Source organism: Dipteris shenzhenensis, chromosome 20 (assembly GCF_047967505.1).
Source record: "Dipteris shenzhenensis isolate YYH24624 ecotype China chromosome 20, Dip_SZ_1.0, whole genome shotgun sequence".
Taxonomy (NCBI): Eukaryota; Viridiplantae; Streptophyta; class Polypodiopsida; order Gleicheniales; family Dipteridaceae; genus Dipteris; species Dipteris shenzhenensis.
Genome location: NC_141615.1, coordinates 41,767,703 through 41,839,791, shown reverse-complemented (window position 1 = coordinate 41,839,791; position 72,089 = coordinate 41,767,703). Strand labels below are relative to the sequence as shown.

The 72,089-nt window shown below is 42.1% G+C and overlaps 1 protein-coding gene across 1 annotated transcript; it reads left to right on the top strand.

The window, feature by feature from the left end:
* Positions 1-35,087: 35,087 nt before the first annotated feature.
* LOC147889679 (phospholipase D alpha 1-like) lies at positions 35,088-38,950 on the top strand. Its single transcript, XM_087391513.1, has 3 exons — positions 35,088-35,554; positions 35,676-37,590; positions 38,321-38,950. Exons 1-3 carry the CDS (start codon positions 35,456-35,458, stop codon positions 38,743-38,745), a joined length of 2,439 nt encoding a protein of 812 aa, XP_087247639.1. The 5' UTR covers positions 35,088-35,455; the 3' UTR covers positions 38,746-38,950.
* The last annotated feature ends 33,139 nt before the right edge of the window (positions 38,951-72,089 follow it).

Genomic DNA, 72,089 nt, shown 5'->3' with positions numbered 1-72,089 from the left:
TATCAGTATTTCGGACACCATGATTGTGCATATTCAGGATGCAAGTATGCCAAAGGAGGCATGGGATACTTTGGCAAAAATGTACAGCACAAATACGCAAGCTAGGAAAATGCAACTCAAACATGAGTTGCACAATGTGCAGAGAGAAAATTTGAGCATAAATGACTACCACATGAAGGTGAAGAAAATTGCAGATGCACTTGCTTCCATTGGGTCGCCAGTGGAAGATGATGATCTAGTTTCTGTGACCTTGAATGGTCTAGGAAAGGATTATGCACAGTTCCGGACATCCATTGCCGTCCGTGAAAAATTTTCTGATTTTGAAGAGTTGTTTGCTCTTCTAATTTCTGAACAGTAGAGAAATGGGGATGCATCTTCTTCAGCAGGAACTTCAAAAGAAACTGTCTTCTACTCAAATGCTGGCAGAGATAGAGGCAGAGGTAGAGGAGGCCAATCTGCAGGCCATGGTAGAAATCAGAATATGCAGCAAACGCAAGAAAACCAGTCCTATGCAGGAGGACGTGGTAACTCTAGAGGCAGGGGGAGCCAAAGAGGCCATGGTGGATGGTAGAGAGGTCAAAATGCAAACAGCAATGTTGAATGCTACTATTGTGGAAAAATGTGTCATATCGCTAAGGACTGCTACAAAAAGCAGAATGACATTATGAATGGAAAATTGTAGCAAGGCAATTATGCATCTTCTAGTAGGCAGGGTGATGACAGAAATGAGCATCTATTTATGATGCAGCATATGACCAATTCTGTGACAAGTGCAGAAGAACGAAATGATGTGTGGTATGTTGACTCAGGTGCATCAAACCACATGACAGATCATGCAGAATGGATGCAAGATGCAAGGAAAATGGAAAAGCCAGGATTTGTGGAGACTGGTGATGATACTGCACATCCTATTGTGCAGATTGGTAAAATTCCTTTGTCTATGCAGGATGGGAAAAAGAAATACCTGTCCGATGTATTTCATGTCCCGAACATCACCAAGAACCTGGTTTCTGTTGGTCAAATGGTTGAGCAGGGCTTGCAGGTCAGATTTAATCCTCATGGATGCTTTGTTGAGGATATGAAAAATAACGGTCGCTTGATAGCAAAAGGAAAGAAGAAGGGCAGGATGTTTACGTTGGATGCGGACATGCCTGAATTGAGTGCAGCAATGTTTGTACATGGGACTAGTGTAGTTGCAAATATTGATATCTGGCACAAACGCATTGGTCATGTTAATATACAGTGACTTAAATCAATGCAAGCCCAAAATATTGTTGCAGGATTGCCTAAATTCAAGGTTGCAGAAATGCACAAGGTTTGTGAAGCCTGTCAATTTGGGAAACAGGCAAGGAAACCTTTTCCTAGGCATGTTCAAGAGAGTAAAAAGCCATTGGAATTAATCCACTCTGATGTGTGGACTACTAAAGCTGCATCTATTGGAGGCTGTCACTATTTTGTCACATTTATTGATGACTTCAGCAGAAAACTTTGGGAGTATTTTATGAAAAAGAAAAGTGAAGTGTTTGGGCACTTCAAAGCTTTCAAAGCTATGGTTGAAAAAGAAACAGGCCTGCAAATAAAATGCCTAAGGTCAGATGGAGGGGGAGAGTACCTCTCAAATGAGTTCGCAAGGTTCTTGCAGGAGCATGGTATAAAGCAACAATATTCATGCAGTCATACCCCACAGCAAAATGGAATTGCAGAAAGGAAAAACAGGCATATCGGAGAGGTATCTCGAGCCATGCTAAATGAAAAAGATCTACCAGATTATTATTGGGCTGAAGCAGTTGCTACAGTAGTTTATATAATGAACAGGACTCCCACTGCAGCAATACATGGCATGACGCCAGAGGAGATGTATACTGGTAGGAAACCAGACATTTCTCCTTTGAAAATTTTTCGTTGCATTGCCTATGTCCATGTGCCAGATGAGTTGAGGTCCAAGTTGGATCCAAAAGCTGAGAAGTGCGTCTTTATTAGTTATTCTCTGCAGCAGAAAGGGTATAGATGCTATAACCCTTCTACACGTAAGTTCACAGTGAGTAGAGATGTTGTTTTTGATGAGATGAGCAGCTGGTATAAACCAGTAAATGTAATGATTGATGTAGATGCACAACATGGTAATGCTGCACAGAATTCACAGCAACAATCACAAAATATTAGTGGACCTGGAGTGTCCTCTAGTAGTGCTTCACATACTTTGCCATGGACAGGCAGATTGAGATCAAGAGAATCTCCTCAAAGCAATGCAGAGAGTGGTATGCAGGTATCACGAAAAGGAAAAGAGAAGGTAGATCAGCCCATGTTTGATTTGAATGCAGGTCACTCTTGTGTGGATGGTGAATCCAGTGGCTCAGAACAGAGCATTGATGATGAGTTGGGTATTCCTTCTATTGTTACACCTGGAGTAAGGAAGACCAGGGATGTTTTGAGAGCACCTAGAAGTGAGCCTATTTTGCGTAGGTCTACCAGGGTTAGGTATCCTATGGATAGGCTGAAATATGATGGATTTATTGCCATTCACTATGCCTATATGGTCAAAGTGATACAGGAACCTGAACCCACTTCTTTTGAGCAAGCCATGGGAAATGAAAAATGGGAGAAAGCCATGGATGCCTTGGATGCAAATGGTACATGGGAATTGGTGCCTTTGCCTAAAGACAAAAATGCAATTGGCTGTAAGTGGGTTTATAAGATCAAGCACAATGCAGATGGTTCTGTGAATAGATACAAGGCAAGATTAGTTGTCAAGGGGTATGCACAGACATATGGCATAGATTATGAAGAAACTTTCAGCCCGGTTGCAAGGATGGCAACCGTAAGAGCAGCCATTGCTATGGCTGCATCAAAGGGATGGTCTTTACATCAGATGAATGTAAAGAATGCCTTCTTGCATGGTGATTTGCAAGAAGAGGCCTTTATGGAGCAGCCAGCAGGTTATGTTCATGCTATTCATCCTGAGTTTGTTTGCAGGTTGAAGAAAGCCTTGTATGGCTTGAAGCAAGCACCTAGAGCATGGTCTGACAAGATAGGACAGTATCTTGTCACTATTGGCTTTCAAATTTCCAAGGCAGATTTCTCACTCTATGTGAGAAAAAAAGAGAAAGGGATTATGGTGCTTGTCATTTATGTTGATCATTTGATCATCACAGGTGATAGTGATGAAGATATCCTTCATGTGAAAATGCTATTGAGCCAGAAGTTTGAGATGAAGGATTTGGGAGAGCTGCATTATTTCTTGGTCATTGAGGTGATTAGATCACCAAGTGGGATACAGCTCTTGCAGAGGCAGTATGGATTAGATATGCTGTCCAAATATGGGATGACAGGCTGTAAGCCTATTTCAGTTCCTTTGGAGCAGAATGTGAAGCTGAGCACAGATGCAGGTGAGCTTTTGGAAGACCCTACTATGTACAGACGCATAGTAGGAAGTTTGATTTATATGACTATTACCAGGCCAGATCTAAGCTATGCTATTGGATTGGTAAGTCAGTTTATGCACGCTCCAAGGAAACCGCATTTGGATGCGGCTAGACGCATACTCAGGTATGTGAAGTCCACTAGAGTCAAATAAATTTTAAACGAAGGTGATTCCAAGGCCTCAACAACCTTTAGCTCTCTTGTTTTTCCCGCTCGAAAGGAAGTCCAGGCCCGTACAACATAAAGTTCTATTGCAGTGATAGTAGGTCCATGCCATAAGCTACTTTGCCACCCCTACCACCCACCTAGAAATGTCATAAACAACACATGCAAGAAGCCATTCTCCATGCACAACACCACTTTAATGCAAGTCAATGGCCTAGAAGGATCGTAGTAGGGGAAGGGTCTCTGATTCCTTCTTGGCCTACACCAACATGAGCAACCCATCCAAGAGAAGAGCTAGATGCCACCAATTGCCTCAACTTCAAGGGCCAAATTCACCACCCCTAGCACAGAGACCTCACAAGCACTATATCGCCACAAATCTCTTGGAAGCCCAGGGCTACTACCAAGTCGAGCGGGCCGCTTGGTTCCAAAAACTTTTGATGACACCAAATACACCATCCCAATGCACTGGGATTTAGAAGGTAATAGCACAAGGACCTGTGTCAACCCTGAATGCAGTTCCACAAGAACTCACCGTTGATCCCGTTGCAATGAATAAGCCCCCAAGCCCTTATAGCACTGGCATGATCCCACGAATAGTGCAACTCAATGAGAAGTCTACTAGGTCATCAAGGAAGCAAAACAAGAACCAACCCCTTGAAAGTGGGTAGTTGCAGAAGAACTTTCCTCTAGGACCTTGCACACATTACTCAATAGAGCACCCACAGTGCTACCCAAGCATAACGTGCCTACTACATCAAGGGTCATGGTGCCACAAGAACCTATTTCCACACCGATTACATCCACACAAGAACTTGCATGCCTTACCTCAAAAGAGTTCTGTCAAAGTGAATGTTGTAGCGCCAATCCACCCTTGGCAACCAGGATGAGGCACAAACTCAGCACGTGCTCTACTTGTCTCATGATGTGGTATGCTGCCACTCGGCATTCGTCTCCATTTCATTCCACATAATCATCAAGTCTAGATCTGGGTGAGTTTGTATGGTAGGCATATCACCCCCATGCAACTAGTAGCTCACAAGTCCTAATTAGTATTCCAATGCACCCACTCACATTCATGGTCAACATTAGGTGAATATAGCTAGTACATCTCTTGTGCATTATCTTCATGTTTTGCATCCTTGCATGTTGACCTAACAAGTCTATGTTACACCTAGTCCATTCACCTTGTTTTGCCCTTTGCACAATGCCCTCAACATCCACAACCCCCTCCTTTTCCTTTTTTTCCTTTTTTTCAATTCCTCCCCACTCTCCCTTTTTTCCTCCCTCTCCCTCTTCCCTCCCCCCCCACTATCTCTCTCACAAAAATGTTCACAACTGCTATCCCCATGGCCGTTGCCTTTCTACTATCCCCATGGTCCTTACCTTTCTACTATCCCCATGGCTATCACCTTTCTACTATCCCCATGGTCGTTGCCTTTCTTCTATCCCCACGGTGGATGGACAAAAGTAGTAGAGCCTAATCTGCCTTCACAACCACCCTCATCCACATTTAAAGCACGTGAACAACACTATCAGAAGGTAAAAGGCATTCATTCAACATCCTTGTCTCTACACCCCTTTACATATAATTCATACACTAGCCATATTTCCTCCCAAGACAAAACAACCTAAAAAAACCCAATGGATTACACAGCTCCATGCAAACTCTCCTACTGACTGAGATCAAGCTCAAAAAATACATAAAAGACCCATGAAACATAAAACTCTAGAAAATGACAACTTCAAAACTGCATAACTGCCATGAACACTTCCTGACAACTCAAGGTACAAACAACCATGCTCATTTATCCCCTGAGACAAAATCCATGAACAATCCCAGTGCTCATTGTCATCAAGTAACCAACTGCCTTGTATGCTTGAAACCTGCCACCTTGTGGATTTTTATCCATCAACCATCCTCGAATCAAACGGCCTTTCTACTTATGGCCCTCATGGCTCCTATGTACGTGCATGCACTATCCTTCTTCAAAAAGCTTTTGCCAGGGGCTTAGCCTTGAAGCTCAACACAAACCTTCGAGACCACATGATCTCTACTAAGCTTTCTCAAGCCACTAAGGTACCCTAAGATCACATTCAAAGATCTTCGCGGAATCAGCACAAGTGGCGCTCTTCCTTTTGCTGAATAACGTAGAGCTTCCATGCTCTCTTTAGATCAGCTTAGTAGTATAATCACCGTGAGTCTCCTTGAATCCACTTGGAGCAAACAAGCAAGCTTAACCAAACCCCACACTTTAGATCTCCCACTCACTTCATCGGATTAAAGACCCTCCACAACGCCTTAGAACCAGATTGTCCTAGTCTCTTGCTCTTTAGAGCTGCTATGTTATTCTATATGTGGCAAGTTAGAACTTCATCCCACCTCCCCCATAGTACCACCACCTACTAGGGTCAAAGAAATTTTAAACGAAGGTGATTCCAAGGCCTCAACAACCTTTAGCTCTCTTGTTTTTCCCCCTTGAAAGGAAGTCCAGGCCCGCCGTACAACATAAAGTTCTATTGCAGTGACAGTAGGTCCATGCCATAAGCTACTTTGCCACCCCTACCACCCACCTAGAAATGTCATAAACAACACATGCAAGAAGCCATTCTCCATGCACAACACCACTTTAATGAAAGTCAATGGCCTAGAAGGACCGTAGTAGGGGAAGGGTCTCTGATTCCTTCTTGGCCTACACCAACATGAGCAACCCATCCAAGAAAAGAGCTAGATGCCACCAATTGCCTCAACTTCGAGGGCCAAATTCACCACCCCTAGCACAGAGACCTCACAAGCACTATATCGCCACAAACCTCTTGGAAGCCCAGGGCTACTACCAAGCCAAGCGGGCCGCTTGGTTCCAAAAACTTTTGATGACACCAAATACACCATCCCAATGCACTGGGATTTAGAAGGTAATAGCACAAGGACCTGTGTCAACCCTGGATGCAGTTCCACAAGAACTCACCGTCGATCCCGTTGCAATGAATAAGCCCCCAAGCCCTTATAGCACTGGCATGATCCCACGAATAGTGCAACTCAATGAGAAGTCTACTAGGTCATCAAGGAAGCAAAACAAGAACCAACCCCTTGAAAGTGGGTAGTTGCAGAAGAACTTTCCTCTAGGACCATGCACACATTACTCAATAGAGCACCCACAGTGCTACCCAAGCATAACGTGCCTACTACATCAAGGGTCATGGTGCCACAAGAACCTGTTTCCACACCGATTACATCCACACAAGAACCCGCATGCCTTACCTCAAAAGAGTTCCATCAAAGTGAATGTTGTAGCGCCAATCCACCCTTGGCAACTAGGATGAGGCACAAACTTAGCACGTGCTCTACTTGGCTCATGATGTCGTATGCTGCCACTCGGCATTCGTCTCCATTTCATTCCACATAATCATCAAGTCTAGATCTAGGTGAGTCTGTATGGTAGGCATATCACAACCATGCAACTAGTAGCTCACAAGTCCTAATTAGTATTCCAATGCACCCACTCACATTCATGTTCAACATTAGGTGAATATAGCCAGTACATCTCTTGTGCATTATCTTCATGTTTTGCATCCTTGCATGTTGACCTAACAAGTCTATGTGACACCTAGTCCATTCACCTTGTTTTGCCCTTTGCACAATGCCCTCAACATCCACAGCCCCCTCCTTTTCCTTTTTTTCCTTTTTTTCAATTCCTCCCCGCTCTCCCTTTTTTCCTCCCTCTCCCTCTTCCCTCCCCCCCCACTATCTCTCTCACACAAATGATTACAACTGCTATCCCCATGGCCGTTGCCTTTCTACTATCCCCATGGTCCTTACCTTTCTACTATCCCCATGGCTATCACCTTTCTGCTATCCCCATGGTCGTTGCCTTTCTTCTATCCCCATGGTGGATGGACAAAAGTAGTAGAGCCTAATCTGCCTTCACAACCACCCTCATCCACATTTAAAGCACGTGAACAACACTATCAGAAGGTAAAAGTCATTCATTCAACATCCTCATCTCTACACCCCTTTACATATAATTCATACACTGGCCATATTTCCTCCCCAGCCAAAACAACCTAAAAAAGCCCAGTGGATTACACAGCTCCACACAAACTCTCCTACTGACTGAGATCAAGCTCAGAAAATACATAAAAGACCCATGAAACATAAAACTCTAGAAAATGACAACTTCAAAACTGCATAACTGCCATGAACACTTCCTGACAACTCAAGGTACAAACAACCATGCTCATTTATCCTCTGAGACAAAATCCATGAACAATCCCAGTGCTCATTGTCATCAAGTAACCAACTGAACAATCCCAGTGCTAATTGTCATCAAGTAACCAACTGCCTTGTATGCTTGAAACCTGCCACCTTGTGGATTTTCATCCATCAACCATCCTCAAATCAAACGGCCTTTCTACTTATGGCCCTCATGGCTCCTATGTACGTGCATGCACTATCCTTCTTCAAAAAGCTTTTGCCAGGGGCTTAGCCTTGAAGCTCAACACAAACCTTCGAGACCACATGATCTCTACTAAGCTTTCTCAAGCCACTAAGGTACCCTAAGATCACATTCAAAGATCTTCGAGGAATCATCAAAAGTGGCGCTCTTCCTTTTGCTGAATAACGTAGAGCTTCCATGCTCTCTTTAGATCAGCTTAGTAGTATAATCACTGTGACTCTCCTTGAATCCACTTGGAGCAAACAAGCAAGCTTAACCAAACCCCACATTTTAGATCTCCCACTCACTTCATGGGATTAAAGACCCTCCACAATGCCTTAGAACCAGATTGTCCTAGTCTCTTGCTCTTTAGAGCTGCTATGGTTATTCTATATGTGGCAAGTTAGTCTTCATATTCTGTTTATCATCTCATCAATCTCCCTCCTAGCTCGTTATCTCTCGAATACCCTTGAAGCGAGTTCACTTATCACCTTGCCTCTTCCTTATTTCATTCTGTCAAAGCTGGAGTCCCCACTCCGTCTAGCCACCCTCCAAAGAAATGGTGAGGTTAATTGGCACTCATCTTCCAAATCGTCTCGTCCGCTCAGCACGAGCCTCCACAAATAGAGGCATTGTCAGCCCAGGAGCCCATCTTTGTGATCCTCTCTTGCGCGGTCCCCCAATGCTGCAACCTCCTTTGCTCACATTGTATGCCCTCCATCATCTTGTGCAATCAACAACCAACTGCCTTATTGCCTCCCATAGCTACTCCTACAGCATCCTAGAGCTCCCAGAGCTCATGACCTTCCTTCTTAGGTCCTCCATGTAATAGTGACACCTTCCACCATGTCCCAAAGCTCTAGCCTCCAAGCAGTTGTCCCTAGCTAGCCCGTCGGATACAGCATCCTCTCCTCCCTGTTGCCTCTTACCTGCTCATTCTCAGTGAGCCCACGATCCCTTCTCAAACTCTCCTGCAAGTTGTCATCTCCATCTACATGCCATTTTGTCAACTAGAAGCTTGCCTCTTCTATCACGCAGCCATGTGATCACAATATTTTTACCACTCTTCCTTCAAGCTATACCAAGGCCATTAATGCCCAAATCATCAACTATGTGCACACAAATGCATGCCACCAACACTTAGTCCCATATTTCCCAGACTACCACATATGGTAAACACAATCCTGACATAATGGATTTAAAGACAACCACGAAAAAAAAAAAGCTCATGCCCTCATACAGAAATGACTCGGGACAACCATGAAAGGCATATGTCATCCCACAACAAAACCCCATCACACTCTAAGACCATGCTCTGGATTGTTTGGTGCACCTACAATGCACTTCATCATTTTCCAAAAGTCCCCGTAGAAGTATCTACCATCTCAAGAAAATATATCATCAGTGTGGAGTCCTTTATGAGGGTGTCCATAACTCAAAGCCACCACCCATGAGCTATGTACATAGCTATGCACCTACCCATTAGCATGCAACAAATGAGAAAATATTTACAATTTTATCCACACATCTCTAGTGACCCCTTTCTTTTGCTGTGACATTCATGTCCAGTAGCTAAAAGAAAAAAATCAGCAAACCACTTGGATCAAAAACAAATGAAGCTTGTACTCTATGCCTCTGCTTTTCTTTTCCCGGATCAAAAGGATAACTTTGGACCCTCCACTGCTAGATATGGATAATCCACCATCCCCCTAGATCAAGAGGAATCAACAACACACCAAATCGATGTAGCCACCAGCTCCTTCCATATACCCACGTCCTCACTAAGCTTCTAGGATCCCATAGCTTATCCTCCCAAGACATCACACAACTCCACTCGCTATTAGCCATCACACTTGTATCATGAGTCTTGCTTAGCTTCACATGAGCCACATCTTTTGAGGTCACTACCTCACACATAGATCTCTTGGGAACAACCAGCCCATAATCTATGGTTAGGGACTTTTCAACATAGCCTATTGCCTCAACCTTATAAGCTACAAAACTTAACTCATCACATGAATTATCAAGATCACCAAAGAGCAACCAAACATCCTTCCCACCTAAATAATACTCAAACAAAGAAGCACACTCTTTGCTATGCATCCTATCCTCATTGATATCCTCATTCTCTGAACAATCATGAGAAGTACATTTTTTCTTGTCATTACCAACCACACATGCAAAATCCATGAGGGTATCATCAAGTAAAGCATTTAGCTGATCATCAACCACACTATCACTACCATCCTGCTTAACATGCATATTGGTATCTACATTCTTTTCCGATGAGATCAATGCTAATATATCATCTAGTGCATCATAAAAAATGCAATCTAGCTCATCATCTGAATCACCAACATCCTGTAAACATTGAATCTTAACCTCATCATACACATCAAAGTCCGCATGCACACAATCAACACTTGCTGGTCCCACCCAAACTAAGAGTTTTAACTGCATGTCTTTTACTTTATCTGTAATAGCCACATCAACTTCACACTGTCAGACATGATTGAGCTCTCATCTTCACTGCTAGTTTCACCTCTCTCTTCCTCACCTCCTCCTGTCTCACTTTGCATAGCTCCTTCCATACTTCATTGGGGCTTCTGCATTGTGCAAACCGTGCCAAGAAAAGCTACTCTCACCACTATATACTTTGGATTTTGCGACTGAGGAAGTGTAGTCCTGAAGGTAAAAACTTGAGTCTGCAGCCATGCTTTTGCATCTCCCTGCAAGCAATAACTCATGATCTGAAACAAAATTTGAGGGGTTGCCCTATCTTTCATAAGTTTTATAAATTCCACCTTTTCCAAGAACCTCACTGCATTCTCATATAGCATCCCCCAAAACTTTGGAAAGTCATGTGCCATTTCTCTCAGCTCTTCAACACTACAACTGACTGTATAACTTCACACTTGTAAACTGAAGTGCACAGTCCTCCATGGAGGCACCGAAACGTGGATGGACAAAAGCAGTAGAGCCTAATCTGCCTTCATAGCCACCCTCATCCACATTTAAATCAAGTGAACAACACTATCAGAAGGTAAAAGGCATTCATTCAACATCTTTGTCTCTACACCCCTTTACATACAATTCATACACTGGCCACATTTCCTCCCAAGCCAAAACAACCTAAAAAAACCCAGTGGATTATACAACTCAACACAAACTCTCCTATTGACTGAGATCAAGCTCAGAAAATACATAGAAGACCCCTGAAACATAAAACTCTAGAAAATGCAACTTCAGAACTGCATAACTGCCATGAACACTTCCTCTGACAACTCAAGGTACAAACAACCATGCTCATATCTCCCCTAATAGAATCCATGAACAATCCCAGACCTCATTGTCATCAAATAACCAACTACCTTGTATGCTTAAAACTTGCCACCTTGTGGATTTTCATCCATCAACCATCCTCGAATTAAACAACCTTTCTACTCACTGCCCTCATGGCTCCTGTGTACATGCATGCACTATCCTTCTTCAAAATGCTTTTGCCAGGGGCTTGGCCTTGAAGCTCAACACAAACCTTCGAGACCACACAATCGCTACTAAGCTTTCTCAAGCCACTAAGGTACCTTAAGTTCACATGCAAAGATCTCCACAGAATCATCAATAGTGGCACTCTTCCTTTTGCCGAATAATGTAGAGCTTCCACGCTCTCTTTAGATTAGCTTACTCTAATCATCCCATGAGTCTCCTTGAATCCACTTGGAGAAAACAAACAAGCTTAACCAAAACCCACATTTCAGGTCTCCCACTCACTTCATCATATTGAAGAGCCTCCACAACTCCTTTGAACCATATCATCCTAGTCTCTTGCTCTTTAGAGCTGCTTGGTTATTCTATATGTGGCAAGTCAGTCTTCATCTTCTATTTATCATCTCATCATGGCTCGTTATCTCTTGAAGACCCTTGAAGTGATGTCACTTATCACCTTGCCTCTTCCTTATTTTGTTCTGTCAAGGATGGAGTCCACTCCGTCCAGCCACCCTCCAAAGCAACGGTGAGGTTAATTGACACTCATCTTCCAAATCATCCCATCCACTCAGCACGAGCCTCCACAGATAGATGTGTTGTCAACCGAGGAGCCCATCCTGGTGATCCCCTCTTGCGTGGTCCCCCAATGCTGCAACCTCCTCTGCTCACATTGTATGCCCTCCATCGTCTCAAGTAACCGATGACCAACTGGCTTGTCGCCTCCCATAGTTGCTCCTACAGCATCCCAGAGCATCCGGAGCTCATGACCTTCCTTCCAAAGTCCTCCATGTAATAGTGACGCCTCTTGCCACATCCCAAAGCTCTAGCCTCCAAGTAGCTATCCCCAACCAGCCCATTAGGTACCGTCGCCGCCTCCCCTCCCTGTTGCCTCAGAGCTCACCTTCTCATTCTCTGTGAGCCCACGATCCCTTCTCAAACTCTCTTGCAAGCTGTCATCTCCATCTACATGCCAGCTCGTCGAATAGAAGCTTGCCTCTTCTATCACATAGCAACATGCATGCATGGCTTGCCTTCCTTGATATAAGCCACGTGATCACAATATTTTTACCACTCTTCCTTCAAGCTATACCAAGGCCATCAATGCCCAAATCATCGACTATGTGCACATAAATGCATGCCACCAACACTTAGTGCCATATTGCCCAGACTACCACATATGGTGAACATAATCCCGACACAATGAATTTACAAGACGACCATGATAAAAAAAATGCTCATGCCCTCATACGGAAATGACTTAGGACAACCATGAAAGGCATATGTCATCCCACAACAAAACCCCGTCACACTCTGGATACCATCATGCTCTGGATTGTCTGGTGCATCTACAATGCACTTCATCATTTCCCAAAAGACCCCCTAGAAGTATCTACCATCTCAAGAAAATATATCATCAGTGTGGAGTCCTTTATGAGGGTGTCCATAACTCAAAGCCACCACCCATGAGCTATGTACATAGCTATGCACCTACCCATCAGCATGCAACAAGTGAGAAACATATTTACAATTTTATCCACACAATGGCCCATTGCCATAGCTTCTATCCCACCAATTGTTGCCTTCCTACTAACCTACCGATCATCGCCATAGCTCCTATCCCCACAACCCATCGCCTTCCTTCTATCTTGTTGACTGTCACCATAGCTCCTATCCCCATGACCCATTGCCTTATGCTATGCCCCTGGCCATAGGGATACTAAAAACTATAAAAGGACCCCCTATGCCCTTGGGTTGTAGCCTTAGCAAAAATAGCAAAACTCTATCAAATTTTTACCAGACCTTCCCCAACCCTCTGCCCTCTTCAAGCCAAAATTCTATCCCCCATTAAATGTCCTCAGCCTCGTCCTCCTCCACCAACTCTCTTCTCACACAACTACCCTCGTTTTTCCCCATGTAACCTAAGAATGAATTCTTTAAATTTGAGATAGAGCTCGGCCTACACCCCCAAATCCACAGCCCACCACCCCCTCCAAATACTAGAGTACACCCTCAAGGACAATCCGAATGCCCTCTGACATTCTAGTAGAGGATCTGCAAATGGAGGAGGAGATCTCGATGCAGTAGGCCACTTAGGGTCCGCTATCACTACTCCCTCCAAGACATCTAGGAAGCATACTCCAGCGCCAATGCAAGGGGAGTACAAGATTGTGCAATCCCAGATGCACTGGGAGAAGCCTGGCTGTAGCAACTCAACAGATGCACCATCCACCCTCAATATGCCTATGAGGGGCATGACTATACCCTACACTACCACAATGCGGGCATGTATCAAGCCCTCAAGGAGCTAGAGGTTCAAGCCTCCCTAGCATTGATAGGTCTTGGATCCATGATGATGGACCACCTCCCTTGTCACTTGGACATGAAGTTGCTCGAGGAAACCCTACAGGACTATAACTTGAACACTAATGTCGGCATCTTGTGTGACACAACAAACACCCCCCACTTCTACCACCTCAATGTGGATGTGGTGCATGCTACCTTTGGCCTCTCCATCATCGTAGTGTACTCTCAGAAGAAAAATATGCACGAAGCCCTCGGCCACAGATCTATAACTATGATCGGAAGAAGAGCAAGGGTTGCATCTACTTCTCTGCGATCACCAAGCTAGAGTTGAAGAAATTGGAACATGCGCTTTAGTGGTGTCATGACCCAGGTTAAGCATAGGGACCACCACCAATCCATTGTACCCAACATCCTTGCATGATTGGCAGCACCACAGTTCACCAATTGGGCAGACTACTTTTGCACCCAGATGCGGGAGGACCTCAAGACATAGAATAAAGTCCTCAATAACCCCATTCTCTACATGCTAGTGCTCTACCATATGTTGTAGAAACAATTGACAATTGGATATGGGCTGGCCAACAAACTAGCCACAAGACACATGCCAGCCAAAGAAGAATAGACAATGGCCATACCTAAGCAAGCAAGGACAAAGCCAAGTGCCACACCCACCAACCGTCCCACTCAGCCACCCCTTGATAGCTAGCTCCATGCCCTATACAAAGATCAATAGGTTCATGAATTACTACACAGGCAGCACAAAATAGATCATGTTGATTCTCTCTCTAATGGCAAGGTAACCACCCCGGACCCCATCAACATCAACGACTTCTCTGGGGATGACACTATCCACATTGGCCTAGTCCCTATAGTAGGCAATGGATCAATGGGTGTAGGTTCAAAATTCATCGACTTGAGGAGGGTGTTGATGAGTACCTCCTCTAGAAGGTTGACATGAGCATTGGAAGAGATGGACTTGGAGGTCTCATGCTATGCAGAGCTTGTGTTGGAGGAGTACTTGGGGATGTTTGTGTGGGTTAGTGGGGGCAAGATGGGATTGGTGGGTTGCTAAGGGGGTTGGACAAGATCAGTAGGAGGTGACTGTGGGATTTCAACGGGGGGGGGGGCGATGGAGTTGAAGACTGCTATGGCTTCCTTGCATTCCTCCTTAGTGACATCTTCAAGGTATGCTACATGAATAGTTTCAAAATTGCTGACCAAGGATTTGAGAGAGTCTTGGAGAGCTTGTAGCACCCGATTATACAAAATAATTATGTTGAGGGGATGGTAGGAGGTGGAGCGGTACCTAACTAGGTACCCTTGCATTTGGATAGGGGAGGCTCTGCTGTAGGTATGCATCCAATCATTGATATTGGCTTGGAGGTTGTCTGGAGTGCAGACCCATGGGTTGAGTTCATTAGGCTTGGCTAGTTGCATCATTTGATTGCCATGTGGATAGTTGGTGGACTCTATGATGACCCGACACCACGCCTAGAAGTTTAGTATGGGGTGGGCAACAATGGTCTGAAGGTTAAAGGGACGAAAGAGGGAGAGACTAGCAAGTTGAAGATTAAGGGAGAAATATGACATGGTGAGGATGGGGTGGCAATGGTCAATGAGATTGTGGTGGAGGATGGTTTGGAGTGCGTTGGGAGGAAGGGCAGTGATGCCTATGTGGAAGATGAGGTTTTGTGCACGAAGTGCATTGAAGTACATTTGGAGTCTTTGGGAGACAATTCATGGGGTGAGAGTGTACGTAGTGAGTTGTGTGGGGACCTCCCAGTACATCTGGATTTCTAGCTACTCCCTATCTTCCAATGTTGAATCATGCGGTTGACCAGAGGTACATAGGCTCTTGTTTTTTGCCTACATGGTTACTATGAGGGAACACTCCTATGATAAAAGATCTTGGAGGGTTTGTATCTACCTGTTTGATCCCTCCTTGATTCTGGCTTGTTGCTCCTCAGCTTGTGCCTTGCGCTCTTCTACTATAGGAAGCCTAGATTCTGCATTGAACATTTGGTCTATGAGGGTTTGGACCAAGGATTCACTAGCAAAAAGCTCATCCTTGAGCTTGGTGAGGGATACTTCTAGCTCTTCATCCTGGGTTCTATATTCCTCCGCTCTATTGAGGGCAGTTTTCCCTATAGCTTGTGCAATGACATAAGTGTGTGTTTGTTGCACATGTTGAGTTGTGCTTGGAAGAAAGTGGACGATACCTTGGAGGTGTACTCTTGCCTCCTTTTCTTGATTGCCTTGGGTGGCCCTAGATGCCTTGGGAGGCATGCTGTTGGTGTGGCCTGAGTGCCTTGGGCTCCAAGGTGGGCAGTTGCAATGGTCAGGTCCCATTCTGGGTTTTTCATGATTGCGGATCGACCTCATTTTATCTTGCCGATTTGCAAGGGCACGTACTTCCACATCCAATTAATGGGTTTCGGCTTCGTCCGTACCATCATGATGGCAGTCTTCAATGCCCATTTCCCATCTCTAATGAGGCACAGATTTACTGGGTTGAGGTGGAGGTAGCCAAGCTATCGCATGAGGACATGTGGTAGATGGGTTTGCGGCATGATGACAATAGTCTTTTGCGAGGTCCTAGCCTAGCTGCCATGCAACTCACTGTCGTAAGGGCGGTATATTAGCAATCTAAATTACAAATCTTGAGCAATTGTTTGCATGTACTAGTTGCTTTTTGCTTTCTCTTCATTGCACTTGTAGTTCTCTTGAGTGCATTTGCCTTCCAGCTCTCATTGGTGTCCATTTTTATCTCTTTTCTTCTCATTCACCTCGCCATGGGAATGGCTCATGCTCAATTTCTTCCTCTTCTTCCGCTAGTGTATATTGATTCCCAATCGATTGATGCTCACCTCCAGCAGCTACGGATTCAAATTTTTAGCAGTATTGATTGGCAGAGGGTGGCTATTCATCCATCACAATCGGCACTTTGCCAGCAGTTGGTGGTAGGATCTACTGTGGAGCTCTTAAATGAGCATCGGGAGATGATAGTGCAATTGATTCATCAGTATCTCTTTTTGCCTATGAATGGAGGGATGATTGTGCAACCAACGTGTACATTGGTGGTGATGGAGGAAGAGGTTGGAGCTCCTACTAGGGGCAAATACAAGTTGAGTGGGTGTTCGGATCCTTAGATGAGGGGCCTGTATCGCTGGATACTTGAGTCGTTGTTCTTACAAGACAAAACATACACTATCACTCCTCGAACTCGAGGGATGATCGCGGTTGCTGAGCAGAGGGCAGTGCCATGGGCTCAGAAAAACATCCACTCTCTATAGTCACAATGCCTGTCTGAACATCCTTTGTTATTTCTCCTGCATGTCTAAAAGCATCCCTGCATTTCAAACATCTTTGATGTTTCCTATCCAAAAGAAACCATTATAGTAACCCTGCCTGTAGAACTTTCTTTGCAGTGACTTTGCCCGCAAAATGGCCACCCGAAATTCAACAATGTGCTTCCATTAACACTGCTTCCTACTCATGAAGTGGAACACACTGCAATAGCGCCTCAGTCAGGTGTCATTGGTACAACTGTCCCAGGTGTACTTCAAAGGATCGGCTCCACAATGTTAAGTGTTTCCTCTTATCTCGATGCATGTACTTGGGCATGATGCCTGTCGATAGGAATGAGAGCATCTCATCATACCACGACCATGGTCCTTCTGGGATGACTTCGACCTCTGCTGCTGTGATCGGATCCGCTCGAAAAATTGCACTAGCTCCACATTAGGGAACTTGTCCTCCACTCCCGTTGGCAGCTCTCCAGACTCCAGTCGGGAAAGGTAATCTGCAACTACATGTTGTGAGCCTGGGTGATGAATCACATCAAAGTCGTATTCTTGCAAGAGTAACACACCCATCATGCCAATCGGCCCATAAGACTTTGCTATTTCACCAAATATAACAATGCGAAATGATCAACATGGAAGACAAAGGGTTGTCCCAACAAATAATGCCAGATTCTTGACAGAGTAGATCATGCCCAGTCCTTCTCACTCCATGACCAAATAATTCTTTTCGACTGTTGAGAGCCGTCGACTCATGTAGTAGATTGGCTGATATCATTTATTCGCATCTTTTGCATCAAGACGCTCCCATTAGCTCTATCCAAGGCATCCATGAACACATGAAAATTCTTCTCCCAATCCGAAGACAACAACACTGGTGCTCTGGAAAGCTGAATCTTTAGTTGTTGGTATGCTTGGTTGCACTCTACGGTCCACACAAATGCCTTGGGCTCCACATGTGCCAATGCATTCAAGGGATCGCCATGTGAGCCAAGAACTATAGATGTCTGCCATGCCATTGAATTTGGCCCAAGAACCGCAAGCATTCCTTAGGTGTTGTTGGTGCTGGGGCTTGCATAATCACTACCACTTTATGCGAATCCACTGCAATTCCTTCCACCGAGATCACATGCCCTAGGAGTCGGCCGCTTTGGACTGCAAATGGCAAATGCACATTTCATCAGATTTAGATTGAAGGAGACTTCCCTGCATTGTTGGAAACATTTTTGCAAGTGCTCCAAGTGCTCATCGAGAATGTGCTGAACACACCAAGGTCATCCAAGAAAATCCTCATGAAATCTGTCAAATAGGACCTAAAGATCTCCTACATTGCCCACTGAAAAGTCAAGGGAGCATTTCGCAATCTGAACCACATGATTATGTAGACATAGACCCCCCATGATATGATGAATTCTATTTTGGCCTGGTCTTCTGTAGCCATTCGGATTTGGTTGTACCCGCTATATCCATCCAAGAAGGAGTACACCTCATGCCTTGCCACTTTATCGAGCATAGAATCCATATAGGGCAAGGGAAATGGATTAGGTGCCGTGTCCACATTCAGCTTGTGGTAGTCAACACAAATCTGCAATTTCTTGTTTTTCTTTGGCACAATGACAATCGGGGAAATCCACTCTAAATTTTCAGTCGGTGTGATGAATCCCATGCACAACAAGCACTCCAGTTCTTCACGCACTTGCTTGGCCACGTGCGGATTCATACAATACCTCTATATCTTCATCGGAGTTACATCTAGTTTGAGGTTGACCCAGTGTTGGCAAAACTTTGGATCCACACCCTTCATATCCGCACAGTCCCAAGCAATTACATCGGAAAACTCCTATAAGAGAGCAATCAATTCGTTGTGGAATTCAGTTATCAACAAAGTCCTGACTTTGACTGGTTTAGATGCGCCATCTGCTTCGAGATAAACCGTATCCAGAGCATCTTCTGAACTCGTGTGACTCTCCGAATTCGTTCTCCAAATTCGTTCTCCTACTGCAGGAGATCCCATATATCCAATTCTGCTGGCTACTTGCTGGGGCTTAGACTCCTCCTCCAGAACAGGGCTAATCACATCCGCCAGGAAACTTGGATGCATGTAATTGTCCTTAATGCCTTCCACATTGATGGTGAAGATAGGAACCAACTCTAGATTTGCCTTGAGAAAGGCTTCCTCCTCATCATCCTCCAATCCACATCCACCATGTTCACCATCTTGGCCAACATGTCGGACCGCATCTGCCAATGGTGCTGCCAGTCCCATTGTGACCCGCACTTTCTTCTTCCCTCTCCGCACTGAAATCAAACGTTCTGCTCCCAATTTTGCTTGACTTTTGCTTGCCACAATCAAGGCCTACCCAAAAGGACGTTATACTTTGGTGTTGCGGCTTCCATGTTGAGCACCACAAAGGAAACCATGAACGATATGCCTACCACTTCCAGAACAATGGCCCGCAAGATTCCGATTGGTCGAACCCAACGTTGATCAGCCATGTGGACTAAAAATGGTGTCGGCTCCTAGGACATCCATCCCATTTCTTGGTAGGTCTTCAAAGTGACAATATTGACCCCCGAACTGCCACCTACTAGCACTAGCAAACATTCGACCTTGTGCCTTTGCGGAAATCATGAGAATTCTCATGTCAGTCAAAGGAATTGCAAGAACTAGGCATGACACAGCTTGACATAGCTCCACTTCTTCTAGTTCAAACTTTGTGTGCAAGGAATGCAACAATTGTTGGTGGAATCCTGAAACCTAATTAAGCAATCTGCCCAATGAAATTCGGATAGGAACCTCCAAAATGCACTCCAACCTCAGCTCCCTTTGCAGAGAATTTGCTCGCCTCTTGGCTTGTTTAGCGACCAACATGGCGACCAACAATAGAGTTGCTTCGACCCCGCCTTGGAACCATTTCCTGGTAAGTGTAACTTGAATTGTGGCTTGAGTCTTTGCCTCTGATTGAACAACTAAGTCTACAAATTGCATCGTACGTGCCTCACTGGGGGTGTCGTTGAGAACTCTGGCAAAGACATCCATGGTGGCTCCTTCATCACCAACTCGCAGACTTGGCATCAAATGTGTTCCTAAGTTGACCAATCCAGCAGCTTGTCACCATTCTTGGGAGTCAATCCTCACAGCTTGGTACCAGCACGAGCGATTATGGTAATCTTTGGGCACACCAGCGGGTCATCATCAACAATGTGTACCATCGAAGTGCTGGCATTTTCCTAGACATCTTTTTCTTCTCCGCACGTTGCTGATTCCATTCCTGAGCCTCTAGGCATTGGTTCCACCAATGGCCTTTGCCCAAGCAAAACAGATTGGTTTTCGATCGATTCTGACCATGACATCCGCCACCACATTCGCATTTTGTTTTGTTCTAAGGAATTTGTCCCAATGGAGCAGAGTAACGATGGTCTTCCATAGGTCAAATATTTGAACATCAGTAATTTTTAGTTTTGTGGGAGATGTGTTTTTTTGTATTGGGTCCTCTGCATGTAAGAATACAAGTTGTGCATATAACAATATTTTAAATTTCTCCCAATTATAAATGCATAGTTCTGCTTAAATTTTCCCATTAAAAAAAATCATTATGGTTGAGTCAAATCAATCCTTGTAGCTAGAGATCAAGGTGGTTGAAAGAGTTTTACACCATACAATCTTTAATGGCATGCCATGAGCTATAGAAAAAAATCAATAAAAACTCACAAAAACTTACTCGTAAAATGCCAAGCTCCCCCTATCTTCTTTGTATGCCATGGTTGTTGTACTATTAACTTAAAAAGAAAGCAAGGCATGAGGCTAGACGCTAGACATGGCAACGCTCAAGGGCCATGGGGGAAAGGGAACGTGAGGGGAGAATCGTTAACATGGGTGTGGAAAAGGGATCAAGAGGGGTGGGAATGAAGAGGGAGACTATGGCACAAGGGGGAAGGGAGAGGGGGAAGAGGAGCATGTGCATGATGGGAGGTGGAATGTAGATATGGAGACATCAAGGGAAGAGAGTCACGCTTTATTTGAAAGAAAGAATGGGGGAAATTAAAATACTAGCATGGTGGCTATACAAGAATGAGTGTGTCACATCAAGGAATAGCCCCATCCTTTTATAGCCAAGAGAGGGGGTCTCTCCCAATAAATGCATCCTACCACATGCATGGTGTGTGGAGGAATGTCCCATGTAGGCTAGGTGGGTACACACTCTCAATTGTGTGCGACAACCTTTGCCTCATTTTTCCACATAAATCAAACCCCATATCCCAAGTCTAAGATACTCCCTTAGTTCCTTCTCAATTTTAAATATGTTCTAACATCTAGGAGGACAAGTGGAGGGTTGGCACAAGGAATCCTAACACCTCACCCTACTTTACCCATTATTTAACTTGCATTCTTGGACTATCTACACCCCCCCCACATGGGCTTATCCTACATGGAGGGAATAATCCAATATAATATCCATCTCCACCTATTTTATATTACTTTTCCCATGGTACTTGGGCCATGTCTCACTAAATGCAGGCATGGGACCACCTAGGTGGAGCACATGGAGGAACCATGCCACCTCAAAATTTCATAATATTGCTACCATGGATTATGTACAACACACCTATGGGTCCTCTTACGTGGAAGGGTGGCACATGGTCATGCCCTACCACCTCAACCCTCGGCCCTATACACACCATATTTTATTATACTATTGCCACACATACAAGCACACACACATATTTATGCCTTTTACCTTGGTCAAATTTATCCATAACAGTACATGTAAAAAAGAAAAACCATCTCAGTTCATTAATATGTTTTCATCAACTTAAGACAAAGTCACTAACATGTCTTCAAAAACAAATGTAAGTTTGCTAGACCTCGAGAGAGCAACCATCCAATCATCTTGCCCCCTCTTGACATAAATGGATGGTTATATACGTGGTAATCTTCTTGTAGAAATAGGCATGGGATGGCAAGTTGCCTTTTCCCATGTCCCGCTCTTTCTCAAGTAAGCATCTATCTACACTAAGATCATTTGCAACATCATGCTTTGTATGCAAATGTCGGTATTTCCCACACACTAGGTATTTCACACACACTAGTGCAATAGCCAACAATACCTACTTTTTCACTTATCAAGACCCTTTGTTTGAATCTACGAAGTGAAGGATGCTACCTAGGTTATACATATATAATGTAAGTTTAGACATACATATCATACCTATATAAGATCAACTAATTGTTCTGAGATAAGATAGTATTAATCTCTACACATAAATGCACACTAATAGAATGCCACAAATTTCTTCTTACAAGCAAACTAGTATAGTCTGTAATGATTTGTAGCATGTAATTCGCAGGTTGATACAAGTTGGTAATTGCAAGCTACACAATTGGCTAGACTTTCAATGAGTTGTTATTAGCTGGCAAATGTAGCCAAGCATTTTAATCTTCCTAATAAGTACATATAAACTATAATATATCATTTGCAATTTCACATCCATGTGCGAGTAGTTATCGGTTGGCATATGTGGACCACCCACTTGCACATGGTTCAAAGGTATTATGTATCCATATGTGAGTAGTTACAAGTCGGCATACGTGGAATCTCCATTGGCACTTAGATACTTACATTCAGTCTCATATTTATTTTTAACTAGTTTTTTGTAACCTTATAGGCTACCAAAAAACATGAGATTTCACTAAATTTTAAAAGCTAATGTCTACGAAAAAAAACTTTCATTCTTATATTTTTTGTGAAAATAACTTCAAATATATTAAAAAACACTAGGCGGTATACCTGCCCTTGTACTGCACGGTAAGTGGTTTTATCATGCGGTAACTAGGTCTCGATAAAAAAACATGGTGAGGATAGTTTAAATCACTCACGGGGAGTCAAAAAACATTTAAAACCTTTTAATTCACTGATTTAAAATGCCCATTTTAATTCCCTCACAAATCCATGCATCCATACATAATTATAACCTTGCATAATAGAGTATTCGAGGCCATGACAAATAGGGTCCAAACTAGTATGAGTTCCTTTGAAACCGTCCATGTCACATACCCTGAATCCTTCCAAGGAGGAGCAGGCACTCTAAAATGAAGAGAGAAAATAGTGATTCGATGAGAGTTGATGAGAGAAATGATGATTGTATGGAAATATAGAGGACATCATTTTTGGATATAACAAAATCTTAAGAACTTGATCCCATTGATTGCCCCATGACTCAAAGTTATAACCCTAACCCCTCTAACTTATGCACTTACCTTGGCAATAGAACACAATCTATCCATCTGCTATAAACCATAAATTAAAACCCAAAACCTCAAACCACTTAACAATCCACCACTGCACGCACGTCCGTCGTCAACTACCGCAACACACCCCTACACTTACCCCACCACACATGAGCTTGAGCAATCAGAACCCATAGTAGCGCCATTGACATGTACTCCTTCCACCCTTGAAATTGATAGTAAATTAATGCAACATAATTGATTTAAATTAATGTAGCAAATCCTTCGACCTACCTTACTCATTTGCCGAGCCCATTCAAATGTCACTAGCCGATCCTCTTGTTCTTGATGAAGATGCCAACTTTTAGTAATGAAAATGATTAGGATCGTTGGAAACCATTGCCCATTGATTTCTACTAGCATCCGACAATTACCTCCTTCCAAGTCTTAAATTATATAACTAGTCTTAATTTAGAGACATTGATTGACAAATCAGTGGTAGATAGCACATGATTTGATTTCACACACTCATGCCATCATTGTAAAGCCTATTCAGCTATTTTTCAACATTGTGCACTTTATTCAAGCCTTGTAAAGCCTCTTGCCTATTCCCAGCATCATTTTCCACAAGCCTTGTAATAGATTAGATTATATACTGCAGTTCTATCACTTGCTACAGTCAATGTTTTGTAGTTGATTCAAATAGTGATTTTCACAACACTTTGAGTACATTTCTTGCTCCATGTCTACGACGAGCAACCTCAATCTAGAGGCATCTGCTAAGTTAGACAACTCCAATTATGGCACATGGAAATACCAAATGGATAGCATTCTTGTACTTCAGGAAAAATGGGAGTATGTCAATGAATCTACAACTACACCATTGGACGACCCACTTAATAGTAGCTCTACTCCACTTGATGTCACAGCACCACCAGCAGTATCTCCACTTACACCAACAGTGTCTGCACTTATAGTAGATCTTGCCATTGCCCAAGCATAGGAAGAATGGGATAAGAAAGATAAGTATGCATATCATTTGATCAAGTTGAATGTGATGTCATGCTATGACAACTCAACACCGTCAAGACATCGAAAGAAGCATGGTATATGTTTGTAGCTCTCTATGAGTCCAAGAACACTTCTAGGATTCTCACACTGAGAAACCAGATCAACTAGAGTTTCTGCAACAGTAGTGAAACTAGTCATGCTTATGTACTCAGGATCAAAGATTACAACAATCAACTCGCAGCAGTAGGAGAGACCATAAATCCAATAGAAATGGTTCAAGTCATCCTGAATGGACTAGGAGAGGGACATGAGAATCTAGGCCAGAGTATTGCCATTCAATGGCAAATTCCAACACTACAAGAACTCCAGTTAGTTTTGCTTGGTGAAGAACTTAGGACTCAGGCCATTCATGCATGCAAAGGTAATTCCAATGATCAATCATTTACAACTTCATATAGAAGCAGATGCAGAGGTAGAGGCAGAGGAAGGTCATTCCAGTGAAGTGGTCATCATTAGCAACGAAGTCAGCATCAGCATCATCCTTAGCAACATTAGCATCAGCTCAAAGAGGAAATCATTCCAATCAAGGAAGATTCCAAGGACGAGGGAATGCATCCACCAACGTGTCAAACATTCAGTGCAACTATTGTCATAAGTTTGGACACTTTGAAAGAGATTTCCGCAAGAAGCAGTACCACCAAGGAGGTCAATCTAGTAGCAATCAAGGGAATTTCCAAGGAAAAGAAAATCATTGTGGTGGACATTCAAGTCATAGTCATTATGCCAATGAACCTGAGAACATGTTCCTTTCAAGCAAAGAAATGCAGAAGACTGATACAGTGTATCTAGATGCTGATTGCAATTCAAAAGAGGATTTCAGCTCTATCAAGTCGACCAAGCAGATCAAGATCCTTGGTACATCGATAATGGTGCATCATCTCACATGACAATGGTTTACAGAGATGAAACCATCAATTCCAAAGAATGTAATCTACACAGCAACTAACCTATTGAATCTAGTTCAAGCGAAAGGCATTGTCCGTATGAACAATGTCACTAGTATGAAAGGATTGACAATGGTGCATCATCTCATATGACAAAGCATCGACAATGGTTTATAGACATGAAACCATTATAAGGTCAAAAGAATGTCATCTACATAGCAGATAACACACCGAATCTAGTTCAAGGGAAAGACATTGTCCCTATGAACAATTTTAGTGGTACGAAAGGATTAGTGAAAGATGTACTCTATGTTCCAAAGCTCAACAAGAACCTCTTGTCAGTAGATCAAATGACATAACACAACTACCGAGTCATTTTTGACAGAGATGAATGCACTATCAAAGACAAATCCAAAGGATATCAGCTAGTAGGAAAAGTAGTCAAGGAAGGATGCTTAGTCAAAATGCTAGCCACAACACCAGATTTGCATGCCATGTTAGCTCAATCGCAACAGATGCCACTTTCCACAAAATGGCACTAGAGATATGGACATGTCAATTTCATAAGCTTGATAGAGCTCAAGAATCAAAATATGGCAATTGGGATTCCTAAGCTACAGTTTCTTGGATCAGTTTGTGAAGCATGCTACTTCGGCAAACAAAAGCAAACCAACTTTGGTAGAAGCACCTCTCGAGCAAGAGGTATTCTTGATTTGATATGACCAAATCCGCAACATCAATGGTTCACTTTACTACTTGACTTTCATCAACAACTATAGCAGATATTGTTAGGTCTATTTTTTGAAAGAGAAATATGAAGTCTTTTCCAGAATTTCAAGATTTCAAAGCCATGGTAGAAAACTAGATAGGCAGAAATATCAAAGTCATGAGATCAGACAGAGGAGGTGGATACATGTCTTCAGCATTCATAAACTTTTTCAAAAGTCACGGCATTCAAAATAATTTACATGTGCAAATACTCCTCAATAGAATGCAAGAGATGAAAGAAAGAATGGTACTTTAGTAGATAGTGCTAGACAATGCTTAGTGAGAAGCATCTTCTAAATCAGTATTGGGCAAGAGCAATAGCCACTGCAAACTACTTGCTTAGTCGGCTTCCTCCTACCGAACCGATTCAGGGTATGACACCTTAAGAAGAATTCACTTCACACAAGCCATGCATTTGGAGTCTTCACATATTTGGTTGCATAGCATATGCCCACATACATGACGGCCATTGCAGAAAATTGGATGCGAAGTCATGCAAATGCATCATGGTTGGCTACAGTGAAGAAAGCAAAGCATACAAACTGTATGATCCCATCAACCACAAGGTCATTATCTCTAGAGATGTAATCTTTGATGAGGAATCAGAATGGAAAACCTCAAATACACATTGTTTGGTCTTACTTTCCATCTATTCCTTTTGTGATTGTCACACTTGCATCCCCTCCCTTTCTCTTCTTCTTCTTTGCCTCCCCCCTCCTTCCTGCTTCCGCTTTCTCCTCTCCTTCTTATAGAGTCAAAATCACAATAATTGGAGAGCCACATGAGTGACACTTATGGACAACTCTTGCTTGCATTTCTCTCGACGAGAGTACACTACTAGACACGGGATGCTTTTCGACATTGATACTAGTGCTAAATACAAAGAATTTTTTTTAAAGAAGTGGAAAGTGTCATAATTTCCATCAGTGTGGATGTCACAAAGAAACCATCGGTGTGGGAGTCAGTGTCACCGTCGTAGTAAAATATGCCTGATAGTTTTGGTATGGGCATCAGTGTAGGCATCAGTATATACAGGCATGGGTATCACGAATGTTTTTATCGAAGCTATGAATATATATTAATGTAAAATATTGGCAAAAATTTTCAAGCTCATTTTTTTAGTTTCACAATATTGGTAGAATATAATACTTTTTTATTTTTTTTCTTTTAAATTTTGAAGGAATAAATGTAAACCTTGGTGAAACTTTGATTTTTTTTGCACAAAAGTTTCAAATCCCAACAAATGTTTTAAGCATTTATTTTTCTTAGGGAATATTAACTTTTGACACCAATATAAAAGTTTAACTTCTTAATGAAAGTAGCTTGAAAAACTCATCCATGATGGGTATATACTCACATTTTTACAAAAGCTTTTAAAAAATTATGTGGGGCAGGATCGGGCTTGTTTCAGTCCCATCCTGTCCCACTTAATTTTTTTTCCATTAAAATCACGATTAAATGTTACAAATGCGGAGATGTACATTACAATTTTGTAAAGAAAGTCTACAAAGTAATGGCAATATGCTACCAAATGGCAAATCTACCGAAGTAATGCACTAATGCACTACAAAATGGCAAAAGTGCTGAACTCCAAAATGGCAAATTCGCCGACACAATCTACTTCAAAAGGGCAAAAGTGCCGAAATACCGAACCACTAAAAGTCATATCCTAATATTTCTTCTCCTCATCCTCCTTGCCCTTGGTCTCTCTGCATGCGTCCTCCTTGTTCTCCTCGCCCTTCTCATCCTTGGTCTCTCTATGTGCGCCCGATCCCTCACCCTCCTCTTCTGTGTACCTAGCCGCTTCTACCTCAAATTTTTTCTCTCCATCCAGATCTCTAGATGGGACGAACATGCCTCTCTAAGAATGAAACAAGCTAGAAAACTAAGAGCGTCGATTATAAGACAATGGTGATAGTCTAACAATAATGAAGAGGAATAGGGTATACTCACACGACATGCCGTCACCCTTTACCAATCGATGTGGACTCCTTTTCTCTCCTTGTCCTTAAACCATGCCCTGGCTAAGGCCCTTATGTACTCCTCATTGTCTGAAGGCCTTCCAATCACAGATTCCTATGGATCCTAATTCAATTAGTTAGATATGATTGACAAGAAATTTGAACGATTGAACATATTAGAAATTCAGTAGAAGATAAATATACACTTTACACCCATGCTTCGTTGGTTCCAAGCTCTGAATATATCATTGGGGAAGTGGATGCTAACCAACCTCCTCATGTATCTTGTGAGACCGCCTTCCCGTCCTCGTCTCCCCAATGCTGTTCACTTTGTAGGAAAGGTCCTCGGGCGAAACAAAGTCCCAACGATTTGATGGAACATCATGAAGGATTCAGCAAATGGAACAAATAGAGTAGTTTATTCAAGAGAGGAGAGGCCCTTATAAGGGCAACTGATACAATGCATCCACAAATCACTCCACTGATCTCTCAATCAAGCCCATGAATCTCTCAATCACACCTAATAGAACCTTCTACCACCTAACCTAGTCACACTAACCAACACATAACCCTTGTATCCCTTGGTACACCCCATTACATCAATTTGTCCTTCATTCCACCCCACAAATTGATGACCTCATCCCTCAGTAGTAGTATATGGGATGCTCCATGGCTTGCCCACCATCATGTAGCAACACACATGGCCCCAACTTGTGACTCACTCCTAGGACTCTTGGTTTACACCTGAAGGATTGGACAATGACTATGTATGGAAATACCCATGGGTCCAACAAGGTAAAAACTCAAAGGACTAACAATGATTTAAGGATGAACTATCCATGGCAAAGAACCATTATTGACCACACACACAAACAACTTAGAAAACATATGGGTCATCACCCTTGTCAAGATTGACTTGGGTGATGAAAGTAGTGAGAGGTTTAACATCCTATGGTTCTTCTTCTTCTTCTTTCTTTGCTTCTTCCACAAGGTTTGTTGTACATTTCTTCTTTGCATAGCACTCTTTCTCAAAATGTCCAAGTTTCCCATAAAAGTTGCACTTCATCTTGCTCTTGCTGGTGGATCCCTTGAAGTTGCTTCTAGCCAAATAGGCGCCATGTTCTTTGTAGTCATTCCTTTGTTTGATTTTCCTTTCCTCTTCCAAGATGAATGCCTCAATTTCCACCAAACTAATCTCTGCTATATTGGTAAGAGTAGTGACAATAGTGCCATATTCCTCAGTTAGGCTTTTGAGTAAGATAGTAATTACAATGTCATCATCAAGATAAAACTTAATGCTAGCTCCTTGAGTCAGTACGCTCTTCATTGAGTTTAAATGTGAAGATATGGATTCTCCAATATCCAATTTCAGATCAAAGAATTTGATGTGAGCAAGCTAAACTTGGAACACTACCCCTGTGCTCCAAAGACAAAGATGACTCCATGCAGCATGAGTAGTCTCATAGCCATCAATGTGGTGGATAAAAGAATCACTCAATCCAAGAGAAATTATGGCTAGTGCCTTTTCATCCTTAGGGAGCCATAAAGCTTCTCCTTCCCTACTGGTTGGTTTCTTTTCTTTTCCATTAGCCACATTCCAGATCCCCTTTTTCATGAGAATAAATTTCAGTTTGGTCTGCCAAGTATGAAAACCCTCTCCCTGAAACTTATCTATATTGGTTTTGGAGGCCATAGGGAAGGTCTTCCCCAAACACATGGCCCATGATTGGCTACAAGAAGCTCTTCATGAAGCCAAACATGATGGCTAGGATGTAACCAATTGAGAGCGAAAGCTTGCAATCAAATATATGCCACATGTAAGATTTTAACCTTTCTACTTAATTTGGGTATTTATGATCACAATCGCCACAAAATGCATCATCATTGTTTTAATCATGTTCTTTTGTAGTACAAAAAGTATAGTGCATTGTGGTCACATGGACGGCACTTTCATGTGTAACACATCGATTCAAGTAGAGTCACATATGATTGTGTAGTCATGGCTAGCTTTGTACAAGATAGCCGAGCAACTGCTTCTGATACCAATCTTCTCTCCTCGCAGTTAGATTATTGTGGGACCATATGTGATATCTATGAAGTTGATTTTAAATGATTTAGTATTTTCATTCTTGATGTCAAATGGTTTAGAACTATCTACAATGGTCCCAATGCTATATTCAGTTGTGGTTCCTTTGCCATTGACTCCACCAGACCCTGGACCAATGAAAGTGATACCTTTGTCCTTCTAGAGCATTGGGAACATGTACATATGATTGTGTAGTCATGGCTAGCTTTGTACAAGATAGCCGAGCAATTGCTTCTGATACCAATCTTCTCTCCTCGCAGTTAGATTATTGTGGGACCATATGTGATATCTATGAAGTTGATTTTAAATGATTTAGTATTTTCATTCTTGATGTCAAATGGTTTAGAACTATCTACAATGGTCCCAATGCTACAGTCAGTTGTGGTTTCTTTGCCATTGACTCCACCAGACCCTGGACCAATGAAAGTGATACCTTTGTCCTTCTAGAGCATTGGGAACAGGTACATACTAACGAATTGATTAAAATCTCTTATCTTCATTTTCAAACAAATGTTGGTAGATGTTCATATAATACTTGAGCATAAATGAATATAATTACTAGCACCTAATTTGTGTCTTCAACGTAGGTGGTCTTTCATCTGGATCGATTGGATCCAAGATGGTGGTACATGGTTCAAGTTGCTCCTCGAAGCAAACATATTTTTGAAGCTAGGAATGTGGATATAGAGATACTAGCAGAAGATCCAAATAATGATGCTGATGAATCTAGGGAAGAGGATGAAGATGACGATATGGGCTACAAAGAAGGTGACAATAATGACACTGTAGGAAAATTTGTACCTAGGCATTAGTGAAAGCGTCGATGCAAGGGTTAGTAGCAGTCAGTATGGTAGTTGGTATATATGTGGGTATAGGGGTGGGTATATACTGACACCTATTCCCATGGCTATTTTGACGTCTACATTGACACCTTCCTCGCTCGCCCACCATACCGATGATGTTCGTGCCTGTGCCTGCGAAGCGTCGGAAAGAGGCCCATGTCTTGTAGTGGTATATTGAAAGTGAGCTTACAAAACGACATTCTAATTAGATCCCATGGCATATGAGTCACGCTGAGGACGACACATTTTCTTAGCTCCTTAGGAAACAAGGCAACACTAAATCTAAGGAAATCATTTTCATGTATTAGAGTCAAGTTCTAACAAAACAACAATTATATGATCGAAAATTTTACCAAACTATCAAATATAGGTTATATTTTGCCTCAATATTTTGCATATATATTTTACAAGGATCAAAAGAGCTATCATAAAGGACCTGGCATTAAGTGTGGAAAATAGAAGTACTAACGATAAGGAAACTATTTGATCTCAAGCTAGAGTCTCTATCCATCTTCCAATCACTCTTAGGAAAATATTAATAGGTTATGATAGACAACTCACAAATGTAATATGTTGTTGTTCTCATGGTCGAAAATTGGTCACTAAACTCTTCTACTTTCTTGCCTATCTGATGCATCCATTTTGAGACCTTTGCCTTTTTAATTGCAAATTTTGGTTATTATCACTCTCTTTGATCATACAATGTGCTTCCTTACCCCTTTTTTCCTTGCTTCGCGACATTTATAAAAAGATAGATTATGCTTCAATTTGACCACTCTCATTATTTGTTTCAAATTTTGATTATGATATTCTTGACTACTATGTCAATTCACTTGTAGTTACATCTTCAATTCATAAACTACATTATCAATCGCTTTTGTGTTACTAGTCAAGAGTTCTGTTTTTCCATTTCTATTGTTCTTTCTAATATAAGCTGCATAGTCTCTTCACCACTTAAAGACCCTTAACAAGTGGAAGGGCCCCAATACTTAATGACAATGTAGTTCAACATCATAAGACACAAGCAAATGGACACCCCATCATGCTACAATCATTCTTAGAATTAAGTATAAGGACCTAACTCAAATATATTGGCCTTTTACCAGGCTTTGACCATTGCGTGCAAGGCAAGTTATGTATATTTTTTGGCATGGATGCACTACTTATTGGAGGTGTTTGTTGAATTGAATGTGATATTGATATGATGTTAAAAGTATCCTAGCAAGGCGACAATGCAAGGGCTACTATTATGTATATGACGAAGGCACAAACCTTGTGTAGGACACATGATGTTCAAATGTTCGCATGGGAGGATCTCTATATCTTGATGTGGAACAAGGGACGAGGATCATTGCTACATATTGGATAATCATGTAACATGGTGTTGCTATGGAGACATGCTCTACGTAGTGTTCCCCATGTGTGGCCCAAAAATTAGAGGAACTTTTTGCTAAAGGAGTTCAATAAGAAATATGTAAGATAGCACATGAATTTAATAAATTGGCTTTTATTTTTTTGTGCAATCATAGAAAATGGGTTTTATTTTCTTGTGCAATCACAGAAAATATACATACATAAGCAGTATTTAATCCCCTTATATTTGAGACTGGTGACTTAAGGGGGTTTTACAAAGTGAACACCTCGAGAATTCTTACATGGCTTGGGGACCATTTGGAAGCAACACCTCCCTTAAGATGCAATCAACTTCTAGCTTCATGATGCCAACTTAGAATGGCCAATTCTACTTGCCACCCTCCTTCAAGGTCAAGGGAGAGCCAATACATATTGGGTTTAAGCACTTGACTTTTGGTCACTATCAGACATTGGAATATTGAGATAGAGGTTTTATGAATAGTAACTTGTCCCTCTCGCACTAATTAGACCTTATATATAGGGAAGGGCCCAAATTAGCCTATCCTCAAGGCTTTGGCTTAGTGGTTAGGCACTAGATTTCTAATGTTTAGTTCATGGGTTCAATATTGAGGGCATTGTTTCTAGAAAGAGCCTATGCTTCCCCTCCAACTCCCTTATGAAAGGGGGAGATGGCAAGTTGTATTGCGCTCTCAAGAGCCATGCGTTTTCCTTCTCTTAGGAGGCCTATACTCATAGGATGTGAGTGGCTAGGATTCAAGAAAATCATGGTCACTGTGAGTTACAGGAAAACAATAATTAGGGTGTCATCATCTACATCTTTTCCCTTTCTTTTTAAGGAATGACTTCCTTTTCCCTTATTAGGGCTTCCGAAGCCCATTGTGCCTTTGCCTTTAGGATTAGAACTTCACCACCTAGGGGGTCACAAGAATTCAAATCTTCTCTATCCAATCAACGATGGGTATTTTGAATGCCTCTTTACATGCATGATAGTTGTCCTTCATTGTGAAAAAGGAAGTATATCACTTTACTTATAAGTTGAACCCTCCACAATCTTTTGCTATGCTTGCATTGGCATAGATGCATCTTTGTATTTGGTTTACACTGTTCTAATGTTGGAAGTGTTGCCACCAGTGTTGTTGATTGACTTGTGGCTTTTGTTACATTGTCTCATTGTCACTCATCATGATTGTTACAACCATGCTACATCTGTGAGTTGTCAATTGGACCAGTCCTACTCGCCCAATGGGCCATATCAAGAGTGACACCTTCACTTTGATGGTCCCCTATGAGTAGTCGGGATAGGTTCAACCTTTATCGCACTTGCTTTGGGCCTCTTCCCTATGAGTGGTCTCTACATCTTCTCAAATGTGTAGAAATCTTGATATACTACTATGTCTGGTCTATCTCTATCTCTTGTGTCAATGTTGTCGAAAAAGATGATAGTGTGAACTCCTTCTAAGTTTTTTTTTGTACTTCTCAAGCTCCGCACTCTGCCGAGATTAAATCTTAGCCGGTCGATCGAGATCCCTTCCAAATCAATGATGAGTCATCAAGCCTAGTGCCCATACACTTAATCGAGAGAAAAGTTAGTGAATAATTGAAGGACATGTTAAGGTGGGTGTGTTGCTTGATGGAGGCTTGATGCTGTCTCATCATTAGGAAAAAACGGAGGTCATTTTGGGGCCCTGAGAGAAATTCACGATTTCTTCATTTTTCTTTCCTCTAAAACAATAAAATATGACATAACTCCACTGACGCACAATGCAAAATTTGGTATTTTTGACATCGTCGACGTGTCTGAAGCGGGCCAAAATCCCATGGAAAACTTTTGAAACGCGAAAATGGATCCCTTGAGGCCTGAAAAAAGCCGAAAAGTCTTGGAAAGCCACCTGTACCAAATCTCTTTCAATTGTACATGTGGCTTTTTGGGCCTTGTCAACCTTTTTCGGGCCTCTAGGGGCCTGTTTTTGACGTTTCAAAAGTCTTCTCAGGCGTTTTGGCCCACTCTGGATGCGCCGATGATGTCAGAAATACAAAATTTTGCACCGTATGTTAGATATAATAAAGTAGCTCAAGTATCTTCATTGACAGTATTTCTTTATTTTTTCCATTTTTTTGATTTTTTCAGCATTACGTTGGCCCTGTTTTGAGTGGTGGAGGGCTATTTTCCTTTTGGGCTAAAAGGCCCTAAAATGAGCTCCCTTTTTTCCTAATGGCTAGAGAAGGGGAGAGCATTGTGTGCTTGGGCACTCGTGTGTAAAAACTCGTCGCTAGCTACCCTTCTGATACAAATGTGTCGCTAAGGCGCTTAGCACATGGGAAGAAATAGGATGGTCTAGAGGCCATGGTCCAAGGATGGGAGAAAAAGTGGCTACTGCCATTCTAAAACCATGCTAGACCATTTGGTCTAGGATGGGCGGAACGATGACAAAAAGATTATCATCCTAAACCCATGCTAGCCGCATCCATGTGATAAGGCCCTAGTTGTTGTAATGCGAAGCCTCCGAAGCCAAGTTGGCCCGACCAGGCTTTGACGCCACGTTTGCCCTAACTGAAGTGGATGGCCTACAAGGGGGGGCACCTACAAAGTGATGCAAGTTCCAAGAAGGGAAGTCGGGTGACCGTGTGAGGAATGGCGTTTGGAGCGCGTAAACTTCTAGTGTAGAGCAAGCAACAAGACGTTTTGAAACATTGGATAAATTCTCAAAAAGAGGACAGCTTTGAATTATTAGTGGGTTGAAGAACGTTTCTTCCATTTTCATAGAAATTTAATCGTTTCAAGCTGCAGCTTCACGCTTCCTCCACAGTTTGTTTTTTGTTTAATGGATTGACTCCAACTCCTACACCGCATCCATCCGCATATCCTCCCTGCGATGCAGCCCAGCCCATCGACAGAGTCGGTTCTGCTGATGAATCATGCATGATCAACCAGTTTTGTTTTCACATCCTCCACTTTTTTTAACTTTTTAGTCGCCCGAGGCTTCCCACTCCCTTGGCCAGCGCGAGCACGTCTCCTGCAACATTTTCCTATGCCATTTCCGTTGCCATTGCGGTGAATCACCCCTTCCTGTGGATCAGTACTTTGTTGCGCACCATCCTCCGTCGTTCGCTTCAAGCTGCAGCTTGGATGGACGCTCCTAGAGTTCATGGAGTCCTTCTTGCCAGCATTGTTGAGGCTATTGAGCTCAAGAATGAGCACCGTCGGACACCTCATTTTCTCAGAAAGGTAAGGATCAGAAGTCGATTGGTCGCTATAACCGGATGTTGATGCACTTGCTTTTGTTGTCATTCTTCTGGTGCGCGCTTCTAAATTTTCATGCGATCCACTATATTGACTGATTTCACAGCTTTGTACGTGCTACGATCGGCTAATTATCGAAGAGTTTGAAGAATGCACGCACATAGGAAAGGGATTGAGCAGGCTATATGCCACCATAGATTTTGGAATCGCTAGAGTGGCAAGAACACAGGTCATAAAGCACGCGCCTTTGAATCCAACATGGGACGAATCATTTCATATTTTCTGCGCATACGAAGCCGACCAATTGACGATCAAAGTGAAAGACGAACTTGAAATTGGAGCAGAGGTGTTAGGCAAAGCAGAGATTCCAGTAAATCAGATCTTGTCTGGAGAAATTGTAGAGGGCTGGTTCAATCTTTACAGCCAGCGAGACTCGCGCAAGCTAACAGGCCAAATCTTTGCGAAGCTACACTTTCTAAGCGTGACAAAGGATCCATACTGGGGAGCGGGTCTCAAAGGCCCTGATTTTCCTGGCGTTCAATACACCTTCTTTAGGCAGGAAAAGGGCAACAGGATTACACTCTACCAGGACTCCCACATGCTCAACGATTTCATGCCGCGGATAGCTTTGGATGGAGGCAGATGCTACGAACCAACGCGATGCTGGGAGGACATCTACAGCGCCTTGGCAGGAGCCAAGCATTTGATCTATATCGCGGGGTGGTCAGTGTACACAAAGATCACTTTGGTTCGCGACACGGCAAGAATGATCCCCGGTGCCGAGGGCGTGACGCTGGGAGAACTCCTCAAGCGCAAAGCCAACGAAGGAGTGAGGGTGTTGCTTCTTGTGTGGGACGACAGGACTTCCATCGACCTGTTGGGGGCTCCGACTACCGGAGTCATGCACACACACGACGAGAATACCGGAGCCTACTTCAGAGGCTCCAAAGTTAAATGCGTTCTGTGCCCTCGTAATCCAGACAATGGCGCCAGCCTCGTTCAAGACATCGAGATCGGATTGATGTTCACTCACCACCAGAAGACCGTTGTGGTGGACGTTGCAGTCTCCGACGAGAATCAGAGGCAACGGAAGCTGGTGAGCTTCGTCGGAGGCATCGACCTCTGCGATGGGCGTTACGACAGGCAGGATCATCCGCTCTTCAGGACGCTCGAGACGGTGCACAAGAACGACTTCCACCAGCCCAACTTTGAGGGCGCGTCTCTGAAAAAGGGCGGTCCGAGGGAGCCGTGGCACGATGTTCATTCGAGGATCGAGGGTCCAGCGGCGTGGCAGGTGCACGAGAATTTCGAGCAGCGATGGAAACGGCAAGGCAAGAAGGGGCAGCTGCTCTCCGTGAAGAAGATCAGCAATCTGTGGCCTCCCCCGGAGGTGATCAAGGCGGATGATCCAGAAGCCTGGAACGCGCAGATCTTCCGGTCGATAGACGAGGGAGCTGTGGTGGGGTTCCCAGAGGACGCAGCCGTAGCGGCGACGATGGGGCTGGTGACGGGCAAGGAGAACACGATCGATCGGAGCATTCAGGATGCGTACATCTGCGCGATCCGGCGCGCGAAGCACTTTATCTACATGGAGAATCAGTATTTTCTGGGGAGCTCAGCATCGTGGAGCGCAAATCAGGACGCGGGAGCGGTGCATTTGGTGCCGATGGAGCTAACACTGAAGATTGTGAGCAAGATCGAGGCGGGGGAGAGGTTTGCGGTGTATGTGGTGGTGCCAATGTGGCCGGAGGGGGTGCCGGAGAGTGGGTCGGTGCAGGCGATTTTGCATTGGCAGAGGCTAACGATGGAGATGATGTATACAAGGATAGCCAGAGCGATGGAGAAGGCAGGCAAGCGAGGCAATCCGAGGGATTACTTGAATTTCTTCTGTTTGGGCAACAGGGAAGTTCCATATCCCGGCGAGTATCGTCCCCCGGAAGCTCCCAGGGAAGGCACAGACTATCGGAGCGCGCAGGAGAACCGGAGATCCATGATCTATGTGCACGCCAAGACGATGATCGGTCAGTTCGTCTGTGTTTGATTTTCGATTTCTGTGAGCATTTGCCGGATTGTTGGCAGCGTCTTTCTGCAGAAAATCGTCGTGGATAGTTGCTGCAATCTCTGTGGATGGACATCATTGAGTGTTTCGATTGTTCGGTTTGCGCAAAATCTGTCTGCAAGCCTCGGTCAATCGTTGTTGGATTGACACAACCCAGTCTTGCTGGAACCAGTTTGTGTTGATTTGTGGCTACAATCGTTAGAGGATTGGCTTAATCGTTCGTCTCTCTGTTAGCTTGTGTTCGATTGTCGCTACATTCGCGAGGGGATTGATTGAACCTATCTAGTGCTGCTTTTGTTCAATGCTGCGATCTTGTAATTTAACACCGGACGCTGGTTTTGCTTTGTTGTTGCAATCTGTGCTATGAATTGGCACTCTCGTGCGATGCTAGGAATTTGAATTGGCACTATCGTGTGCGTTCGTGTGATGCTACACAATTGACACCGTTGCTTTGTTTGATTTTGTTGCTGGAATCTATGTCGATTCACACAACGGCTAGCTTTCGTTCGTTGTTGGATACAGATTGATGAGAGCTGTGTCGCTCAGTAATTTCTTGCTCCAATCGTAACGGGCGGACACCATAGTTTGTGTTGGTTTGAGGATTAACCTAATCGTTTGTCGCGATCAGGTTATGTCTGATTGATGCTGAAATCGTAGAAGATTAACATTATCGTTGGTTGTTGGAATGACAGTGGACGACGAATACATAATCGTAGGATCAGCGAACTGCAACCAGCGATCTATGGACGGAGCTAGGGACTCGGAAATAGCGGTGGGAGCGTATCAGCCACACCACATAGGATCTCGAGCGCGAGGGCAAGTCCACGGATTCCGAATGTCACTATGGTATGAACATACCGGAAAGTTGGACGAAGATTTTCTACGTCCAGAGAGCCTGAAGTGCGTGAAGAAGATCCGGCGGATATCGGAGGATTTATGGGATTCTTACATCCGGCAAAAGATGACGGATCTTCCAGGTCATCTCCTGCCGTATCCCATCGACGTATCGTCCAAAGGCAAGGTGACAAACTTGCAAAATTTCGATCAGTTCCCAGACACCAAAGCTCCCGTGCTTGGAACTTACTCCCAAACTCTTCCGTCCATCCTCACTGTTTAATCCATTCGCGAAAACAGATTTCGCATTCCATTTTGATCTTGCTTGCATTGATTGCTTAATTGGATTCGCCATCTCCCTCACTCAGTATCCCGTCGCTGGATCTCACAAACGCATCTAGATTTCACAATGCTGATCGACTTGCTGATCTCACTAATGCATCTTTCTGGTCATGTACACGTAACTTCAAATTGCCGCTCGGATTTGTTTCACATGAGCGTTAGATTCGAAAACCTGTAAATTTTATACAACTGTGTAGGGATCTATGCTGCCTAACCTACATGATTGTGTATTGTACGTTCTTGTGTCACCAATACATTTTCTCCAAACTTTCTCCCACTTCTTGCATTTCTTTAATGGTTTTTTAAGAACCTTATTTTCGAGAGCTTTGTAAAGGTGACTCGTGGAGAGTCTCTCAAGCATGTAGAGAGAACATCAATTATATATAGCCGTAGACAGTCTACCCCATAGATGAACCTGCAAGTTTCTAAAATTGCTTATAAATTCTGTTTTCTCAATCTTGAGGAATCTCTAAAAATTTAGGCATCTTAGTTCCAAAATCTGCAAATTCTCTATAAAAACATTGAAATTTTAAAGTTGCAAGTTTTGTGATTTTTTAGGAAAAATGTTTTTGGAGAACGGCGACACACACAACTCAAGGCAATCACGTGCTTTCTTATTTATTTACAGATCCTCTGTTTATAACTCTAAATTTCAAAATTTCAGTCGGTTCTTTGAGTACACACAATTCAAAGGTAGACTTCCGTTCTCGTTTGCAGTCACGCCGTCTTCGTAGTAGTAGCACTGTAACGACAAAATTCTACTAATTCTTCTCTAGACTGTTGAATGTACATTGTACATACCTACCCCTCGCATTCACGACATTATATTCACACGCAGAATTCAGCTCATATATCAGATGAGCATTGAGATGAGAGTGTAACTCTTGGATCGTACACAAAGGAAAAGTGGTCGGCCTCTGATTGACAGGGTATCAAACTTGTGACATCGAAGTCAAAATTTCAAAGAAAAGTCACTGGATTCACACGTGAAATTAGAATCAGATAGAATTTCCATTCTCACTGTTTAATCCATTAGCGAAAACGGATTTCGCATTCCATTTCTTGCATTGCCTAATCGGTTTCGCCATATTCTCCATCATAACTAGCTCTTCGCCATATCTCCACTTCACATCATCCATGCATCTTCCTCGTCGACACATTTGTTTGTAACTTCAAGCACTTTTGTCAACACCGGGATTTACCTTTCTACGCACACAGAATTTAAGGCAGCCACTTTCTTTCTTGGTTACAATCTCTCCATGTCCATAGTCCCACTATCTCTAACGACAAAATCCACGAGACACATCTTTCCACTTTGAGCGTACTCTTGCATCCGAACTATCCGTGAACGTTGAGAGACCTCATGGGTCCTACAATAAAGGAAGAGGCAGGCATCTCATTTAAGAGGACGCTCACTCATGGCCTTTACTGCAAACTGCTTTTGGTTGTCACTTTCACCCCAAAAGTTAATCGAACTTGGGGTTGCAAACAATAAATTTCTGCGTTGTTGTTGCATGTGATTGAGTAAAGGAGGCTACAAGAGCATTTAATGCTTAGAGAATTGCTTCTCCAAGAGAGCCCCTCGTCTTTAGGATGAGCTGTACTTCCCTTTCTGAGACGGAACCACTTTTCCTTATTTGAGAAGTAGGGGCCATGCGTGACCTTTCCCTAACTTGTGACATTGAAGTCAAAATGCAAAGAAAGTTCACTTCCAAAGGTCCTCTACACTAGGCAAAACTCATTTATCACATTGCCAAATAATATGACTTTCCTTCCTCTTCATATAACACACACACAAAAAACAAAAAATTATCACATTGCAAACAAGAGTGCATGTATGCACAAAAGCACTGGCTTCAGCTTATGAGGCTTTAGACAAAAGGTTTCTTTGACTTTTTACACGCACGAAAAAATACATTCAAAATAGAAGATAAAACCCAATCTTTGTAAGTTTGCTAAGATAACTTTTCTAGTTTTGAGGCAATAGACCATTTTGGCGCAATAGCTCTTTTGGTAGAATAGCTTCTTTGGTAGAACAAATTTTGGCCTGTTGCTGTTGCAGGTCTTAGTGGAGGTTATGGGATCAAAAACAAAAATTAATTTTGGGCATTTTTTTATTGTGCCCTTTTATTATTTGCGCATCCTTATCCTGCATTTCTAGTTACGTGTCCATCCTTGGCCACCCACATGTTTGGCACATGTTACTTTCTACCTTCAATCCCAACCAACTTTCGTTGTTGCGTTTTGTTGGTTGTTGCCTTCAATCCCAACCAACTTTTGTCGTTGCGTTTTGTCGGTTGTCTTGAATGTAAGTGCATCAGTTGGAGTTATTAGGGGAGAATTGGGGTCTCCAAAGGGCCCCCAATTAGTGTTTCCTAATTTCAAGGGATTAGTAAGGTATTTGAGGTGTACCAATGGGAGTGCTCCTTTTTGTGGGGCAATGCCATGTTAAGGTGGAGGGTGGGTAGACCTGCAAACAGCCCCTATTGGCTACTCCTCTTACACCAGGGACCACTCAAACCATCCCCCTCCCTCCCCTCAACCCATGCTTGACACTTCTCCCATATGGACCTCCCCCAAACAAACCTACAAGTTATTCAAGAGGCCACCTGGGCCTTTCTGGGCGAAAATTTTCCCCCTCTCAGCTTGTTACAGTCTTGCCCCCTCCTCTTCTCTGGTCCAGCTTCATTCTCCCTCCATTTTTCAAACATGGGAACTCATTTGGCATCTTCTTTGCCCCCTCCTACTCTGGGAGTGCTCTGGTCCATTGTCTTTCTCCCTCTCCAGCACCTCTTGTAGCAGCTGCTCATTCTCTCTCCATTCCTAGCTACAACACCTCCTACAGCAGTAGAGCTGCTCATCCCCCTCTGCTCTTTCTCCCTCCATTCCTAGCCACAGTACCTCCTGTAGTGGTTGCTCATCCCCCTCTGCTCTTTCTCCCTCCATTCCTAGCTACAACACCTCCTGGAGCAGCTGCTCATCCCCCTCTGCTCTTTCTCCCTCCATTCCTAGCTACAACACCTCTTGGAGCTTCTCTCAACCTTCAATTGCACCCTCTATACCTTCCCCCCCTCTCTGTCCCTCTATCGGAGCTACTCTCTCCCTCTAAGCTGCACTTTCTAGTCCACTATTGATGTTGTGACCTCTGTACAAGTATGGTGAGGAGACCATACATGTACTCTGTGTCCCACAGGAGCAAAAATGGACTGGGTGAATGGGTGCCTTGCACCTACAGCTTGAATGATTGGATAGTCATGAGAGGATCTGCCAAGGGTCCACCTAAGCTTCCTAAGAGCAAAAGAGGTGATCTTTTTCATGAATGGAAGGGCTGCATCATGAAGTTCAAGCTTGGGAAGAAAGGATGGCTTGCAAAGGTGCAACACATCTACATGGGGAAGGACATGCACCTTCCTCCATCAAGCAATCAATTGACAATACCATCGCATTGTAAGTCTGCATTTTGTGTAAGATTTTAAAGTGTAATGAGTCAGTTTGAAATTGTATTTTGAAATAGAACTAGTGTAATGAGTTAGTTTGACATTGTATTTTGAAATAGCACTTGTGCATAGCAGATGTATTTCCTTTAGACTTTGAGGAGTGGGAACCAGTTGAGTGCTTCTTAGGTAAGTTTACTACCATTCATGAGGATTTAGGAAGGCAAATGCATGCTAGAGAGAAGTCCTCTGCTTTGAAACACAGAAATATTTATTAGTATAATGCCAAGTACATTACTCCAAGGACGGCATCAGGCTATGGCCATCTTCAATTCATTGCAACACCACAACTTGGAGACATGGATTGCAGCATGGTGGACACAAGAATAGTGCAATCATACAAGGAAAAGATTGCAAAGGATGTGGGCATGGCCATGAAGTTTACATTTGGCTATAAATGGGTAAGGTTGTCTTGGTTAATGCCTCTGTACATTTGTTCTTCTTGTTTTCAGAATATCCAAATGCACAGAACAAAAACCATGTGGTCATGTAAGTGGCTACATGAGAATGCCCTTGAGGAATTGCTTGGGGTAAATTGGGGAAGCAGGTCAGGTGAACAAAAGGGTGATCTATTTCAATACCATGTATGTAAGGACAATGTGGTTGTCAAGTACCACATCTCTCACCAAATGTTATATTTTGCTTTCCAATATGGGCGCTGGAAGAAAACATGTGGCAATTGGCTCCCCTTTGACTCTAACAACGATCATAATACAGGGGTAAGTTTATGTCTTGGTTCTCATTTAGGAGATGTCAAGAATGTGACTATCATGTCACAGTGGACTCTCAGGGACGTGCGGGAATACCTATTGGTCATGGAGGATGGCATGTTTGAGTCCTTTCACTTTACCTTAAATGGTGAAAAGGTAGGAAAGTGTGCAGAGAAGCTCATGCATGTACCACTTTTATCCCTCTTGTAATTTTGAAGATTGTAAACAATGTGGGGTGGAACAATTGTGGATTTTGACATTTCCAATTAGTAATGGTGCAATTAATATTGATGTTTTAAATTGTTTTGTTTCATGTCAATGTCAAGTTTTGCCCGAAAAATTTATAATTCTTTTTATTATTTATATTTAGAACATTTGGGTATATATAGGTTATAAAGTTACTTTAGTTTCAAAGTTTCACTATGATAGCCATAGTTCTCCTAGCTACCAAACTACCATGGATTCTTCTAGGTCTGCCTTCCATGATTTCATCTCCCGTACTCCATTAATTGATAGAGAGGAGGAGTTATTTCCAGACTTTGATAAGAGCATAGATGTCCTAGGCACCTACTTGGGAGCCTGAGATGATTTTGAAGACCTCATCAAGTACATGCACGACCACATCGCGAGTTTTGCATATCAACTTGATGAGTCTACAAAAAGATGGCTTCCAATAGATTATTTGAAGTACTTGTTCAATCAAGAACCTAGGTTCGTGAAGCATTTAGATTGCTTTCAAGCCCATCTCACACCCCTAGGGTTTAGGGAGGTGGACACTGATGACCTCCTAGCATGCGGAGTCGTCGAAAACACAGGAAATAGGTTCCTATCTTGGAAAATGACCTTTATTTTCCTTCTCCAAGAGGGACAAATGGAAGAGGAGTCCTTGACCTCAAGCCCTGACCCTGCCCCTTCCCTTTTCGATCCTCTTATTTCTATAGATGAGCGCAACATCTACAATGAAGAGCCCATAGATGAAGAATTTGAGGAGCGGGAAGCTACATTGGTCTTGGAAGTGCTCCAGCTACCTCCTGAACCCCATTCTACTTCTCAAATTCCATCCACCTCGGGCACCACCTCTATTGACCCCGCAATAGTGATATGGTTTCTTGCTCCCCTTCTTGTCGATGGAGAACAATACCTCTTTCTCCATGACATAGAGGTTATGTGCCTCCGGGAGGATGAAGCTCTTGGTGTCCTATGTGGATATGAGGAGGACATGACTATGCAAGAACCTGGGTTTTCGGGAGTAAATGATTCGATAGAAGAGGTTCTTGCTTTAACATTAGCCCAAATCAAAGATGCAGAGACATCCATCTACTCCGACCTACTTGATGTTCTAGAAGAAGCCTCCATATCTCACTCTAGACAACAGAAGGCCTCTGGATCCATCCTCATTGACAAAGAGGAAGTGATTGAGCATGACGACTCCATAGTGGTAAGAAACTATGAGCTTTGAATTTCTTCTCTCTTGTTATACTTTTGCTTTAATGGAATTCTAATGTAATGTTGGAATGTTATAGGAGGCATTTGAGGTCAACCTATTCTCATCTCGGCAACGCCTTGTTCGCAATAGCTTCGACCGAGATCACTCACTAGCACATTACCTTGGCCAAGCAAAAGGGAGCTTTGTGGTTATCCACAAAAAGTTCTCTCCACATGGCACTGATGACCTCTTGAAGTGCAAGGCCTTGTCACGAGTGATTGGTCATGCTGACATCAATTGCAATGCTGACAAGGTCATTTTGGTGAACTGCATGATTGCACTCAATGCCTTTGGAACCAATTTTCAAGGTATGGCATTGACAGCAGCAACCATGTCCTTGGCCAGCAACGACAATAGCGTTGACTCTCTATTGACTAGGTTTAGAGCTAGGAGTGTATTTGGGAATTCAAAGCCCGATTTTCTAGTGTTTTAGAGAACAGAGAAAGGCTCTGAAGCCTTATTGTATAGAAATTTTATTTTATATGAATACAGATATACTTTTTATACAGTGCCCCATTTTGTGTTCTTTTACAAAATTTATTTTATACTGTCATTGTATTTGTAACTTTAATTGTTGTTGGCATTAATATTTTCATTCACTATTCTGTTCAAAAGCATGCTATTAGATAAACTTTTGTGCTATAATGGTCATTTCTGAGCAATCATAGTAAGAATCTCATCATGGTGCAAAAGGCAAATGTGTTCAACATCATGCGGGGAGCTCAGAATGCCAAAACCCGCTATGGCACATATGAGGCTTGTTTTACCAAGGCTCCTTGCATGATGCCAAACACATTTGCCTTCTACACCATGGTGAAAAAACATCATTTGACCACTCAAATTCACATTGAACTTGCATAAACTGATGGAAAGCATCACGTAACATGTATAATAATATGGGAACATTAATAGAACATAAAAATATCTTTTATTCATTGGCCTCAAAGGGCAGAGATTTACAAAATGATTCAGGTGACACCAAATGAACCTAAACAACATCTAGGGCCTAAGGGAGGGATGATTGGAATGGATGCACTTGGCGAGTGCAAGGTCCTTGTCCATCACTGTTACTCTTTTGGCATGGATAGCACATAAGTTCACGTCTTCAAAAAGACCTATTGTCATTTGCTCTGTTGGCTCCTGAATTGCTTCCATAGCACTTGAAGTGAAACGCACATCATTATTGTAATGTTGTGCTATTTCACGTACAACACATTGGAAGGGTGCATGGGGAATGAGATTGTCCATAGTGGTTTGGAACTTGTGCATCTCCTGAAGTGCCTTCATGCCTACTTTTTTGCACCTCTTACTCTTTAGGCGACCCTGCATTGGCCTTTGGACATGGTCCCATGGCCGCTTGTCCGCTTTGAACTTCTTTCGCCTCTCCTCCCTTGCAACCGCCTCTTTAGACTCCTCTTCTTTATCTAGTGGGTCCTTCGAGGTGGCTTGTCGTGCCTAGGGGTCTTCTTTGTCCTTGGTCTCTTTTCATTTTCATGAGGCTATGAGATAGCAGGCTGAGGCTCTTGCTCAGCTTGTACTAGAGGCTCCTCATATGTGATAATATCGAGGCACAGAGGGTTGATGGTGCTCTTCTGTGCGGTTTGCTTGGTTGGAGGATTGTGGCCAAGGTTCATTATATCTACAAGCCTGCCAAATACTTCCTCTTGTTGTGGCCCCTGTAGTCTCTCCATCTCCTCTCTTTGCCTTTCTTGCTCCCCTTGTTGGTCTAGATGGTCCATGTGAGGACCCCACAGAGGAGGGAGGGGCAGTTGATCACGATTGATTGGACTATTTTGCCCCTCTTGGGAGACCTCTCTACTTCCATGGTTAATTGTGTGGAAGGACTGAGAGGACCCCTGATCGTGCTTGGATCCTTCATCGTGTTGGGATTCCTCATGGTGTTGAGATCCTTGGGATCCCCCATGAGAGTTGGATGGTGGGGACTTGCGTTGCTTAGACTCTTGATGATGAGAACCGCTGCCTTCAGATCCCTGTTTATCATTGCCCTCTTGGCCACTGGGGCTAGCAAAGACTTGGTCCTCTAGGGATGCCAATGTTGTTGTTATGGAGCACTAATTTGTGTTAGTGGTTGAAATTATGGAGTTGAATCCACATTTGGGTTTACACTTGAGCATGCATGTGTATATGGGTAGACACATGCAAATGTACATATGCAACTTGAATTAGTGACCTTAAATGTATGTGTTTATTTGTGCAGACTTGACGCAACTCCCGCCATTGTACAGCAATAGATTGAGATTTTGAGAATCGAGATGAGGACTTTGCAGGACGATGGGGCCCCCCCTCACTTGGTTGCAAGTGTGGATGCAGTCTTTGATGGTCTACATTGACTAGGTGGTTACGAGGACCTTCAGCAAATGTTTTAGTCACAGGAAGAGGACGAGGTAGGAGGTCAGGGCATGGATTGGAGAGTCGTACATGCCCTATTTGAGCATGATTCTCCTTGTAGGGTAGCTCTAGATCTACTTTTTTGGGATGGTCAGACATCGTCCTAGCGACCGCATTTAGGACAACCTTTTCAGATATTGCGGTGTATGCACCCCATCATGGCAACGCATATCTATCCGAGGTATATCACTGCCAATGGTGGTTGGTTGCCTCACAACCACTAGATCCCTCGCTCATTTGTGATGCAGCTATATGCTAAGTTCATCCTCAGGCATAGGGTGGACTATCTCAGCCTGCATCCTGGATCAAGAGCTAGACATGGCAGGATGGGACGCCAGCAGTAGATGTTCATTGTGTAGCCATGTCCTTATACGATATGATCTCCACCTTGTCGAGATCTATATAGGTAGAGATCATTGTTCTTAATCTAGAAAATTTGCCATGTTTTTTTTTGGTTGCAAAGTCACATTAGAATGATTTTTTCATGTGCACACTACAGATTCCATCTCCCACAGATGAGCGTGATGCACGTATTGTTGATTTGGAGGCACGGTTGGCTGAGTCTACCAGCGAGGTTAGTTGTTCATCATCTTTTACTATATTTTGGTTCCGCATGAGTTACTCATGTGCCATGCCCCTTTCTCACCTCATGATGTGTGGTTGTTTGGAAGATGGAGAATCGAGTACGACAGCTAAAGGCAGAGCTGTAGGAGCTGAGGGTCTCGGCATGCATTACATACCATCGAGCTGAGCACTATTTGTATTAGTTGAGGCACATCTCACATGACAAGAGTCGCCATAGGATACACCCTAGTGTGGCCTTGTATCCCGCCCCTCTTGCAGATGTTCCCACTAGATGTCCCATAGACCTAGCTGTACTCTCTAGGATACCTATGTCTACGTGCATACTTTGCCAGGAGGATTTTGATAGTGTAGGATTTTTTGGCCTAGGATGCGGCCAGCTTGCCCATCTCCACTGCTTGACCTAGCAAATGGTTTCATGTGCATGCTGCCAAATTTTTTTTGCTGATATCGGAGTGCCTACCTATCGTGGTCTAGGCATGGATGACCTATATGCTAGACGTGGCCAGGCTATTGACCCCATTTCCCACACGATCTTGATAGAGCATTATAGGGCAGAGGCACAGAGGGACTTGCTTGAGTAGGAGGGATTTGATGCTACAGTGATTGCCGCATGTATACCTCAACAGTTCTCATATGCAAGCTTCATGCCTGACGATGAGGCAAGAGCTGAGGAGGCATGATGCATCAAGCGAGAGGCACACCTATAGATATCCTTGTAGGATTGGGTGTAGTAGAATATTGGGGAGGATATGGACCAGCCACTTAGACGTGAAGAGGAGCTTACTCATGTTGGATTTGAGGCATGAATCCATGCAGATCAGCGACTTTGCGAGCTCAGGCACACATATGTGGAGGATGCGAGGATTATGGAGATACAGGCAGTGGCTCAGCCTGTGCTGTTGCATCCCATGGAGATGAGGCTCGGACCTTCTACACAGCGGACGGTTGGGTAGTGTGTCGTGCAGGAGCCTCGTGAGAGGTTGATTAGAGGCACCTATGTTGAGTTGTCAGATTCCTCCGATGATAGCTGATGTAGGTGGCACATACTTTAGCGATCATGTATGTGTACTTTGATGTACATGGCATACTTTGATGACCATGGATGTACTATGGGTTATCTACTTTGATGATGTTGTACATACATTGATGATGATGATTGATGACTGTAGATTGCACAATATGTGATGATTATGGTGGTTATGTTATTATCAGCATGTGATTCTATTGGATCTTTGTTTATCACTCACGATACTCTCTCTCTCTCTCTCTCTCTCTCTCTCCAATCTTATCTTGCATAGAATGTGAATAATGCAATGGATTTAATTCACACACCTTAATGGAGAATTTGTTATGAATGATTGAGAAAAGAAGTGGGATTTGGGGCTAGGCCTTGAATGCATTATATGCCATGAATTTGCATTGTACAATAGAAGGTATAGAAGAAATATGAACCATCAAAGCACTCATTGTACGGCAAGTAGTTTAAGGGTGTATATATGCTACAGGGGATTTAATACCCATCAAGCACCATAGGTAGAGAAGAGTATTGTTTTAACTAGGTATACCACAACATGTATACATGCTTTATGAAGTTGAATATTTGAATTTAAAAGAAATATAATATATATATATATATATATATATGCTTTCTCTCAATTGTATCCACACCATCAACACTTATGGCACAAGGACCACCATGACTACAACGCTCTTTAAAATTAAGTTTTGGACAACAAGCTAGATGTTTGGCTTTTGATACACAAATTGTTCCAATAGATTGTCAATATGTTTATCTTGTGAGACAACTATTAATAAACACCATATGAACTTGAGTTTGAATTTTATGAATAAAAAGTGAAGTTGTGCTTTTGTTTATAGCTAGAATAAGTTTGAAGCTTGATCGATATGCTAGAAGTTGTTCTAGAATATTCTCAAAACTACTTTGATGAGAGTTTGAAGTAGCAAAGAGGAGACTCTATGGTTTAGGAGGGACCAAGATTTGTAATATCTAAGTTCAATACTCTATATTGTTAATGGTCCACACTAATAATATCAAATTATTAGTCATAGGGACTCTATACTATTATTGATCCCGATTAGACACATGGACATGAAAATCCTAATGACCCATTCCTTATTTTTCTCCTTCACTGATGCAACGAGGTGCATAGGGTAAAAATGGGCCCTCTCACCTCGCCGTGCCCACATCTAGTGTCAGATGGGACTCAAACTTTGCAAGGCATGGAAACCATAGGGTTTAGGACCTCTGTAAATTTTGAGCTTGATCGGACACATGGACATGCAAATCCTAATGACCCATTCCTTATTTTGCTCCTTCACTGATGCAACGAGGTGCATAGGGCCAAAATGGGCCCTCTGACCTCACCATGCCCGCATACGGTGTCAGATGGGACTCAAACTTTGCAAGAGCATGGAACCCATAGGGTTTAGGACCTATGCAAAATTTGAGCATGATAGTAGACATGGACATGCAAATCCTAACAACCCATTCAACATTTTGCTCCTTCACAAATGCAACGAGGTGCATAGGGTGAAAATGGGCCCTCTGACCTCATTGTGCCCACATATGGTGTCAAATGGGACTCAAATTTTGCAAGAGCATGGACACCATAGGGTTTAGGATCTCGGAAAATTTTGAACCCGATTGGACACATGGACATGCAAATCCTAATGACCCATTCCTTATTTTGCTCCGTCACTAATGCAACGAGATGCATAGAGTGAAAATGGGCCCTCTGACCTCGTCATGCCCACATATGGTGTTGGATGGGGCTCAAACTTTGCAAGAGCATGGAAACCATAGGGTTTAGGACGTGTGCAAATTGGAGCCTGATCGGACACATGGAGATGCAAATCCTAATGATCCATTCCATATTTTGCTCTTTCACAAATGCAACGAGGTGCATAGGGTGAAAATAGGCCCTCTGACCTCGCCGTGCCCACATCCGATGTTGGATGGGACTCAAACTTTGCAAGAGCATGGAAACCATTGGGTTTAGGACCTGTTCAAATTTTGAGCCTGATCGAACACATGGACACACAAATACTAATGACCCATTCCATATTTTGCTCCTTCATAGATGCAATGAGGTGCATAGGGTGAAAATGGGCCCTTTGACTTGCCATGCCCACATCTGGTGTTGGATGGGACTCAAACTTTGCAAGAGCATGGAAACCATTGGGTTTAGGATGTATGTGAATTTTGAACCCGATTAGACACATGGACATGCAAATCCTAATGACCCATTCCATATTTTGCTCTTTCAGAGATGGAACAACATGCATCGGGTGAAAACGGGCCCTTTGACCTCGCCACGCCCGCATCCAGTGTTGGATGGGACTTAGACTTTGCAAGAGCATGGAAACCATTGGGTTTAGGACTTGCAAAAATTTTGATCCCAATCGGACACATGGACATGCAAATCCTAATGACCCATTCCATATTTTGCTCCTTCCGAGATGCAACAAGGTGCATAGGGTGAAAATGGGCCATCTGACCTCGCCGTGCCCACATCTGGTGTCAGATGTGGCTCAAACTTTGCAAGAGCATGGAAACCATAGAGTTTAGGACCTCTGCAATTTTTAATCCTAATCGAACACATGGACATGCAAAATCCTAATGACCCATTCCATATTTAGCTCCTTCAGAGATGCAATGATGTGCATAAAGTGCAAATGGGCCCTCTCACCTCATCGTGCCCACATCCGATGTTGGATGGGACTCAAACTTTGCAAGAGCATGGAAACCATAGGGTTTAGGACCTCTGCAAATTTTGAGCCTGATTAGACACATGGACATGCAAATCCTAATGACCCATTGCATATTTTTCTCTTTCATAGATGCAACGAGGTGCATAGGGTGAAAATGGGCCCTCTAATCTTCCCGTGCCCACATTTGATGTCGGATGGGACTAAAATTTTGTAAGAGCATGGAAACCATTGGGTTTAGGACCTATGCAAATTTTGAGCCCGATCGGACACATGGACATACAAATCCTAATGACCCATTGAATATTTTGTTCCTTTAGAGATGCAACGAGGTGGATAGGGTGAAAATGGGACTGTTGACCTTGCCGTGCCCACATACGGTGTCATCAGATGGAACTCAAAATTTGCAATAGCATGGAGCCCATTGTGTTTAGGACCTATGCAAATTTTGAGCCTGATCAGACACATGGACATGCAAATCCTTTACACAATTTATTATTCCTTTATTACACGATATGCCATTGGAACATAACTAATAATAAACACTTGTAGATGATAAAAAAAGTAATGGAATGAAGGCGGCAATGTGGATCATGAATAAAATAGTGTCAAATACAAGATGTGCATGACACTATATAAAACCAATCATGCCGTATACAGTGAAATGCATAGAAAAAGTCCATGCAAAATATAATGGTGGCTCACAATGTGAGACTATAGATCTCCAATACAATGACATGTAATAAACTAGCAACCCCAATACAATAATATACCCTAAACTACTCCTCAGGATCCAGTCTCATGCCAATAGTGGCAAGTATGCTCTTGTGATCCTCAAGAGCAAGGGGAGTGGATGTCATCTTGCAACTGCAAACACGAGTTAGTTGAACCCTAATCACAACAAGAATATGGAAATACATGTATGCCTCACGATCTGCCATGTACTCCTGATACTCGAAGAAGTGATCACACCTATGCACCTGCTCAAAGTAGTACCCAACTGCTGTGAGCATCGAAATGGATCCCATGCCTGTCCATTGCATCTTGGTTGAGTACGCTCTTCACCATAGAACATCTCAACAAATAGTAATCCACACGCTCAAGATTTTGCCCTCTAGAGCAATGATCGCGAAGATGTCATCAATACGTAAGAGATTTATCGACTGGTCATAATCTCTGCTAGAACTAAACCCTGCATCCTGATCATCATGTACAACCTCCTAGGGCTCGATGGGGGAAAGTACGCGTCGCATCCATGGATCGGCCCATGGCACCATGGAACAACCTCCCCAATCATCATCGATGCATGCCAAGCGAAAACATGCAAAGCTTCGCGGGGTTTGAGTCACATGTGCTCCTGATAGAATGTAAATCAAGAGTGCCAGGCATGGTACCACAATCAAAAGGCCTAGACCGATCAATGCTCCCTATGTCCACACACTAGAAAAACCGTATGACCACCATGTCATCACGTGACTGATACAAGGACAACACACTAGTGCCTAAGTGTTGGGTACACCATTGCACCACATCGCATGCATCCACAAAGCAACTATGACACAATTGGTGTCACCACTGAAAAGAAAGCTTCACGCAAGCACCTATCCAATCATGCTCTCCTTTACCATGCCCTGTCTCAAATTAGCTCCACATCACCGGAATGCCCGTCTCATGGTGCCATCTGTAGAACCAATAAAACTGCCTGGTAGACTTGAACTGACCACCACAACCGTTAGACCAAACCTAGTGCTGCTACCATGTCACACCTCGAACCCTCAAGAAACTATCATGGAGATTGAAACAATGCTGAACAAAATAGGAATCGTATGAGCGATCATCACTAATGTTCAAGTGATAGTCCTGCACAATGAAGCGCGACTCCATGGTACTATCAATGCCATCCAGCTTAGCCTCTGCATGACGATAGCTAATATGCACAAATATATCAACCTACAAGATGGCACATAAAAAGCAATCAGGATGATGAAAAGAAATAAATGAAATGCAGAAGAAAACACAAGTAAGAACAATACTCGTTCACATGTCACCTGTTTGGAAAAATAATACTCCGATTGGATCTCTTGTTGTGGTGCAAAGGTATAGTTCTCCACAAAGTTCACCACCGAGAGAACCACCCCTACGGGAAATGTGCTCAAGCAAGCACAAAACTGTTGATCCTCCCACTTCATAGTGTTGAAGTGTCGTATGTAGTGGTACAACTTCCCTCGAAAAGCATCAATGAAAGCGTGGAGTCTACTACTCCACAAGTTGGAACCTCCTAGACTATGCACCACCATCTAATGTCAACGTGATGTACTCGTACACTATTGCCGATGCAGAATCTCCACATCACTGACATCTAGCGAAACTTGCGGCACTCTAGCAAAGTGACCACACACTGTACACCTCCCCTCTACACAATCAAGGGAGTGGTACAAAGTATCGCCATCTCGTGCACACAATATGGAGTGAATGAAGTCACGAGGGCTAGTAGGAACCACTCCCTTGTGACCATCAAGGGAACGAAATACGTCATACATCAATCCAAAATCAACATGATAGTGACAACAATACATGTCTCGCTCTCTAGAGCACCGCACAAACCATGGCCCGCACCATTCAAATGATCTCTGCCTAGTCCCGACCTTCACATGTGCCTCTACAAACTGAGTGTACAACTCAATTTGGGTACACTCCAAAAAACATGCACCATGCTCAATGTACACACCACGTGACACCCTCTTTCACATTGCCTTCTTGAACACTAAAGATGCCCTACAATGCTCCTCCCAAAATTGCTATATGATGGACCTAGTGCAATCATCCAATAGTCGATCGCTACAGGGTGCATAGCCACTCGAAGCCCAAAGAAGAGCATCAACATCATGGTCCTCTAGACTCTGCCTCCTAATCATACCTGCTTGCAATGTGCGCGGTGCAATGTCAAGGAGACGCGATGTGGTGCATACATGGCCAACCATCTGTGGTCTACTAATGGCAGCCACAATGGCACGACATGCTACCAAGGCATCTATGGTGTACCTATGCTTGATGGATGCCCTATATCTAGATGCAACAAGACCAGCAAGCCTCCTACACTCCACCAAGGTAGGGTGATCTATCAAGCAAGATAGTAGAGCTGACTATGAAGCTGGTGTAATGTCACTAAAGAATGACTCCACTATCCTACTAGCACGACGACGAATGGTAGTCCTAGGCAAGTCATGTCATGATCCATCACAAGGGCAAGATGAGGGGGGAGGGGGGGAGATAGAGTGGAGGGGGAAGAGCTAGAGGGAATAATGGAGGGGGGAAGAGGAGGGATGTAAGGCAAATGGAGACCCGGAGGAAAGTGGATGGGGGAGGGGGGTGAGGAAGGGTGGAGGGAGAAGAGGTGAAGGGGTGTAAGGAGGTGGAGCCTGGTATGGGGGGAGGGGGACGGGAGAGAGTATGCATGGGAGGGGGGGGAGGGGAGGGGGTGATGAGGTGGAGGTGGTGGTGGGGGGGGCTCGAGGGGGAGGAGGAAGGGAGGGAGTTGGGGGTGGAGCTGGAGGTGGGAGATGGTGGTGGGGGTAAGGGTGCATCATCAGCAGCACGAGCTCTCGCTCTTGCTCTCAAGGCTCTCTTTCGCTCACGCGCCTTCCTCTTCCTCTCCTTGTCCACAAGAGGATGAGTAGGGGCTTCCTGCTTCTATCACATCTATCAGATCTATGGCTTTGAGAACCCATGTCAATGAAGGTAGGAGAAAGTGACAAGTGATGGGAAGGAAAGAATGGAGAGGCTCCAAACAAGGATGCATGAAATGAGTTCTAAAAAAGTAGTCTCTTATAGAGAGTTTGAACAATCCTCCCCTAGATCTTCATTGGATTTGATTGGATTTCATTGGATGTAGTTTGGCTAAGTCTAGTGGTTGTGGTGATTTGCCAAAATAAGTGGCTCTTCTAATTTGACATAATTTTATTTATTTACACTAATTTTAAAGGAATCCAATCCTATCAGATTTCATGTTTGCATAATATAATGGTATTTTATTATGTTTAATTTTAATTTATTTCCAAATTACCCTAATGGTATGTCCTAACATTTTGATTATGTTATGCAAATATTATGCTTTCACATAATTTTATTTCCATATTAACCTAATGCTATGTACTAACATCTTGATTATGTTGCAAATATTATACTTTAACCTATGCTTTAAAAATGGTGTATTGGTATAGTTATGTAGCAATGGAATTCACCTATGCTAATTATTGAATCAAATTCCACGCATAAGTTTTGGCAGGGGAAATTCCACGCATATTTTTTAGCATGGGAAATTCCACAAATATTGGCATAACCATGTGATTTGAAGATTGGCATGGGCATGCATGCATGGGCATGGTTGATGGGTGATGTGGCTCCATGCTTACTATTGAGGTGCCACATCATGTGTCATGCCTCTAAGGTCATCATGCATGAGGTGGCATGTTGAGGTGGCCAAGCATGTGACATGGCTTTATGATATGGCAGCACCAGGTGGCAATGATGAGTTGGCAAAGATGAGGTGGAAGATTGAGGTTGTGGCTGACTGATGAGACTAGGCTCCAACCATGCCTATGATGTGGCTTGGCGATGTGGCACACATGGCTGAGGTGGTAGAAATGTAGAATGGTGAGGTGGCAAATGATTTGCCATTGTGATGTGGCAAGGTGATGCGGTAGCTCATGTGATGATGTGGACATTGATGATGTGTGAGGTGGCAAGAGGTGGGGAGGTGGCATGGGTGATCATAGTCAAACTTGCTTACATGGTAGAATAATGATGCAATTTAGATGAGATGTCTAATGAGTCAGCCTTCCACATGTGCACCATGCCACCCTCCAAATGGTGGCAACTAGGATTGGTGATCTACCAAGCCTAATTAGGCTTGGTATTTGGCTTGGCTGGTCCCTTTTCCTTAAAAGGGGGGATTTTAACATGGGGAGGCCAAAATTGACCCTTCCCTATGTCAATTTTAACCAAAATGTTTTCCTTGGATTCATCACATGGAGGAGGTTAGCCTATGTGAATTTTGATGTAATTGATTATGTGCACAAATTTTTATATTTATTTCATTTTTCCTTTACCACTCCTCTAACAAGTGAAAGTAAAAATTAATCTCATATCTCTCAAAATCCAACCGTTAAATTTGTGATCTTTCAATTTTAGCACATAACCTTGTGTGTCCACCAACCCTCTATCAAATTGGATTTGTTCAATTAATCATAATACTAAAAAAATGTGCCTTTTTTTGTCCTCCATAAACTTACAAAAATCAATATTATTTATGTAACCCTTCCAAAAATTTCCAAAAAATCAAGTTAAGTTTGACCATATGTGAACAGACTTCCTATCAAGTTTCCCCTTCATTTGATGTATAATAAGGGAGAAATTAAGAAGTTAGTGTCATAGTGTCTGTTTGTGAAAAAGTGTGACAGGCGCCATGACCCTAAAGTCGGCCGCAAACAAATTTTTTATGAGTAACTCCAATTTTCGATTAGATCACACCGTTATGTAAAGGCATGTGTGATGTTTTGTCTTAAGACTTCGAGAACTAAATACTTAGGGAATTAGATTATATTTCGCAATTTGTGAGCAAAAAAGGATGTTCTACCCCCTCCCAAGCCATGCAAAGTGGTCAAAAAGTGGACACCCTTAACTTGATACCACCCTCAACAACTACAACAAGAATACTAAATCAAAGGAACACTACAGAGAGAAATGCCTCCTCTACCTGCCACTCAGAGATGCAGAGCATTCACTTGATAGCATACACCCGACATGGCATGCAGTGAGATAATCTTGGAGAACGAGGCTTTGTTCAACAAACAAGGAACCTTTCGAGATATCTACGTGTCCAACAAGACTACCAACACTTCAGATTCATCTGATGCATTGAGCGTGGTGCTTGATGTTGACAAGTTTGATCTACAACAAGAAATGTGCAACGTAGGCAACATGAGCACACCAAAAGCAACGCAACATCATCCGATTAACCTCTTGACAAACAAGGCATACTATCGAATGTACCACCAAACAAACAAAGAATAGCGTGCCATTGTGGATGAGATCCTGTTGAAAAAACGGCTAAGATTGGAGGAGAGGTTCCGACTATTCATATTCGGCGATGCAGGGTCTAGGAAAAAATTCACAGCAATGTTGCTTGTGCAAGCGATGTTGCAACTATACTCACACAAAGAGATAACAGACGCTGACTTGCCAAGAGCGCTCTTGCTAGCTTACACGGGAAAAGCAGCCAGAGGTATAGGTGGAAGCACGATACACGCAACCCTTCACCTACCACTTCTTGCAAGCAATTACATAGCCCTTTTGACAGAGAAGCTACAAACAATGTCATCCTTATATAAGAATGTCGAGCTAGTTGTCATCGATGAAGTTTCAATGGTGGGTGCAAACACGTTCAAGGTGGCTGATATGTGCATGTGAGAAATATGGCATAGGCATGGCGAGCCTTTTGGCAATGTGGACCTCCTCTTTTGTGGAGACTTCTGCCAAGAAAGCCCCATTAAATACTCATGGGTATTCACCCAGCAACCAGTGGGAACTTCGATGCTAAGATTGTGCTGGATGACAAGAATACACTACTATGAAGTAAAACAACCAATGAGACATAACAATGAGCCTTTCCTTGAAACGTTGAACAAAATCCGCATTGGTGCAAGATGGATCAGACGGTCCATGTGTATAGGGAACTTTCCTATACAGACAGCATCCGCAAGAACTGTACAACATTCCTAAGGCTTAAGAATGGACAGGCTAGCATTCAAACCCTACTAGCATAAAAACACATGGCCTTGCTTACACAGGTTTGTCAAAAGTTAGGGACCTAGCAAACATGTACCTCCTTGCACCTATACAATGAGAAAATATAAAAGTGGGCCCTACACTTTTGAACTTGAATACGTGGAAAAACTAAAAGCAAACGTGCAAACAAAGGACATCAAAGAATAAGTAATAATTAATGTATACAAGTCACTGCATGCATCGTATAGAGGGCTCATTGTTGCAGTGCTGCAAAGAGGCTACAAAAAACACAAGCAAAACTTGCAAGTGCAATCCAAACTTGCACAGTGGGCGACTTTAATATTACTACAACAATGTAATATTACTTCGAGCTTTCACTCTCTCACTCACGCAATAACCTGCATCTCGGTGGACAACACAAGCCTCTTCCTTGCCTTGCAGAAGTGCCCTACATTGTCTATGTGGAGAAGGGTGTCGACAGTATTCCATTCATCACAACTGCAAGAAACAAGGAGTTGATTTCCGATGTACTGTATGTACCGAACTTGTGCAAGAACCTATTGTCTGTTAGTTAGATGGACAAGCACAATATGTCAGTATTATTCGACAACAGCAAGGTCATTGTCACATCCAAGGCAAACGGATAGGTGGGGGCTCAAGGTGTCAAAGAGCATGGGCTATATCAGCTCAACACTATGTTGGTGCACGGGGACCATGGAAGATTCAGATTATGGCATGATTGGTTTGGTCACATCAACTATGGCACTCTCTCTGAGATGCATAAGACAAAGATGGTGGATGGACTTCCACTGATTTTAAGCAATGATCGTGTTTGCAAGGCTTGCGTGGAAGGCAAGCAATACAGGGACAAGTTCCCATAGGAGGCCTCATCACGGGCCAAGAAGCCACTCGAGATGGTTCACGCCAACATCTATGGCCCAATGTCGACAAATTCATTTGCAGGTTTGCGATATTCTCTCTTACTTATTAATGATTTTAGTCGCATGACATGGGTATACTGCCTAGCCAAGAAATATCAGGCTTTCGAGAAAATCAAAGACTGGAAGCACCAAGTCTTGCACCAACAACAATCCATGGAATTACTTTGGACCGCGTGTGGACATCATCACGAGCATTACACACAGACAAAGGAACAAAATTTATATATTGGTTAGACCATTCGCTATGACACACAGCTTTTCGATGATTACTAGGGTGTCACGATGTGTAAGGCAGGCCAAATGAACATCGTTCAACCTTGTTTTTTCTGGTAGAATAGCTTTTTTCCCTTTATTTAATTTGTCATATTTAGTAGATAACAATCTTTTCACCAGCAGACATAAATCGCGTTAGGCAAGCATAAAGCCCGTTTGGACGGAATAGCTTTTTTGGCAGTATATATTTTTCCAATAGTAGCTATTTTGGCAAAATAGCTTTTTTGACAATTAGCAAGCAAGGAGTTGTAGTAACTTTCAACATTTAGAATCCCCACCTGCAAAACAACATTGCATGTAAATAAATCTGAAACAAACTCTTTGCAAGCTTCGATGTTGTGAGAAGATGTAGTGTCGGGAGGACAATGTTGACTAAAACGAGAAAAGATCTAGTGTTTTGATAGAATGTTAAATCAAAATTAAGGAATCTAAAGTCAATTCTCAAGCATCAATGAAGCTAATGTCAAATTGCCCCATCATGGAGACTATCATTTGGGCTTGAGCCTTGGGCTTGAGCCTTCTACCGAAGACAACTCACAAATAAGTATTGACTAGCCTTGATTATAATTCAAGCCTTTTTCCTAAGGATGCCACACAGATGCATACATAGACTATACTCAATTGCAAGGTATGACAGCACACAAACATGCATCGACCACACTCAATTTCAAGGTACAACTTGTATATGATCGTTAAATTGACCACCATAGAACACTGAAGAAATAAGATGGTGTACAACAATTTATCGGCTTGTTGTGTATGCCAAGCTGAGACCAAGTGACAATGTCCATGAGCTCTTCCAAAGTGCCGTATCCACTTGCAAAGCATGGACTTCAATTCCTTGCTAGACAATAGGAAAATCCCTTACCAAGATGTATTGAACCATTGCCATGTAAAAGTTTTAGCAAAGTCTAGAATAATCGTAGGAAAAGGAGCACATGCTGAGATAGTTGCATTGGAAGGAGATAAGGAAAAAAATTGTGTAGTGTGCCAATTAGCCACTTCTTGCATAGTTTTGAAAGGTTCTCATTCCTATAAGCCACTTCCAAGGAACCATCTTGGAACCAAGGGGTGGCTAGCTAACTACCTTGTGAAAGCTTGTATAAGGTAGCTCCTAAGAGGTGGACAAGGGTTGTCATTGATAGGGCTTGCAAGCTACCTGCTTGGGCAGTGTGGCTTCCAACCACCTGGTTACAACTATATGAACAATTGAGCAATCCCCAAACATATACACGCTATCCTTGCTACCCTCACAAGGCTGCACAAAACAAAATTGATTCATGATTAGAGCTTCAAATCCATGATCAAATATGGTCCATCATCCTTTCGCAAGCTACGCCTCTCCAGAAGCTTCTTATTGCTTTGTCCATATCATGGGAAAGCTTTTCTAGCCTGCCGCCCTCACTTGGAGGCCAATCTCCATTCATACTCCCAACCGCATTCCTCTTTTCTGTGGACTGGCAAACTGGGCCATCTAAATGTCATCACGCTACTCAAATTGTCACATCTATGTAGCAAGGGAAGAAATTGCACGTGAACCCAGATCATTGTTTAGAAGGAATTCCATGCCATACAGAAGAGCATGGCAAATTGGGCCGATGGTGGTCGAAACTAACGCTTCCTTGGAGTCGATGCCAAAACTCCCCGCTGCCATAGCTATTTCAAGCTTGAAGTTGTTGTTGGAGGCACTAAAAGACTCAATAATAGCTGGCGAGAATGGGGGGATGGCTAGATACCTAGACACCCATAGCCACCCTTGCCACATCTCGGATGTTGTTGATGATTTGGCATGCTTGGACAGAGAACATAATGAAACTGTATAGAGGAAGCCGATGAGAGCTGTAAAAGGGATGAACTTGGTATCTTACCATCTGTATCTGACTATGTAATGAAGACAATACCTTGTGCATATCTTCTTGCTGGCTGTGGGACTTGTCCTCCATCGTTTTGACAGGATAAACATGATAACACCGAAACCTGCAAGGCAAATTCTTCAAATCGAGACGTGCCAGAAAGCAGCCTGAAAATTGATAGTCGTATGCCAAACAACAATACCGAGATCCGATTAAGCATTGTAATGCTAACGTGATCTGCCTTGGCTTGTTGTTCAGGCTTCTTTTTTTTCTTTTTGGAGGTGCGTAGCAACTTTATATGCTCTTGCAGATGGGCTTCGGCCTGTTCGTGCACTTGTGATAGCTCCGTTTGAGGCTCTCTTGCGTGATGCTTGGTTCTTTATAGTTTGCTCTTTTTTGCTTTTAGCTGCACTTTGCATTCTTTGACCTTGGAACAAAGGTCATTTGCTGCTTCACGATCTCTCTCAATGGTCTTCATGAGCTCGTCGAGCTAGGGCATGACCAGGCATTCTCGTCACCCCGCAATACCCAGCTCGAAAATCGTGTGCCCTCCCTGAGGAGTTGTGCTCCAATGGACGTAGAGTTATGGAAATTGCAAAGCATCGAAAGCATCCCAAAACGTCAATGAAATGCTCAAGGTTACAATCAACAGTACGTACGAATCTAAACATGCAGAGCACTTTCTCGCATCGAATGCATTGGTACGTTCTCACTATGGTCGCGTTTTCTAGCACAAGGAACTTTGAGACGTTCTCTGTATAGGAAAAAAAGAGGATTCTCTATATCATTTACTAGTTAGAAATGAACATAACTAGTAAGAGTGCAAACTAGAGAAAATGGAACACTTCCTAGTTACCTTATCTAGGGAATCAATCAAAAAATCCCCTATGCAAGTCAATGCAGGGAATCATTAGAGAATTTCACCATATAGGAAAATTTTTCTAGATAGTGAAATTCATTAGTAATTCCCTACATAGTTTAACTAGGAAATGTTCCATTTTCCCTAGTTTGCACTCTTCCTAGTTATAGTCTAGTAAATGATATAGAGAATCCTCTTTTTCTTTGTAAGACAAACTAGGAAATGCCCCATTTTTCATAGTTTGCAAACTTCATGGTTATGAACTAGTAAACTATATTGAGAATCTTCTATTTCCCTATATAGGGAGAACGCGAAATAAGTGATTTTGTCTAAGTTATATCATTTAAGAAATGAAGCACTCATGTTTCACATTTTCATATGTAGCAATTAGAACTTTTAAAGTACCTAGAGCAATAAGCAATTGTTACTATAATTACATTAACTCACATTATCTACACTAAGATTCAACAAAACCATCAAAAAGATTATGGAGTTCTCTTTAATATTTCTACAAATAATAAGAAGGTAAGAAGTCCATTCGTTATTACAATATTCAAAAGAAAAAGCAAAAAACTTCTACTATAAGAAATATAAGACAACCAAAGAGAGCTAAAAGAGCTCTACATAACATCTTTGAAGACTTATTTGAATCAAGCTAAATGTCATATCAAAATCTCTATATCTTCTAAACTAAGCACACCAGATTTTTCCATGAATCTAACTTTTTGACTTTCAATAAGCCAATGCACAATGTCCCTTATCATAATGTTACTGGCTGGTTTCTTGATGTCTGTAGAAAACTGTTTGAAGCTACTCTCCATCTTTTTAAGCTTCACATATGTACTTTTTAAGGAAAAGTACATATCATGAATTGTGCGGACTCCCATGTATTTCAAAAGTATTGTCTCCATATTTTCCTCTAAAATGTCATCCACCTGAGGGCATAATAACAAAACAAGTGACAATATATTAACAAATTCGAAGCAAATGATTTAACTAATGAAGCCTAATGTAAAAGGCTGTCACATACTCTTTTATACTCGCTTGAAATCGTAGTCACCTCCATGTCTGTACCTTGAATATCTTTTAAGTTCTAATTCAAATAAAAAATTGAGATTAAAATCAAGGTATGAAGACTTCAAATCATAGAAAATAAATTCTAAATATAAGAATACCTTGCATCTCTTTCCTTGGGATTTATCACTTCTTTGCACGGTCTTCTGTTCTAAGTGATCTCTCATTTTTTCACTCACCTATGATAAACAACTAGTGTTAATGCCATTGGAAAGAATTATGTAAAGAATACAAGCATACAAAGTACTTGCTTTACTTTTAAAGGGTATTGCATAAATGAAAACTTTTACCTTTCTCTTTCGTTCACTTTTTCTAGACATCTCATTCGTAGAATCAATCACATTTGATATTGGATCCTAAAAATATGACAAAATTAAATTAAAACTTGTCTAAAAAGAAGATGCTGATCACAATTGAATGCCATAAAATAGCTTCAATCATAAGCATATCTAAAAGATAAAGGCAATTCATATCTTATCTTCATTTGTAGTGATGTCATCATGAAGCATCTTAGAAAATGTCATCTCATTCATATCAGCATTCGCTTCACCATAAGAATCCTGACATAAAATATTCAAGATCGATGAATTGTGAATAACTGAATGGTTAATAATACTTTTTCAAAATAGAAGACAACTCATGATTGAAACTTACACACCTGATCAGAGTGATAATACTCAAACCCTTCAAATCTCTTCGCCATGAACTTATCTATCTACACAAAAGAACATATGATTTTATTAAAGAAAACATTTTATATTCTTTATAAAATTGAAAACATATCTTTTATTGGAAATGCTTCAACAACCTCAGATGTTGGACATCCTTGTCCATAAAATTCTCCTCCAATAGAAATTGAATTTCCAATAGACTGCCAATGAATTGAATAATCCAAGTAAGATGTCACATAAATTACACGAAAAAGTATAATTTTTTACTAAAAGTAGAGAACCATTCAAGATATTAATATAAACATACCTTCTTTGAAATTGGATTACGTGGAGACTCGTCAATACAAGGAGTAGTTGCTTGAGGCTCCATATATCCCTAAAAAGTTTCAAATAGACATACAAAATTTTATTAAACTCTTATAGATGTTGCATTTGAGTGCTTGCTCGCTCTGCAAGAAGCAAGTCTCTCAACATATCTTTTGTGGACCTCTTGGCTGGAGCATATCTGAATTGGAATCTATTTTGGTCATAAAGGTATCGACTCGATCCTTCATATTCTAAAGTAGCTATAGGTTTGTCTCTATGACAAAAAGCTTGGCCTCCATCTTTAAAAGCTCCAATCTTACATTGAGCTGGATGGTCACCAGTCACCATCATAAGCATAGCCCGTGCTTTGAAGGTTTGGGATAAATGGCTATCATGCCCAAAAATTAAAGGCATTGGATAATTGAAATCTATATCAATTCCATCTATGAACAAACTTTCTAATTCATCTATCAAAGGTTTCATAAAAACATGAAATAGTTTGCTTGAGCTTCCTATAACTTTTTTGCAACTAAATGGAATGAACAAGACTGGTATTGCTCCAATTATGGAGTTCTTTCCATAATTGAGAACCTTTATCTCGATGACGCCACAATTCTTTTGCGTTGTTCTTGATGTCTGGAACCCATCCCAGTGCAATAAAAGAGCAAAATTGCGTGGATCTCCCTGTATATGCAAACAAAGACACATTTAGAGTACAACATTACGTGTAATCCTCGAACATAAATTAATTAGAGACCACACATAGTATAAATTAGGAAGATTTACCTTACAGAGTCTTTGGGGACCTTGTATCGGAGCTCGACAAGCCTTGCAAACAAATTTGTAAATTTTCTCACGTTCTTTCCAACCCTCCAAAAGTGCTTCTGATTTAAGTGAAGATGGCCATGCTGTATAAGCTTGTTTGCAATACCCCTTCTCACATACCAATGGCAACTCAAACTCCGATTCTGGATCCCAAAACTCTTTAACACTTTTACATTTACTGCCATCCCAAAACTCATCAATTCTAATATTTTCATTAGAATTGTCCGATACCAACCATTTGTCTTTATTTCACCACATTTCCAATAATTCGTGGCATAAAGATCTACTTTTAGTAAGTAGTTTCAATTGTTCACCAATGGAAATGTAGTCAAAACATAACATTTCCTTTCTAGGCACTTCACAATGTTAAACAATCGCGCATTAATTTTCTCTTTCCAGTGACATTTCTATTGCATTGGCATTCAACAGTGTTACCACTATAAGCGTCCTCTTTGCTTGGTAAATAGAGTATTGGAGCATGTATGGAATCCTCTTTTCCTTGACATATTCTATATCTCTTTGATTCAACCATTCCAAGCCTTGTCAACATAGTAGTTAATTGCTCCCAACATGTGGGAACAGTTATTCCAATTAGACTTCCATCCCATGTTTCTGGAAGTTGGACCAATAGTTTACTTAGACTCGATCTTTTTGCGCCTTCATGTGTTGTAGACCTAGGACCACCCATATCTCCAAATAGAATTTTAAGCATACTATCTTGAAACTCCACTGAAGCTTGATGTCCATCCCAAAGAGCTTGCAACTCAACCAATCTTTGTATGATTTTATCAGCGAGAGATAAATGGCTATCCTCTCCTAAAGCATCCATGTTATCCTCTTTATCATCCAACCTATCCTCTCCTAAAGCATTCATGTTATCCTCTTCATCATCCAACCTATCCTGTTCATGCATATGAGTAAATTGATCATTTCCTTCCATCTGATGCATAAGCTCATTATTCTCCTCTTCTTCAGGTCCAGAAAAGCTAAAGTGTGGAGCATGCAAACCAAGATTTTCTGCAATAGTTTCAAATCGCTCATCAACTTGCATATGCCTTGCATAAGTTGATGGAGCGACCAAGCGGCCACCATGGCAATAAGTTTCACATCTACACCATACCCGCCTCCATCGATTAGATGATTCAATAAGCTCTTCATTCACTACAATATCATTGTCAATAGAGTTCTCCTCATTCACATTCCTCAAAATTGATGCATGTAAGTTTCCAATGGAGTCTTGTTGCAAATGCCCATAATACGTTCTCTGGCTCACATCTTGATAGCCAAGAGGCGAATGCCTACACCTATAATTGCATCTACATCTCCGTAGGCTATCATCTGTTGCCATCTGGAATAAGGCACATGAAATCATAAATAAAACACCCTAGAGAACAAACACTTACATAAGCTCAACAAAGTCCATCACAAGCATAGAGACATAGAATTTTTAAACATGTATAAACACATTTAACCCTAAACACACATAGTAGGGTCCTAAGTATGGGCAACTAGTGCCAGTCGTATAGACGGCCTCCCAACAGATATCATCAAAGCAGCCTCACCCATGGTAAAACCGTAGGTAAGCCGTTGTAGGCCATGCAAATGCACACCCTAGCAATGACTCCATGGATAAAGAAGGACTATACCCGTGAGATTTTGTCACTTCTGGTACTTAGCTCCCACACATAGGACCATAGATATGTGTCTAGCATATCATAACATTTATAAACATGTATAAACACACATAAAATAAAAACACATAGAAGCATAAATAAAAGCATAAAGATTTTAAACATGAGCTTTATATTATACATTTAAGAGCAAAAGCATTGTAACAATCGTAGAATTAAACACAAGCTTTATATTTATATACATTTAAAAACTAAAGCATTGTAACAATCGTAGAATTAAACACGAGCTTTATATTTATAAACATTTAAAGAGTAGATCCATAAAGCATAAAGCATAAAACAGGCATAGGCATTCACATAGATGCATAGACATAGACATTCACATAAAGCATCCATTAAATAGGCATAGAAGCATAGACTAAAGTTGCATAGACTATAGAAGGATAGGCAATGACATTCACATAAAGCATAAAGAAAATAGAAGCATAGGCAAATAGGCAAGCATAGGCTAGCACATATAGAAACATAGGCAAATAGGCAAGCGTAGACTAGCACATAAAGCAATAGGCACTAGGCAATGGCATTCACATAAAGCATAAAGCAAATAGAAGCATAGGCAAATAGGCATTCACATAGAAACACTTACATAAGCATTAAGCATAAAGAAGGCATCCATAGGCATTAAGCATAAAGAAGGCATCCATAAAGCATAATTTCTAGACAAGCATAGGCATATAAGCATTGACATTGGCATATAGACATATAGAAGCATCGACACAGGCATACATGAACATAGATGCATAGACATATATAAACTTAAATCATAGGCATTAAGCATAAAGAAGGCATCCATAACCATTTCAAGAGTAGATCCATAAAGCATAAAGCATAAAACAGGCATAGGCATTCACATAGATGCATAGACATAGACATTCACATAAAGCATTCATTAAATAGGCATAGAAGCATAGACTAAAGTTGCATAGACTATAGAAGGATAGGCAATGGCAGTCACATAAAGCATAAAGAAAATAGAAGCATAGGCTAGCACAGATAGAAACATAGGCAAATAGGCAAGCGTAGACTAGCACATAAAGCAATAGGCACTAGGCAATGGCATTCACATAAAGCATAAAGCAAATAGAAGCATAGGCAAATAGGCATTCACATAGAAACACTTACATAAGAATTAAGCATAAAGAAGGCATCCATAAAGCATAAAGAGTAGATCCATAAAGCATAATTTCCAGACAAGCATAGGCATATAAGCATTGACATTGGCATATAGACATATAGAAGCATCGACACAGGCATACATGAACATAGATGCATAGACATATATAAACTTAAATCATAGGCATTAAGCATAAAGAAGGCATCCATAAACATTTAAAGAGTAGATCCATAAAGCATAAAGCATAAAACAGGCATAGGCATTCACATAGATGCATAGACATAGACATTCACATTAAGCACTCATTAAATAGGCATAGAAGCATAGACTAAAGTTGCATAGACTATAGAAGGATAGGCAATGGCATTCACATAAAGCATAAAGAAAATAGAAGCATAGGCAAATAGGCAAGCATAGGCTAGCACATATAGAAACATAGGCAAATAGGCAAGCGTAGACTAGCACATAAAGCAATAGGCACTAGGCAATGGCATTCACATAAAGCATAAAGCAAATAGAAGCATAGGCAAATAGGCATTCACATAGAAACACTTACATAAGCATTAAGCATAAAGAAGGCATCCATAGGCATTAAGCATAAAGAAGGCATCCATAAACATTTAAAGAGTAGATCCACAAAGCATAATTTCCAGACAAGCATAGGCATATAAGCATTGACATTAGCATATAGACATATAGAAGCATCGACACAGGCATACATGAACATAGATGCATAGACATATATAAACTTAAATCATAGGCATTAAGCATAAAGAAGGCATCCATAAACATTTAAAGAGTAGATCCATAAAGCATAAAGCATAAAACAGGCATAGGTATTCACATAGATGCATAGACATAGACATTCACATAAAGCATTCATTAAATAGGCATAGAAGCATAGACTAAAGAAGCATAGGCAAATAGGCATTCACATAAAGCATAAACTTAATAGGCATGGCCATAAAGCATGTAGAGACATAAGAAAGCATAGACTAGCACATATAGAAACATAAAGCATAGAAGCATAAGGCATAAACATCAAGCATAAAGTAAGGCACGCAATGGCATTCATTAAATAGAAACATAAAGATATAGAAGGCTATAGAAATATAGAAACATAAAGCATAGACTATAGAAGCGTATAGAATTATATATAGAAGCATACGCATATATAGAAGCATATAGAATTATATACACATAAATCAAAGATATAGAAGCATAAAGCAAAGATATAGAAGCATATAGAATAATATATAGAAGCATATAGAATTATATATAGGCAAAACATTCCTTGGTAAATGCTGGGGCGACGTGCAGATCGAAGCAATATAGTAAGTAGTGGACGAAAATTATAACAATTATAGTAAGTAGTGGACGAAAACAAATATATATAACTTCTTAGTACTTACCTTCAAATTATTTAAGCCTCCAATCGAGTACTCGAGCAGTCGTCGACGTCAAGACGTATAACAGCACCAACAATTATATGGCGCAGGAGTACTCAGGAGGTGCAGCGTGCGCAGATGCAGCGAGGAGAGCTACCCTTCAAATTTGAGTGCTGGACAGTACGGTATAATTATAGGCTGAGCATATGCGCGCAAGACTAGGGTGTGCGTCGTGCAGGAATCGTCGAATTCGAGGAGAGTCAAATGAAGGTGCAGGACGCAGGCGGCCAGCGCGCGCAGTACAGCTGATCGATTAATTCCACAAGACAGCGCCTAATCGAACGATTCCGAAACTGCACGCACTTCAGCGGCAGTCTTTGAGGACCTTAGCAGTACTTTGATGCGAGATGAGGCGGCTCAAGAAGGTACAGCAGGTAATTCGATGTGATGGGGACCTCGAGTCGTGAAGGGATGGGGACCTCGAGTCGTGATCACGCGGGTGAGCGAGAATGAGCCGTTTGGGAGTCAGAGAGAGCTGGTTTGGGGGAAATCTCTTTTCCCCCTATTTTCCCGCTTCCCTATTTCGTCTTCCCTCTCAAATTTTTGGGCCCTCTCCCCTCTCAAAATTCACAATAATATTAACCTAATTAACCTTAATATTAACCTTTTTAACTTAATTAAGGTTTACCACTTACACCTCATAATCTTAGAGTTTACATTAACCCATTAAAATTTCCAGTATGACGTTGCAAATATATATATAAATCCGCTGCCTTTTATATATATATAAATCTGCTTCCATTAAAGAGCTATGTGTATGCCGTTTTTGGATTTGGTGACTAACAGTAGATAATCTGGCATGCGAGTGCTGCTACTTTGATTTTGTGCTCCTTGCCATAGTCCATATTAACTTCCCTTGAAAGGGGCTCTACAAGGTGATGTTGATGGCATCCTTGTGGTGGTAAGTATCAAGGTTTGTTTGTGGAAATGAGATTTGAGCTTCAACTTCCATTTGGTATTTGGTGGAGTTTTCCTTTCAACCTCGATCAACCAAAGCTTATCAACCTTGGTCGCTAAGAGCCTTTGCACCTTCTGAATGAATCTTGCAAAAGTTCAAGGATTTGGATCTGCTCACTTGCTATCTAATGGAAGTCCCGCTACATTGTTTTGATCTAGCGGGTATATTGTTGGCTAGAGGCATATTGTGGGATCATTTGATAAGTTCATGTATGGGTTCAATGTTCATTTGATAAGTCTCTTGCATACACCAAACAAAAGGTTTGTATGATGGTATGCCTTCCACACACCAAAATAGACCCTTGCATAGTCCCTTCAAGTTGGATCATGTAAGTCTAATGGTATGACTTCCACACACCAAATAGTGGGATCATTTACTAAGATCATGTACCCCATCTTCCTTACATGCATCCACCATAGTGGAATCATTCGATAAGTTCATGCAGGACTTACCTTCAAGTCATCGAACCATACACCCAGATGTAACTTGCATAGACCACCAAAATTTGGGATCATTTGATAAGTTCATGCAATACTTACCTTCATGTGATTTCCATACACCCAGATTTCCTGTGCATAGACCTAACTGACAAACCTAACCCCCCCCTTTCCCCCTCCCCCCTCTTGTCTTAGGACCTCTTGTGTTCTTAATGGTAATTGCCTACACAATGGGTTTGGTGAATGGCCTAGTGATGGCTGAAAAGCTCATGCAGCATTTCGAACGTCTAGGTGGCAAACTACGATTGATGGCTGCAATGTTCTAATTTTGGTTGTCTTGAGCCCCCCCCCCCATACCCACGCTATTTAGTAGCATAGCCCCGATAGGCTATAGGCCCTTTTTCAATTGGCCCAGTCTCCATAATTTCCTCCTTACTTGTAATAAAACTCACTTTTATTATTATAAGATTTCCAATTAAGAGAAATTCTCCTTTACATCTTAGTTGTTAAACTTGACCTCTTTACAAAATGTTATGTGGAGTCCGATTTGATGTTTCAACCCTATAGTAATATAGGATACAAAATTGTATACGGCCCTCTTAGGAGGGCGATCATAATATTTATGCATTGAAGAGGATCATAAGTAACTATGCAAGAGGAGTGTCCTTAACATAGACACTAATACGCTCTATGATATTTTGGACTAGCCAATGTTCATCTTAGCTCCATCTCATCCCACCTTCTTGACCATAGCTTGTCTAAAACCCATGAACCCATTCGCAAGGCAAGGGGTCCCATTGACATCATTACCAGAGGTGGCGTCCCATTCCTTACATAGGTCAGAAAAGGTGGATGCATGCTCAACCCATAACTCCCTAATCTCTCTATAAAATCTTTGGGATTCTAAAAGTCTCTTCTTACTGGTGTAGGGGATATCCAAGTATCTCCCTGCCACTAGCAGGGTACCAAATGTCTACACCCCTAGCACATGATTAGATAGACCCGAGTTAAGAATAGTTTCACCATGCATGGGGCCTCTTAGCCACCACCCCTCTTCCTAAGTGTAGAATCGATACAGTCTAGTAGCCCTCTGTACTCTTCACCTTTCTGTGGTTGGACCACAATAATTCCTTCAGATTCACAGGATCTAGCTGGGCACAGTCCACTAAGCCATTACTCATCACCAACTGCTCCCATGCATCCTTTTTTTGACTTGAGATAGACGAAGTTGGGTGAGACCGATCTAGCTCATTGGTTGTGAAGTTCCAATCCCGCTCGACTATCTAGTGAATCAAGTACCATGCAATCCTGTGGGAGATTCACAAAATCCATCCACACTGGACAGTTGTGGTATATAAATTCATCCACAAAGAAGGCACACTCTAAGGAATAACAAGCACAGAACCACCAGCAAACATGAAGGACCTACCCAAAGTATTGTTGCAAAGAGATCTTGGAACAAATCGCACAATAAAAAAGCCTTTACCAATTAATTTTGCCATATAGGCCAAGGATGGAATATCACATTCAAAAACCAAGAACTGTTGGAGCTCCTCCAAAGTTGGTAGTCTGCCTCTAAAGAAGAAGTATACACTTCCTCTTGCCAACCGCTCAAGCTCAAGCCTAATGTCTTCAA

What these genes read in the sequence shown, in the direction of transcription:
- LOC147889679 (XM_087391513.1), top strand. Translation starts at nt 35,456, where the DNA reads ATGGACGCTCCTAGAGTTCATGGAGTCCTTCTTGCCAGCATTGTTGAG. An exon ending in CACCTCATTTTCTCAGAAAG is followed by an intron (nt 35,555 to 35,675) that starts GTAAGGATCAGA and finishes CTGATTTCACAG; the next exon opens with CTTTGTACGTGCTACGATCG. An exon ending in GCACGCCAAGACGATGATCG is followed by an intron (nt 37,591 to 38,320) that starts GTCAGTTCGTCT and finishes TTGGAATGACAG; the next exon opens with TGGACGACGAATACATAATC.